Source organism: Cebus imitator, unplaced genomic scaffold (genome assembly GCF_001604975.1).
Source record: "Cebus imitator isolate Cc_AM_T3 unplaced genomic scaffold, Cebus_imitator-1.0 Scaffold7, whole genome shotgun sequence".
In the NCBI taxonomy this organism is placed as follows: Eukaryota; Metazoa; Chordata; class Mammalia; order Primates; family Cebidae; genus Cebus; species Cebus imitator.
The window spans coordinates 10068890-10140978 of NW_016107322.1; positions in this window are offsets into that span (position 1 = coordinate 10068890).

Sequence of the window (72089 nt, forward strand, 5' to 3'; positions counted from 1 at the left end):
CAAGAGGAGAAAAAAATCAGAGCTTAGTCCACAACTACAAGGCACCAAAAACACATACTGAAAACTGAATGATAAATAAAATCTTAAATTTTCTTTTTTTTTTTAAGTGTTTAAAAATGTTTCACATTAAATTCAAATATGGCTTTTGATTAGTTAAATTAGTATGCGTTAGTTATTTTCACAAGAAACTTGTCTCGTTTATGTTATCTTCTACCAAAACCAAGTTCATTAATGGATGCCTGTGTTTTCAATTTAAATCCCTGCACACAAGTGATGGAAACATGAATTTCTAAATTGAAAAAAATGTGTATGTGCTGATGCCATTGGCTACATGTTCAATCCTATCACCTTAATATAATCTGCAGTACCTGTAATTTCTCCTAAAATAGAATTTGTCAGTTAAAAGAGAAATATTTTCTTTCCTTTTGTACTTTGTGATTCCAATACTTTATTAATCTGTTTAAAAAAGACATTCTAGCTTTCTTTAGGTTCTTTACTTGGTGGCATTGCCACCACTGAGTTTTTATTATGTAAATTATTGCAATCTGGTTAGCTCCTTCTGTCTTTTTTCTTAACAAAAGGGGTCTGCAAGTGCTAATCAAAATGTTGCAATTTACATATTAATGAAGTTTTTATAATGACATTTTCTTCATACACAGGGCGAGGAAAAGGGAGACTTTTTATCCTTTTTTCAGAAAGCAACCACAAAATTTTGACCTTAGGAAGTATCTTTGAAACTTTCCAAAGCTGATTAAGATAGCGTTGATGTATTTTAATCAGAGGCAGGAAGACTTTTCAAAGTGTGAACTGCACACATGCTGTTGTAATGCTTATAAGCACTAAATTTTTGTATACATTCATGTATTTGTAATTGCACAAAATGCTAAGGATACATTTGGTGGTGAGGATGTTGTGCACAATCAAGTCCTAATCATTTTCAGGAAAGGATAAACATTCCACTAAAAATGAGGAAACACAAGAAATGTTCAAAAGCTATGTCAAAAGGGTCCAGTTGTTTTCAAAGAATATAGGTGATTTCCTGGTGCTAGAAAAATCCAGAAGAAATATTATAATAACTAGAAATGTCTATAATTGTGAAGAAGCCCAAGTATGAAAATTCACAAAAATAGCATAAGAGGATGAAATTAGCTAAAACAATCTTCTTAGTAATGAGGTCCTCTGATTATAAAAGTACTTTGACTCCTTGCAATGTGTCACTGAACATCAAGTTGGAAAAACAAATTAACAGTCTATCACTAGAACGTGGTTTCCCACAGACAATACACTCATAAATGAAAAGACAGAGATTCTAATATTCATTATTATTCAGTCAATGACATTATCAGGAAATTCAGGCAAGGAACAACTTGTGTCATATTTTCTGTAATTATCAAATAAGCGTATATAAGCACAACATTTGTAATGAGAATTATCTTTCAATCAATAGCATTCTGAAAGACAATTTATATATAAAAATATGTATATTTAGTGTAAATATACATGTGTATGTATACACATATATATGCTAAAAGAGAAAAAAGGTAACAGTGGCCCAAATATTTTTGTCTGAATTCCTTATTGTACCATATAAAGTATTTTATGTGAAAAATTTATTGTCACTAACAAGTCTGAAAAATTGCACTGTTTTTCCAAATTCAACTCCTTTCCCTCTCCCCAGAAAATTAGGGTGAAAATGAGCAATTTGTTAGCTATTCCTAAGAGTAGCAATGTAATATTTGATTTGTTTCCTCTAAAATAATTATAAGAGACAACTTAGTATCTAAGATGAGCAAAATTTTTAGAATGTTGGACCCTACTATTTTTGGATACTACTATTCAAAATTCTCTAATGTATCATAAAATAGTTCCTAATCTGAAAAATAAACATACATGTAGGTCAACTTAGCTTGGATTAAATATAAGCTACATATTTATTTTTAAAATGGCAGTTATTGAGAACAGACAATTTCTGTTTTGGATTCATGGAAAGACACCCCAACAAGTGATATAATAAGACAGGTCTTCTTTTCATAACAGGACAAGGACACCCATTCAATTGGATTAGATGACATCATGCCAAGAGTCATTAATCCAATCATTGACTTGTGCCTGCAAGTGCTACCGTTTAGACATATGGAACCACTTCCAGTCACATCTGGCCACTTGGGCATGTGAGCTGGCACAAGCATGCTGTCGAAAGGATAAGTGCCCCTGCCCAAGCTACCCCAAATCACCTAATTTTTTGAGGTCATTTCTCTTCACAAAGAAGAATCCTTAAAACTATAAAACTCTCAGCTGTGCATTTATGATCCACAGAAAGTTTATTTTTCTTTGTCTTCTTCACTTGAGTGGTTCGGCTACTGAATAGCTTCAATCTAGCTCCCGGCTTTTGAACCGTTGATTGCTCATGTTCAGGCATTGATTTCAGGTTTTGCCAATTCTTTCAGATTGTACTTAATTTCAAAGGACTTCCATCACTTGCTAGAAGACCAGTTTGTGTAGAAGTGAACAAATGACTTCCCTCTGGGGAAACTGACCTTCACCAACCACAGGCATATATAGGCCTCTCAATGACAGACAGTAATGGTTCTAATCTTTTGCTGGTTATCTCACAAGTCTCACAACTATTTCAGTCTCCAAAGGGGAAAAAAATATCTTGCTTAATTTTGTTTGTTATTGTGTATCCCCATTCCCATTTATAATTAGTAATGCTAAACATGACTGAATTTGTAGACTTGAACTGTTTAAAATACATTAAGCTATAAACTCTGAAAAACTGAATTATATATAATTGTCAGTTATCCATCTTTTTTATGGTACATTGTCATCTAAAATTTAAACCACACAAACAAACTTATACACATATAAAACTCTGTCTCTCTGTCTCTCTCTCCCTCTCTCTCCCTCCCCCCAACCCCCTCCAGTAACTCAGCAAGCATCCTATAAGGCTGAGAATTCAACATGTACTATAATTCAGCCACTCAGAGAATGAGATTTTAGGTTATTTTTCCAGCAATCTCAGTCCTGCAGCTATAAGGAAATAAGTATTGGGCACACAGAAAAGATTTCAGTTCTTTTATATGGCACCTGAGCTGGGAATTCAGGTCCATAATCTTATCCTTTTCTTTCCCTGCTTTGTCCGATAACATTAGACCAACCAGCCAACCCATTCTACTCTTTAGCTAGACAAAGGTATTGAGGGTATCATATACATAGTCACCCAGATCTTTGCTTTTTATACATATTTGATTAGGAATATCCAGTGTTGACACTTTGCAAATCTCCCTTGCTGGATCATGCCATGGATTATTGGTACTTTGCTACTAGAAATAGATTATTTAAATCTGTAACAGATTAGAGAACTAATTCCAGAAACCACAGAACCAATTCAGAAAACTTATCCTTAAAATGTTGTTCCTCTAGCTTCACTCATGGTACCAAAATCTATTAGCAATTAGCACACACTGTTATGGAGGAATAGAAATGTCGAGATCTGCAGTTGGCAAGCTGGAGATCCAGGAGAACTGATACAGTTCTAGTCTGAGTCCAAATGTCAGAGAACCAGGAGAGCAGATGATGTAAATTTCGGTTCAAAAGCTGACAGGCTGTAGACCTAGAAATAACTAATGTTTCAGCCTGAGTCCAAAGACCAGAAAGGGCAATGTCCCAAGTCATATAATCAGGGAGAAAAAGTTCCTTCTTACTCAGCCTTTTGTTTTACTGAGGACTTCAGTTGATAGGATGAAGCCCATTCACATTAAGGAGGCAAATCTGTTTTTCCGTCTACCAATTCAAATGTTCACCTCATCTATAAACACCCTCACAGACAAAACCAGAATCATTTTTGGCCAAATGTTTGGTGAAACCCTGTGGCCCAGTCAAGATGACATATACAATTTGTCATCACAGTCAGTTTTAGAGAGGAGCTGAATGGTAATGAAAGAAAAACAAAAAAAAAAATAAAGTAAATTAACAAAGTACTATTTTAAATTTGAAAAACAATCACTTAATAATGATTTAGCTATTTGAAACTTTACCCAAGATGAGTTGATCTCATTTATGAGAAATCTCTATTAGTAGTTTTTGCTTTTCCTGAAATATTAATGATATCTAATTGATCTTATTTTTAAATATCTAAATTCTGACTAGAGTTGGTGAAAATTTTTGTACAATATTATGTATTTGTTTGTTGCTTGAGTTTCTATGGACATTTTCAAATATCAGCTTTTTACACATTCTACACAGCAAAAGAAACTCAAATGTGGCCATAAGAGCTAAAGGTTGTTAGGAGCACACAGTGGGCGGCATGTGCCTGGTAAAATTCCAGACTGCATTCCTAGACTAAACACTTGAACATAAACTGTGTTGTATTAATTCATTGCACAGAACTTCTCTCTGCAAGACACGACTTGAAGGGGGTGTGTGTGTGTGTGTGTGTGTGTGTATTTATTGGCTGAATATCCTTCTGAAGTTCATGGGGACAGAGGTCTTGTTTCTTTTGTTCATTATCATATATCAAGCACCTGGCACCATGGCTGGCAGGGAAAAGGAACTCTGCAAATATTTGTTGAATGACCGAATGAATAAAGATGAATTACGCACTTTCTAGTTGTTCTTTTATTTTCTTCCCAAGAGCAAAAATTGTAGGCCAGTTGCAGCACATCCAACTGTAATTTTTTTTTACCATGTAGAAAATAAAGGGCATGCTCAAAGCCTTTTGATTTAGAATTTAGGCTGGTTTGCCCCTTGTTGTATAGGTCCCAAACCAATTTAAAAATCTATGAGTATGTTTTGCATATAAATTAATATAATAGAAGATATAAGAACAAGAGTAATCAAAATATATAAACATGGAAAGGACAGAGTTAGTAGATTCTGACCCTGTCTCCATAACTTTATTATGATTATTTTACATGTCCTAAGGAGTGACTTGTTTCATAATCTCACTGAATACAGGGTAGAGCCACCATCATTTTTGTTTGTTTGTTTATTTTGAGACAGGTTCTCACTCCTGCCACCCAGGCTACAGTGTATGAACAGGACTCACTGCAGCTTTGAACTCCCCAGCCCAAGCAATGCTCCCACCGCAGTCACCTGAGTAGCTGGGACTACAGACAGGCCTGTGCCACCATACCCACCTAATAAAAAAGGAAAAAAAATCTAGAGATGAGGTCTCTTTATGTTGGCCAGGGTGGCCCTGAACTCATCAGCTCAAGCGATCCTCCTGCCTCAGTCTCTGAAGTGCTGAGATTAGAAGTCTGAGCCACTGCACCCAGCCTACTGTCATTCATATTTACTTTTCTGTTATTTAGGAACAAATATGCTACAGCAGAAATTGACTACCAGTAAAATTCTTCTCATTCTCTAATAACTAGTTTCACTTTTATTTTTAATTGTATATATAAACTAACACTAAAAATTTCAAAAGTAGTTTACAGAATCTTATGAGATGAACTATCTTACATAAATTATAAAAGTAATATAAGGAGAAAGCCAACAGTAACCCAACATAGCACTAGTATTTAGATAATCTGTATTACAAACCCTTTTCAGCTGTATGAGCATAGTCAATTTTTTTGTATTACCCAGATTTTTCCCTTTTAATGTGGAATAATAAAAGCACTTTGTAAACTGAAAAGTGTATATAAATGAAAATTATAATTACTGGTCATAAATACTAATTACTGTATAAGATTTTAATTTAGAAACATTCATTGTCTAAATAAAGCGGTAGAATGGAGAGAAATTTCAGAGAGCAATGTAGTAAAATTTATCTTAAAAATTGTATGTTTATAGAAAATTCAGGCCAGGCGTGGTGGCTCATGCCTGTAATCCCAGCACTTTGTGAGGCCAAGCCGAAAACATCACTTGAGATCAGGAGTTTGAGACCAGCCTGGTCCCAGCCTGGCCAACAAGGTGAAACCTCTTTTCCATTAAAACTACAAAAGTTAGCTGGGTGTGGTGGCACACACCTGTAACTCCTAGCTACTCGGGAGGCTGAGGCAGAAGAATCACTTGAACCTGGGACGTAGAGGTTGAAGTGAGCAGAGATCCACCATTACACTCCAGCCCGGATGACAGAGCAAGACTCAGTCTCAAAAAAAAAGAACAAAAGAAAAGAAAATTCAATTTGGATAAAGCAATGAAACCTCCTACCTTTTCCCAAACCCCCAAAACATGTAGTTAATTGATGGAGTCTTTCTCATCTTTAACAGAAATGCAAATAATGGTGGCACTACTACTATAATAAACTAGATTACAAAACAAGGTTTAATCATATATAGATAGTGCAGGAATGATATAACATAGACAGCAAAGTCACGCCGTCTCTGCATTTTCCTAAAGCATTGCTTAACTCTCTAATTGCTCTGAAAATGTGTCCTTTTTTCATTGTATGCAATTATTACAAGAACTAATCTTTTACTATATGTATTAGCAACTGGAGTTAGGCAAGTATCTGAACCTCATGTAGAAAAACATAAGAATATCTTCAGAATTAACGAGAAAAAGAGAAGTGGTTATCCTTATCAAAACTTCAATCAAGGAGCATTATGTTCCTGGTGCATTATATCGCCAGTGCACAAAATAACAACAGTTACTCTTTAGTGCCCACACATAATTAGTTATTTCCTTTTCTGATATGCCTGGCAAGGTGACTTAGCTTGAAGTCACCTTTCATTCAAAAGCCATCTTGGCTACATGTTTGCTAAAGCTATTAACTTATAACAAACAAAGGCTCTGCTTTTGTAAAAGTGTACAAAGCCTGGAAAAGCTTTCAGTTTTGGACAGTCACAATTGAGTTATTTGTAGAGGTATAAACATTCATCAAAGACCACCCATCTCTATCACAGCACAATGCCAACCAGTTTAATGGTTGTTAAATCTGGGTAGCAAGAATGTCATTAGCGGCTCTTGTGATGGCACTTCTTTATTGTTTGCCAAATATGTGCTCAGAATTAAACAGAATAATAATTTAGATATGAGATTCTGATAAACAGAATGTGATTGAGGCACTTTCCACAGGAGAAAGTGTACAGACATTTGGCAACAGCTAAAGAGGGGCCATATTTTTAAAAATCTCAAGCACTACTTAATATATTTATGTCACCCTTAATTTTGCTTTGGAAATGTCAGTCACTAATAGGAAATCCTTCACTTTTCCACAATCAAGCAACAAATACACCTACGTTTACCTTCTTTTCTTCTTTCTCACTATAACTACAATAGAGGAATTGAGCTTCCCTCTGTCAAAGGCCAGCTTTTCTACAGCTAGTCTTGACCTCGTCTCCCCTAGCCATCCTTAACTACCCCATCTAAAGTATACCTTACTATAATTGTTTCCATAGCCCTTATCAAACCTGGCACTACTTTGCTTAAATGTCTATATTTTTCTACCCATCTAGAATGAAGCTATATAGAGACAGATACCTTAGTCTGTATTATGTCATTGACACATTAAATTTTTAACTGAAGAACAAAAGACTATATGACATTGTTACTGTGCTTGAAGATACTACAAATTGGCTTGCCAATGAATTCTAAAGTTATTACCAGGATTTAATAAATTAATGTTAATGGCTATAAAATATTTAAAACAGCTCTATCAAAATAAGCTATACTTTGCTAGTAATAACAGTATTTTCAGGAAAAAATGGGCTAGACTTTAAGAAACTAGATGTGAGGCAGCATTCTGGCAATTAATTTGTTAAAAAAACAAAAAACTACTATCTATTACTGTCTCACTGTATGACTTGGAAATACGTAACACATACATGGGTTGGACCAATGGATATCTTACTTCCTTTTCAACTAAAAAATTCAGCAGCTTTGCAATTTGCGTCATTACAAAAGTGATAACATTATTATGGCTAGATTCAATAACAAAGCTTACAAGAGCATCTGTGATATTAAATAGGCTTTTTAAAACAACCGATATTAGATATAACTTTCCAGATCTAAGGCCTAACATGTAATGCACAGATGGAGGTGGCTCTCTTCCCACTTGCTGAAGCTCAGCATCTGATGAGCCTGGTATTTAAACTAATAATCAGAACACAGTGTGATCAGTGCTAGCCTATGAGAGATGTGTGTAGGAGTTGCTGTTAAAATCCAGTGGAGGAAGAAATTAATTTAGCTTCAAAAGTCTGGAAAGGCTTTATGTACAAACCAGGAAAAGAGAATAGGAATTTCCTCAACAAGTAAAACAGTGAATGTTAATCATAGGGGTTAGAATAAATAGATATACGAAACCATACAAGTACGTGGAATGTTTTAGAAATGGCAGTAGTCTAGAGCATACACTGTTTGAGAAGGGGAAGTAAATGGCAATTGTAAAAGATAAGGCAGGAAAGTGAGGTTGGAAGAGGCATATTTATTTGAATCCGTCAAGAATCTGTATTGACTATTTTCTAGGAAAGAGAAAAAGCACTCCACAAAACAAAAGAAAACAACAGAAAACCTCTAGCAATTATAAACAGGTTTAAGAGCTTACAAAATTGAATGGAATGTTCTACTGCAATGGTAAATGTGAAGTTTGAACTTTATTATGTAGGAAACACAAAAGATTTAAGTGGGAGACCAGGCACAGTGGCTCAGGCCTGTAATCCTAGTACCTTAGAAGGCTAAGGCAGGCTGATTGCTTTGAGCTCAGGAGTTTGAGACCAGCCTGGCCAACATGGTGAAACCCAGTCTCTACTAAAAATACAAAAATTAGCCAGGTATGGTGGCACGTGCCTGTAATCCCAGCTACTCAGGAGATTGAGTCAGGAGAATTGCTTGAATCCAAGAGGTGGAGGTTGTAGTGAGCTGCTATTAGGCCACTCCACTCCAGCCTGGTTGACAGGGCAGAACTCTGCCTCAAAAATAAATAAATAAATAATAAATGTGAGGAGTTTCCAGGACCGATTTGAGAAAAGAGCGCAGGTAAATTAATGGTATAGTGAGAAGGGCATGTCTATAGGAAAGTAAGAATAACTAGCTGAATGAAAGGAAGTTAAGAAAAATAAAACAGAATAATCCACAAACTTGGGAGCATCTTAAAATATAGGTGTTATACATGGACTATGATGGAGATGATAAGAGGGAATTGTTATCACTTTTGAGTGAAGAAGATTCAAGATGTTAAAAGTGCTTTAGGAAAACGATGACTAAGTGAGTGGATGAATTGAAGGAGAGACTTGGAGTTGCTTGGAATCAGGTATACATGCCTGGGAATGTCACAAAAAGTTTAGAGCTTTCCATAGGAGTTTAATCATGTGTTACACAGCGGTTCACAGAAAGATAAACTTCAGCGTTTTGTTCATTTGGTGCAAATTTGGAATACTAACTATGCTTTACGTTCAGTAAATAGATATTTATTTTTATTCTCATTTTACAGATGAGGAAATTGGGACACTGAGAGTTTAAGTAACTTGTTCATGGCCACACCATGAGGAAGTAGTACAGCTAATTCAATAAAGATGAATAAAGTGTCTTTTTTTACTAGTGTGCTAGTCATGCTTCAAATATACAGTATTTCACTATAAAAGCATAGGTGAACATGGTTTTGTGTCATTAAAAATTCTGACATGATATATACATCTTTGCTTCCAACCGGGAAAAAATGGATTTTTGTATTCCGGGGGAAAACTTGTTTATCAGTCTAAAGCAACAGTGAGAAATATTTTCACATAAGATGTAAAAGCACTCTGTAAGGGCTACCCTGTTTGAGTCTTAATTTGAGGCTCCCTACAGTTTTCCTTTATGCCTATAAGTATTATTTTGTCAGAAGCCAATGCCTAAACCTCCTTGCTGCCTAAAGACCACGCAACAGTTGACTTTACTATCCCTTTCTTTCCAGGTAGTTATTGGAAGAATAATTGCATTACAATCTCAGACTGACAAATGAATAAGTGGCCAATGTCATTGTGTCAATTTTTCTCTAAAAATTACAAAACCAGAACAAAATAAATATGGCTTTTACAAAAACTACAAACCTCATCCAAGCAAAAAAACAAAAAAAACAAAAAAAACAAAAAAAAAACTACAAGACAATGAAAAATAAGTGGGAATGAAAGAGTCCTGATGGTCTGTCAAAACCAAAGAAATTAGGTCTGAGTACAGACTCTACTGTCCTAAACTGCCTGGATTTGAATCTTAGCTCTGCCACTTTTTAGCACATGACCTTGGACAAATTATTTGAATACTCCATGCTTCAGCTTTCTTATCTCAAATGGGAACAATCAATATATCACTCTAGTAGTACCAAAGTAAAGATAAAATGAGTTAATACATGTAAACAGAATTAGAACGGTACCTACATATAAGTGAGCTCTGTAAGCTTTAGCTGTGGATGTGATTGTCCCCACTCAAAAAAAACTTCTTGAAAGAGTGATCAGTAATAGTTGTCTTCATTTTCTTTCCTCCTTTCTATCTTCAACCGAGTTCAATTTGTTTTCAATGATTACCAAGCCATCGGAAGTGCTATTTTTAAAGATTATCAGTAAAATTCATGTTTTCAAATTCAAAAGTCATTTGTTGTTTTTTTATACTTCCTAACATCTCAGTGATATTCAATACTGTTAAGCACTGCTTTCTTAACAAAGCATTTTGTTTTCTTGGCTTCCAGGAGATCACATTTTCCTGATCTCCATCTTATTCAGTGACATTCCCAACAATTCGAATTCCCTCTTTACTATAAATAAATATTTGAATGCCACAGTGCTATTAATGAATTGTAGATTCTTTTTACATATACTGTCTTGTTCCAGGTAATCTCACACAACTTTATGGCTTTAAATAGCAATTTTATGTGGAGACTGAATTTATAATTTTAGTTCTGACAGCAGTTCAGACTTCTCTACTGGCCTCCAGATTCATACTGAAATCATGCAATCACTCAAGTGATATCTCCACTTGCAAATATAATAGAAATCATGAACTGAAAATGTCCAAAACCAAATACACCCAACCTGATATTTCAGATCTCTTCAGAAAGAAGATAGTCACTTCATCTTCCTATAAATCAATTGTTATAGACATTGTTCCAACTTCTTTGGGATAAACACCAAAGAAAAAATTGTAATGTGTATTTAGATTACTCTTGTGTTACAAGTTTCTGAGAGTTTAAAAAAAAACACCGTGGTTTACGAATCTTGGCATCAACTGAAAATTCAGGAGATTTTACTACCAAAAGGAAGGAGAGAATAAATAATGGAAAATAGCAGTTTGTATAACAGAGGTGATTGCTAAATATTATTAAATTAATCAAAATTATCATGGCCCTGAATTTATTTTATTTTATTAATATAATATTAATAGTGTGAGATTTGTCATTTAGTCCATGATACATATCAAAAATAATTCACATCACTGTAGTATATAATGCTATAAAATCCCTATTTCTTACTTATAAATAGGAAAAGGAAAAGGCCAAAGACACATCTGTTGATTGATCATATTAGTAATAGGTATAAAGTATTTGTTAACGCTTTTTCAGATGAAAATATCTCAGAATCTATTGGCCAAAAATAATATTTCTATCTTACAATATAGCTACATGAAGAACGTGCTTGGTCTTTCTCCTCAGTGACTTTGCAAAGCTACCCATCATCCCAATCTTTGGCTCCACAAGGAAATAAAACAAGAAAGAAACAGAGAGGTATCACTAGAACTCTTAATGTCTAGACTTAATTTATAAGGTCCAAATGCTCTGGATTTAGAACCAACTTCTTTTTCCTTACTTCAAATTAAATTACTAATATATTTGGCCCTGATATTTGTTCACTCAGGCTTATGGGTTTTTATTTCTACATTTAGAGTTGAAAAATGTATAAATATAATAGAAGCAATAATAACAAAGGCATCCAGCCTTAGGGGTCAAATACCAGTTTGGAGTTAGCCTTGACTCAAGGCCCTTTGACTGGCATTTCCATTGCTAGAGTTAACCCAAGTCATTTTAAGATCCAACTAAATTTTGTTTTGCCTTATCTGCAGGTTATCATTCTTGCAAGAATCATCTCACCCTGGCAGGATCTTGACTGAAGTCTCAACAATTTAGTGAGGCTCAAAGAAATTTTGCAAGGTCGTAAATAATGTAGGTTTGTTTGCTAATACAAAACCTGAAGATGGAATGCCAGCTCTGAAAAACTCAGGGCAATAGTTAGACATGTCACATACTATATTCTCATTTACAATCAGGATCACTTTTAAAGTGAGTGATTCACAGTTTACTCTTATGAGCTAATTTCAATATTTCTTTCTGGTATACACTTATAAGTCTTTGTTTCTCCACAACTCATTCACCTCTAGGGAGAATGTCAGGAAAGATATTAGTATCAGTGAACACTCTAACAGTACACTCTGAAGGAATATTAATTTATCACATTTTTACTCAAAAAGATAGGTTTTCCTCCTGTGGAAAGTTGCTTTTAGTCCTGTAAGTCACATATCACATAGAAGCCACTATAGATATATAAGCATCTATGTATATTCAGTTGACATTTGAACAACACAAGCTTGAAATGCACAGGTGCACTTACACATGGATTTTCTTTCACCTCTGCCTTCTCAGAGACAGCAAAAACAACTCCACCTCTTCTTCCTCCTCCTCAGCCTTCTCAGGGTGAAGACAATGAGAATGAAGGCCTTTATAATGACCCATTTCCACTTGTCAACAGCAAGGGTCCAACTGCAAAATCTTTGAAGAGATTGATTCTGAGCCAAACATGAGTGACCATGGCCTGTGACACACCCCTCAGGAGATCCAGAGAACATGTGCCCAAGGTGGTTAGAGCACAGCCTGGTTTTATATATTTCTGGGAGACATGAGACATCAATCAAATACATTTAAGTATTTAAATGTATTTGGTTCGTCACAACTGAAAGCAGGTGGGGACAGGTGGGGGAAAGGAGGGTCCCAGGCTATACGTAAATTTAAAAAATTTCTGGCTGACAACTGGTTGAGTTTATCTAAAGATCTGGGATTAATAGAAAGGAAATGTTTAGTTTAAGATAAAAGATTGTGGAGACCAATGTTCTTAAGTCTCATAGTGACTGCCCTTAGAGACAAAGATGACAAATGTTTCCTATACTGACCAATGAGAACACGTGGACACAGGGAGGGGAGCACTACACACTGGGGTCAGTTGGGGGGAAATAGGGGAGGGACAGTGTGGGGTGGGGAGTTGGGGAGAGATAGCAAGGGGAGAGATGCCAGATGTAGGTGATGGGGAGGAAGGCAGCAAATCACACTGCCACATGTGTACCTATGCAACAATCTTGCATGTTCTTCACATGTACCCCAAAACCTAAAATGCAATAAAATAAATAAATGGAAAAAAAAAAGATGCTAGGCTTTCAGTTAATCTCTTCATGATTGGGAGGGCCTGGAATGAATAAGATCTAGCTATATTAATAGAGATTCTTTACAGATGCAAATTTTCTCCCGCAAAGGATGGCTTTGTAAGGCCATTGCAAAATATGGCAAAGAAACATGTTTTGGGATAAAGCATTTTGATTTTCTTCTTTATCCGTCATGTAATGTTATGCCAGAGTCAGGTTGAAAAGTCAGTCATGATATATAGGGATAAACAAAACCCATCTGATGAGAATTTATGATTCATAGGACATGACACCCCAGACTCCTGAGACAGGAATTTGGGAAAAATAAGAAAAAAAATCAGAGTTTAGTCATCACCCTTAATGAGTAGTAAATATATTTTCTCTTCCTTATGATTTTTTAAAAACATATTCCTTTCTCTAGCTTACTTGATTGTGAGAATACAGTATAAAACATACAAAATACGTTTTGACTGTTTATGTTATCCACAGGGCTTCCAGTCAACTGTAAGCGATTAGTAGTTAATTTTTTGGTAGTCAAAAGCTATACACCAATTTTCAGCTATGCAAGAAGTTGGTGACCCAACTCCCCACTTTTCAAGGGTCAACTATAGACATAAAATTAGACATGAGTCAAGAAAGTTTGTTAGAGTGTTGTCACTCTATAATGATATGTCGTTACCAGTAGTAAGATGGGTAGTTATTTGCTCTTAATATTAGCAAAATTTCTGAAGTTTAAAAATATGAGGAGTGATATAAAGGGGAGAAAGAAGGTTAAGAAGGCATTTAGAAGCCTCACTGAAATATATAATTGAGAGTATTCACCTGAAAGTGGTAAGTAGGCTGAGGTTTATAGGCAACCAAATTTTTTGCATGCATGTGGATGCCTCACAACTATTTTTGCTATAATTTTGTATTACGCATCTGTGGAACAATGATGTTGTCTTTCAATGTCAAGATGGATCATATGGCATTTTATGTTATTTTGTAAGTTATATCCATATTGAAGATTTAAGGACTGTTTAATTAAACTGTGTCAATATGTTATATAACACAAAAAAGAGTTTATTGTATACACATGCATATGTACGTTAAAGCGTTAATAAGCCATCGTACTTCTCTTGCTGCTTAGCATAAGCAAGACAGCAGGGTGAAGAAGAGCACACATTGGGAGTCAGGTTGACTTTGACTTCCAATCAGATCTAGCATTTGCACTTAGCGTGATCTTAGTCTGATTCTATAAGCACTCTAAGCTGCAGATTCTTCATCTACTAAATAGGGATGCTAAAACTTACCTCAGAAGATTATTGTAAAGTGAAATAAGTTAGCATTTATATAAATCACTAGGCACTTAATGAATGTTCATAAATGCAGGGTTTTTTTTTTTTAATTTTTTTTTGAGACAAGGTCTCCCTCTGTCACCCAGGCTGGAGTGCAGAGTTATGACCTCAGCTCACTACAACCTCTGTCTCCTGGGCTCAAGCAGTCTTCCCACCTCAGCTTCCCAAGTAGCCGGAACCACAGAACTCACCACAATGCCCAGCTAATTTGGTGTGAGTCACTGGGTCCAACAATAAATACAAATATTTTTTAAGTTTCTGATAAAGCTTGGTAATTTTGGAGGGTATAGGTTAAGAGTGCTGTCATCCAATAAGGTACATGGTGATCACTAGTCGGACGGGTAACAAGTCATTTGTTGTTAAAGTTGGCAAGAGTTCTGAAGTAGGTAAATGCGGAGAGTGATATAAGGGAGACAAAGAAGGCCACGAGCCCCGCCACACACACTTCACCATCAGGAGTCTGGGGGCCATAAAGAAATAAGACGTATTGTTATTAAATTGCGGTGCATATTGTTGAAGTCATGTTGATCCAGTGTTAGTTTCTTTGCTATAATTATTGCTCCATGACCACAAACTAACTATTTGTAATGTGTCTAGATATCTTACAAGTGTGTATTTAGCTTTAAGGACCATCATGTAGGAGAGCATGGTAGAAGCCACATAAGCTGTCATTTATGCTGGGAAAAAAAGGTCAATGAACCTCTTCATTGTATGACTTAGACATTTTCTGTGTCATGCTGCTTAAAAATATCTTAGAGGAAGGTGTTTAATGAGATCAGGCCTTCCCTTAAAATGTAAGTCTTCTCTTATGTTTTTAGAACTGGAACCAAGCAATAAAAGTGCCCCAGACTCATCATACCTATGGAACAACAAAATGGTGGAGTTTGTGGGGCAGGAGGGAAGACAGATAAAGGAGGTAGACAGGGATAGAGGAATAGCTAACAGATAGAGGGTCCTGATGATGTTTGACTTACTGTCTCCAATTATTCCTGTGGTTCAGACTTATTCTCCACATTCCTGAATCTCTTAAGAATACCTCAGATGCTTATACTCCCAAATTATTTTCTTGCATACTCTAATTTGAATCAGATTTCTGTCTTGCGTAACAGAAGCATTTGTGCAACAGAAGCGAGAAGCATGCCATGCCCTTCTGCATACACACCTTTCTCCTAAGCAATCCATTTTGCTCTATTACTTTAAGTTGTCTAGAGGAACCATTTCAAGCCAACCATTATCTAAATAGCTTCACAGCATATTCCTTCTGCTCCCTCAAAAATTCTCTTTTGCCTCTACTACTATTTTAGGACAATTCCAGTTTGCTCATTCTCCTCAGCCAGAATCAGGAACATTCTCAATACTTCCTTCTGTTTTCTGAGACAAATAATATTTATTATAATTTAAAAAATCAAAACGAATGCAAACATATCCATGATGAATGACATACCATATTACAGATGAAGACAAATTTACTAGTATGCTGTGTGGAGTCGTCCTTTTCTTTCTGAGCCTCACTTTATCTCCTCTCTCTTCTTACCTACACTTAACTTTTTAAAGCTATTATCAGTATTTTCCTGGCTATTAAAATAGCTTTCTAACTGTTCTCCCCACCTAGCCTAAAAGCCCTTCAATTTGTCCTTAACTTAGCTAACAAAGTCATTTTTAAGCATGCAGATCTGATTATATCTCTTCAATGCTTAAAACCTTTATAATGGTCTCCATTTTCACCTTACTGAGTGTGCTATATAAAGCATTTTATAATCAGGTCCCTAAATCTCCAGCCTCATCACCTACTACTTTCCCTAGCAATATGGAACTTTACCCTTCCACAATACTGAACTTCCTTTTGTTCCTTAAGTGCACTGGGGCACTTCACTCATCTCTGCCTTTGTTCCATGCTATGCCTTTGACCTAGACTGTGTTTTACCACTTACCCCCAATCTGTCTATTAAGCACTTTTATCTTTCCAACCCAGTCCAGATTTACTTAATCCAGGAAGATGGGTATCAAATATTATTGCTCTATAATTCTGTTTCACTTTGTATCCTGTTATTTATAATTAATCCACTTTCTCCTTGGATTTCCTCAAGCACTTCTCATATCTTCAATTATTGATGACTCCCAAAGTTGGGATATGACCCCACTTTCTGAACTTTACACACATATATCCAATTCCAACTTATATATAAAACAGACAGCTCAAGTTCAATATGTACAAAAATAAAATTTTATTCACCCTTGAATTGCTTCTTATCCAAGATCTCTGCTTCAGAAAATTGCATGACACACTATTTAAAGAAAATAAAATTACTAGAAGTCTTCCTTGACCCTTCCTTCACCTAGTGTTATCCGACATGCAGAACCCTGAAGACATGCAAGCCAACATGTGGGCATTGCTAAGGTCTACATCTTTCCCAATGCCATGGTCATCATGCTGCTGCCAACACCATTGCTGGCATTTACACAGTAATCTCCACCAATGTCATGCCCCAATAGTGCTGCTAACACCATCAGCACCAATGCTGCCAATGCCTCACACACTTCGGGCCCCACAGCAATTACAGAGCAATAGCTCTTTTTAACTGGAGCTTCTTAGTTTATGTTTCAGCCCTCTTGTCCAAGGATTTGTGTGTGAGATAATGAGATGTGGGCTATGTAACAATCTCAGGAACACAAACCCTGCTCAGAATCATCCCTTCCTTCTGTGTACAGCAAGTGGCTACAATCCTTCAACAAAACCTACCCATCTTGACCCTCTTTTCCCCTAGGATGAATTTTTTATTTTTCTAGGAGGTTTTTTGATTCTCCATGTAAACTCATCCCTGGAAGCTATTCACCAGTTCTACAAATTATGCCTGAACATGCATGAATCTGACAGTAAACAGAGCTTAGGCTCATGAAATGACCACTGCCATATGGAACAAATATTTATTAGTCAATGAATTGTTGTTGAAAACATAGTGAATATTTATTCACTTTACACTTATGTTAAGTTTTGGAGGGTTTTTTGTTAGACCTTCATTCTTATGTTTGATTTCCTTTTTCTAAAACGCTAATCATGTTCCTAATGGATTAAGTTTTCTTTTTTTTTTTTGAGCTCTAAAGGATCATCTTAAGGAGCTAGGAGCATGTATATTACAATTGTCATTTCAACTGCACACAAATTGAAAATATAGGTAAATATTATTATCCTATTAATTTTAGAAATATATATTTTTTTCATATTGTAGCTAACCTGTAAAAAGATATAAAAGGTAAAAAACAAGATATCCAATCCTCTTGAGGGCAAGCTTTTTGTATGCTAAGTCCTTATTTCATTATCTGGCATATTTTATTTTAGGCTCTCGATATGTATTTGTGAAGGGAAGGGTGTCAGTCCATTTTCTGCTGCTGTAACAAAATACCACTAAGTGGGTAATTTACAAAGAAAACAGATTTATGTGTCTCACAGTTCTGGAGGTGGGGAAGTTTAAGAGCACAGCACCAGCATCTGATAAGTGTCACTTCATGGTGGAAGGGCCAAACACAGAAGCAAGAGCACATGAGACAAAAAAAGAGGGGGCTGAAATCCGACAATAACTAACCCACTCCCCAAATATATTAGTATTAATCTGTTCATGAGAGTAGAACCCTCATGGCCTAGTCACCTCTCAGAGGCCCCACCTCCCAACACTGCCACACTAGCCATTAGGTTTCAACATGAGTTTCATGGAGGGACATTCAAACCATAGCAGAGTGTTAAGTTCCTGATGCTTGACTTCTTTCTCAGCCTAGAATCATTTGGACAAGGACGCCATGAGCTATGTTCTGAATGCTCCCCAAAATTTACGTGTTAAAGCTTAATTGCCAATGTGATAGCATTAAGAAGTAGGGTCTTTATGAGGTGAGTAGTGGGTTTAAGGGAGTCTCCACCCCTTTTTCCTACTGTCTCTTCTGCTATGTGAGGACACAGCATTCAGGACATCTTCTTGAAAGCAGAGTCTGAGCCCTCACCAGACACTGAAACTGCCATTGTCTTGATCTTGACTTTCTCAGTCTCCAGAACGATAAGAAATAAATATCTTTTATTTATAAATTACATAGTCTGGGGTCTTTTGTGATAACAGCACAAACAGACTAAGACACTGAGTCTCCATCTTTCTAATGGGGTTAGGAGCATGTGATGGTGTTCACTTCATTGTGTTTCTTCGATAGGTTTGTGAGAAAATAATTTGAGAGTCATATGATATCATAATGATTACCTACAAAAGAACCCTAAAACCAGGTAAGATCTAGTTAATGTGAGAAAATGCATCATTTGAGTCAGAAATGCCAAAACATTAAAAAGCATCCCCTCCCTTCTGTTGATTTATTTTTTAAAAAGTCATGTAGTTCCAACAATAGATCATCCAGATGTCACAACGAATCACAGATAAATTAAATTCACTGGGCATGAACAGATATAATACTATTTAATTAATGCCATTTATTTGAAGTAATGTGGTCCTATCTACACACTGATTACCTGGAGTGCTTGTTAAACATACAGATCCCCTGGGGCACTGGGACTCAGGAATCTGGGTTGTAACAATACTCCAGGTAATCTGATGCACACATAGTTTAAAAGCTACTGATTGAAGGAATTTATAATAACAACATGCTGGTGAAACTGGTACATATCTAATTAATTTATATTGGAAAAAGTAGTATATATTTAAATTAGCACTGAATAAACTAAAAAGCATGAGAGTCGACAAGAATTTTGCTTGGTGATATTGCTGCCTTGGTACCTGCTTCTGCCCAATGCGAAGATTTTACTTTATGTGCTAGCTAAAACTTTTTATGACTTTAATCATTTCCTAGAGACAATACCAGTCAAAATGTTAAAGTCAACTCTTGGTCAAAATTGTGTGATGCAACCCAGATGAGATAAAATTGTTATTTATGATTTAGGCACATAATAGATGCAAGAAGGCTGAAAGACTAGTCTGTTAATAACTACTACCTTTTGTGATTTAGAAAATTTGTTGGTATAAAATGTAGAATGGTGGTTTTCCTTTTCTATGAAAGAAAACTAAGTATTTTATACAATATAACCAGTCTTCATTAGTATTTCTTTTTGGTCAGATATCCTTTGCCCTAGCTTCTTGTTTTGTACTCTGAGAAGCTTGAACATTTTTTAAATCTCCTTCCTTCTTGGAATAGAGAACACATACCTGACTCACACTTAGAAAGTCTATGAATTGCATGTCCAAAAAGGGAACTAGCCCAGCTAAGCAACTCTTTCCATTCCTTGTTGGATATTAATGTAGGTTCTAATGAGCTCAGTCTCCTGGGGAGCATTTTAATGGTTTTTTCACCTCCCCTGATGACCATATTTATGCTGAGTTTTGATACAGTATACAGGACTTGTGTAGTAATTAGCATTCAAATGGACCAGTGATTTCCCTTTCAGTAAGTGAGTTGTACATTTCCAATCTTGGAAATGGAATCCAGTGAGTTAGAGCTTGTAATAATCAAGATATATTAACAATTCAAATCCTAAATTAAACATCCTAGAAAGAAGATGTGAAAAGGAAGCATTACCCATGTCATGGATGGCCTAAGAAACCAAAAGGGAATAAAATAATAAAGAGGGCAAACTATCAGAGCTAATGTTTATCAGCAAAAGTGAGTAGCTCTCTCTTTATAAAACATACAATTCCAAAGCGACATTAAATGATGAAATATGTCACTTTTAAGGTTTAAAATATTCATATCTTCAACTACTGTTTTAAATGTTTTTAATATAGTCATTGACAAAATTTAGGCCAAAAATAATAAAATAAAAATCCCATATACCTGGCTAATAGGCATTTTACAACATTTGAGGTAATTACCTATAGCCTTAATAAAGATCTGGCACTTATTCCAGATAAAACTTGAGTATCATAATAATTTTTCAGTTTTCTCAAAGCCTGTTATAGTATCTGAAAACATTTAGCTTTTAATATCATATTTTGAGACATAGATCTGTCAAATCTAATGAAATTCTTGTACATTTTCCTTAGAAAAATGTACATTCATTCATACAAAAGCTTAACACTGTTTTTTTATCATTATAGTAAAGGAGTGGAGAAATAAAAGTAAAATGACTTTATACTTCAAGTCTTTAGCAAATAATAGTCATATAATTTATATGCATATTATTGATTTAATTTTGATTTTCTTTTTATCCTAAGTCTATACCTATAATGAATGGTTAAAAAATAAAACAATAGCAATAAAAAATCTTGAATAAAAACATGTATAAAGATAATTTTACTAAATAAATGTCTCTCAAACACAAAATAATAAAAGGATTATAGCTTGCTGAACAAAACCTATCAGGTTTGCAAAACATCAAAATAGTCACTATTATTCACATCTACAAATGAAAGGGAAAGCATAAAAAATCAAACTATAACTACCCATATTTTATTAGGAAAAGATTTTGCTACATTTATGCCCTCCACAAAAAGCATGGAGATATTTTTAGCACAATTAACCAAATACCCTTGAGCCTACTTTCCTGTTCATGGCTTTAGGTTGGTTAACGTGAAATTTAATTTGTGCTAATCTTCTCAAGGTCAGTAAAGTGTGAAATACACTGTATACTGGATTTACTCAACTTACAGTAGCAATGCAATTATAAAATTTTAGAAAATAAGGTATTAGAATTTTCTGATAAAAAAAGAAACATTGAGGATTCACTACTGGGGTATGCTAAAATTACAAAGGAGAGGGAGTGTTCCAGGTAGGCCAATAGAGACTGCAAATAAGATTTTAAAATGAATATATGAATTATGGAAGGACTCTACTTAAAGCTATGGTTACAAATTATTTCTTTACAAGCTGAAATTTAAGAGGTGGGGAGATGTCAACTGAATGTTACTCAATCTAAGAAACTATATCCTCTAATAATACCTAATAATGCAATTGTCTAGGATCAATTTGTCTAGTAGTGAAAATGTGAAATTTCTCTTGTATAGGAACTAATGTCCTGATTCCAATAAGCTAGAAAAATATGTGTCTTATATTTAGGGGAGTCTCTGAAATCATTTAGGTGGCCAATCTAGTTACATACCTAATTCATCTAAAAGGCATTAGTTAGTGGTACATATAAACAACTTTTAAATGCACAGTAGGTGGTAAAGAAAATGGGTGTGGTATACAATTTGTATTCTAAATGCACAAAGCTATTACACTGGAAGAAAATCCTACAAAATATTTAATGGATTAAACTTGAAAAGGAGTAATGATGTGAAAAAATATACAGAAAAAGAAGCAAATTGCTTGCAATAAGGCAGAAAATAAAATTCAGTGAGATTTAGATTTGTACAAACAGCTTTCTCAAAGAGATTTCCATTTTCTGGGAACTCATAACAGAGCTATAAAAATGCAATAAGGGTTGAATAACTTGATTCTACAAAATTAAAATACATGTGTGTACATATGCATGTATATCTATACCATTTAGATAAATAGTATTGAAGCCGTATAGTAACCATATACTAGCATTTAAAGGAAACACAAAGCAAATAAAGTAGACATTTATTCAAAATAATTCACAGCAACTCTATTACAGTATTCCATGATGAGCTCAGTAAGGTCAGATAAAATACAAAAAAATCATTGAAATCTAATAAATGTGTTATTGTTTCTAACCGATGACAATTATATAATACCACTTTTAACATTATGAACACTTTTTCATTAATAAAACTAATCTGGAAATAAAAAGATAAACAGAAAAAAAATTAAAGTCATATTTAGAATGGCTCTATTTAAAGGAAATAATAGGAAAAGAGAGAAATGTGTTTTAAAAATAAACTTTACTTTCTGATTTCAAAGATTTTAGATTTATTTTGTGATAGATGCAAAAAATTCTTTGTGACCTGTCCAGTCTAAACTGTCCAGAGAAGATGTTGAAATATATACCACCAGAACCTTTTTAACTACACTAGAAATCACAGCCAATAATATACCTGGAAGAGTTTTCTATATTAATCAGCTTACTGAGATGATGGGAATAGTTATCTTTATTGGTAAGAATTAGAAAAATAATGTAGTATCTCAAACAATGCGCTATCTCAAGCTATTCAACACTTAGCTATGGCTATATTTTTCTTATCATCATAATTATTCATATCTATTACAAAATGGTTGAAACCTTATTTATATGTAACTTTATAATAATATAATTCTCTAGCTTAATGAGAGATTTGAATATTTAAATAATAAGAACATAAGATTTCAGTCATGACGCTCTGCAAGACAACACAATGTATGTGCATTGCATTCCTTAGGCAAATGGGCCGGGCGGGGTGGCTCACGCCTGTAATCCCAGCACTTTGGGAGGCCGAGGCGGGTGGATCACGAGGTCAAGGGATTGAGACCATCCTGGTCAACATGGTGAAACCCCGTCTCTACTAAAACTACAAAAAATTAGCTGGGCATGGTGGCGCATGCCTGTAATCCCAGCTACTCAGAAGGCTGAGGCAGGAGAATTGCCTGAACCCAGGAGGCGGAGGTTGTGGTAAGCCGAGATCATGCCATTGCACTCCAGCCTGGGTAACAAGAGTGAAGCTCTGTCTCAAAAAAAAAAAAAAAAGAAAATGGTTGTAACTTTACCCATTTACATTCTTTTATTCTTCAAAGATCAGTGTTGGGTTTTACCTCCTCTGTGAGGCATTGTCAATATTTTCAGCCAACACTGATTATTTTTATTTCTGATAATGTAGATGGCCTTCATTTAAAATTTTCAAGACTTATTAATAAACTAGAAATGCTAGAGGAGTATCTAGGGTCTAGGCAGAGGTTTCCAAACCTCAGTTCTTGACTTCTGTGTACCCACAGACTCAACACCACATGGAGGCTGCCAAAGCTTGGGGCTTGCACTATCTGAAGCCACGGCCTGAGCTCTATGTTGGACTTTTTTGGCCATAGCTTGAGTGGCTAGGACACAGAGTACCACGTCCTTAGGCTGAACACAGCACAGGACCCTGAGCTTGGCTCACAAAACCAGTTTTTCCTCATAGGCCTCTGTGCTTATGATGGGAGGGGCTTCCATGAAGACCTCTAACTTGCCTTGGAGACATTTCCCCATTATCCTGGGGACTAACATAACTAAATAACTCCACATTACTGATGCAAATTTCTGCAGGTGGCTTGAATTTCTCCTCAGAAAATGGGGTTTTCTATGACATTGTCAGGCTGTAAATTTGTCAAATTTTTATGCTCTGTTTCTCTTTTAAAATTGAATGCTTTCAACAGCACCCGAGCCACCTCTTGAATGCTTTGCTGCTTAGAAATGTATTCAGCCAGATACCCTAAATCATCCCTCTCAAGTTCAAAGTTCCACAAATCTCTAGGGCAGGGGCAAAATGCTGCCAGTCTCTTTGCGAAAACATAACAAGTGTCGCCTTTTGCTCTGGTTCCCAACAAGTTTCTCATCTCCATCTGATATCATCTCATCCTGGACCTTATGGTCCATATCACTATCAGCATTTTGGGCAAAGACAATTCAACAAATCTCTAGGAAGTTCCAAACTTTCCCACATTTTCCTGTCTTCTTCTGCACCTTCCAAACTCTTTCAACCTCTGTTTCTTACCCACTTCCAAAATCACTTCCACATTTTCAGGTATCTTTACAGCTACACCCCACTCTACTGGCACCAATTTACTGTATTAGTCCATTTTCACCCTGCTAATAAAGACATGCCCAACACTGGGCAATTTACAAAAGAATGAGGTTTAATGGAGAACTCACAGTTTCACATGGCTGAGGAAGCCTCACAATCATGGTAGAAGGCAAGGAGGAACAAGTCACATCTTATGTGGATGGCAGAAGGCAAAAAGAGTGCTTGTGCAGGGAACCTTCATCTTATAAAGCCACCAGATCTCGTGCTTATTCACTATCACAAGAACAGCACAGGAAAGACCTGCCCCAGTGATTGAATTACCTTCCACTGGATCCCTCCCACAACATGTGGGAATTCAGATGAGAATTGTGTGGAGATACAGCCAAACCATGTCATCAATGTTTTGGAATTTTATACAAAAGGAAAAACAAGTCAAGTGTCTCCTTCCTCCCATAGTGCAATTAAATCATCCCATGTTCTTTAGGTTTCTTCACTTTCAAAAGGTAACAATTGTTAATCTGACCAAGTAAGCCATGCTACTACTTGTTACGCTTTGGCTAGGTTCCCACCCAAATCTTATCTTGAATTGTAGTTTCTATCCCCACATGTTGTGGGAGGGACTCAGTGAAAGGTAATTGAGTCATGGGAGTGATTACCCTCCTGCTGTTCTCATGATAGTGAGTGAGTTCTCATGAGATCTGATGGTTTTATAAGGAGATTTTCCCCTTCTGCTTGGCAATTCTCATTCCTGCCTTCATGTGAAGGATGTGTTTGCTTCTCCTTCTGTCATGATTTTAGGTTTCCTGAGGCCTCCCTAGCCATGCTGAATTGTCAGTCAATTAAACCTCCTTTCTTTATAAATTATCCAATCTCAAGTATCTCTTTATTAGCAGTTTAAGAATGAACTAATACAGTACATTGGTACTGTGTTGTGGGGTGCTGCTGTAAAGATACCTGAAAATGTGGAACCAACATTGGAACTGGGTAACAGGCAGAGATTGGAACAGTTCGGAGGGCTCAGAAGAAGACAGGAAAAGGTGGTACAGTTCAGAACTTCCTAGAGACTTGGAAGGCTCAGAACACAGGATGTTGTGGGAAAGTTTAGAACTTCTTAGAGGCTTGTTGAATGGCTTTGACCAAAATGCTGATCGCTATATGGACAATAAAGTCCAGGCTGAGGTGGTCTCAGATGGAGATGAGGAACTTTTTGGGAACTGGAGTAAAGGTCACTCTTGCTATACAAAGAGACAGGCAGCATTTTGCCCCTGCCCTAGAGATTTGTGGAACTTTGAACTTGAGAGAGTTGATTTAGGGTATATGGTGGAAGAAATTTCTAAGAAGCAAAGTATTCAAGAGGAAGCAGAGCATAAAACTTGGGAAAATTTGCAGCCTGACAATGTGATAGATAACAAAAATTGAATTTTCTGGAGAGAAATTCAACCTGGCTGCAGAAATTTGCATAAGTAGGGAGAAGCCAAAGGTCAATCATCAAGACAATGGGGAAAATGCCTCCGAGGTATGTCAGAGACCTTCACAGTAATCCCTGCATCACAGACTTGGAGGCCTAGGCAGGAAAAATGGTTTTGTGGGCCAGGCCTAGGGCTCCCCTGCTCTATGCAAACTTGGGCTGTGGTGCCCTGCATCCTAGCTGCTTCAACTTCAGCCGTGGATAAAGGGGCAAATGTACAGCTCAGGCTGTTACTTCAGAGGGTGCAAGCCCTAAGCCTTGGCAACTTCTAGGTGGTATTGAGCCTGTGGGTGTATAGAAGTCAAGAACTGAGGTTTAGGAACCTCTGCCTACATTTCAGAGGATGCATGGAGATGCCTGGATATCCAGGCTGAAGTTTGCTGCAAGGGTGGAGCCCTCATGGAGAACCTCTGCTAGGGCAATGAAGAAGAAAGATGTAGGGTCAGCACCCCCACACAGAGTCCCCTCTGGAGTACTGCCTAGTAGAGTTGTGAGGAGAGGGCCACCATTCTCCAGATCCCAGAATGGAAACCAACAGTTTGCATCCTGCACTTGGAAGGCTATAGACACTGAACACCAGGCCATAAAGGCAGCTGGGAGTGGGGCTATACCCTGCAGAGTCACAGGAGTGATGCCACTAAAGGATGTGGGAGCCCACACCTTGCATCAGCATGACCTGGATGTGAGATATGGAGTCAATGGGGATATTTTCAGAGCTTCAAGATTTGACTGCTCTGCTGGATTTCAGATGTGCATGGGGCCTGTAGCCACTTTGTTTTGGCCAATTTATCCCATTTGGAAATGGGTATACTTAATGCCTGTACCCCCATTATATCTAGGAAGTAACTAACTTGTATTTGATTTTACAGGCTCATAAGCAGATGAGACTTGCTTTGTCTCAGACAGGACTTTGGACTTGGACTTTAGGAATAATGATAGAATTAGCTAAGACTTTGGTAAACTGTTAGAAAGGCATGATTGTGTTTTTAAATGTGAGGATATGAGATTTGGGAAGGGCCAGGGACAGTATGATACGGATTGGCTGTGTCCCCATCCTAATTTCATCTTAAATTATAGTTCACATAATCTCCATGCATCAAGGGAGGGGCCCAGTAGCAGGTAACTGAATCATAGGGCAGTTACTTACATGCTGTTCTTGTGATAGTGAGTGAGTTCTCATGAGATCTGATGGTTTTATAAGGCATTTTCCCCCTTTTGCTTGGCACTTCTCCTAACTGCCATCATGTTGGAAGGAGAAGACATGTTTGCTTCCCCTTCCACCATAATTGTGCATTTCCTGAGGCCCCTCCTAGCCATGCTGAACTGTGAGTCAATACAATCTTTTTTCTTTATTAATTATCCAGTCTCACATATGTCTTAATTAGCAGTGCGAGAACAGACTAACACACTATTTAATGAAGAACAAAAGCTACTAAATATTCTTTTCGAACAGGGTGGAGTGCAGTTTGTTGTTGCTGTTCTTGTTGTTGTTGTTGTTGTTAACCAACCCTAAATATAAACAATATAGATCAGCCACCTAATCTACTGTTCTCTCTTCTCTGGTAACCTGCTTGCCTATGGCAAAGTATTTTAATTCCATCTACAATCTGGGTTGAGCATGCTTGAACTCAGCCTAGTAGGAAAGGATATTTTTCTTCCTTTCAACTACTACCCCACGTCAAGGAGCTCAAGAGAATGGAAGATAATGAATATATCAAGAACAATATAGCTGGAACAGATATCACACTCCCAAGTCACAACTGGAGTTCTTCTTCAAATAAGTTAGTGTGTATAAGTAAGGTCTTTCATATGAAAGAAGTCCAATAAATTTGTTTGTAATTCTAAAAAAACAAAGCACGCCTCTTCATGTTTCAAGATTCTATGCTAAAATCTGATAAGAAAAAAACATAATTTGGAGGATTGTGTGTGTGTTTGTGTTTGCATGTGTGTGTGTGTGACTTTCTTCAACTTAAAGCAAACATTGAAAATTTGTCCTTTCAGTTTATGTGGGTGAAGTCAATATCATCTCCCAAATTCAGTATTTCAAGTTGAGATGTCATAAATTTGTTTCACTACTTTTTGTATAACAAGTGGCATTAACCCAGGTGGGCATGGCTGTGTGAACATATGAGCAGTTTTTAATGAAGAAAAGTCTCTCCTATGTTTTTGAAGAAGAGGAATACATTAGGTACAATTATGAACTTGAGTTACATCTTTCTTCATTATTCATTCCCAAGAGAATTTGAGATCGTATTTGGTTTCCCTCCTGAATTCTCTTGGTATAATAGGGACTTAAGTGATTCATTTTGATTTTTGATGTTTTCTTCTCAGTTCAATGGCAAGAAATAAGCATTTTTAAAATTTCAACTTTAAGAATTTTTGGTCATCAATACTATTTTTATTTGAAGTTTAAAAATGTTGCAAGTATAGATTTTCTTTTGAAGCATGGCTTTAAGTGAAAGGAAGGTCACCTAATCCACATATAGCATTATTTTATGCTCTGTCTTCTGTTTCAAGACTTCCCAAGAATTAATTAAAAGTTGATAGGATTGACCCTAAAACCAATTATCCTTTGGTCTGAAATGCTGAGCATACATTATTGAGTTTTCAAATAAATTGGAAAAAATTTTAGTCAAGCAACAGCATTATTTTAATTTATAAATATTAACACAAGAAAATATTGGATTTGTTTTAAATAATTACTCCACACTGCATTACCAATATTATCACTTTCTGCTCTTTAGATGTATACCAGAATACATTCCCAATCTATAACAATGAACAATCATGCATAATTTTTCTGATATTGAATAAAGTGTTCTAGCTGAGGTGTTTCTGGAATTTAGCGACAGACCATTTCGCCAGATTTGTATTGCATTTCAATTTCTCAGTTGATGACGCCCTCTAACCTGTTTGTCTTTTTAATCCTGCAATATGGAGGACTGATGGCTTCCGGGACTTTTGCCCTCTAACCTTTCAATCTGTATCCTTGTCATTGTAATATGACTGTCCAATTTTCCACAAATGCATTTAATTTTTCTCCTTCCACATGTATGCATACACACACGCATACACACACAATGTGAGATTTATAAAAATTACAGGCAGAGACTGAGTTAACTTGCACTGTTGTTTTTTTTTATATTATCTAAAAAATGTTAATGAAAGAAAAAAAGAGCTACAGTAAACTCCTTGAAAAAAATAGCTAATATTCCGATATCCTTATCATGTCAGGTCACTGTGTTAAAAGCCTAAATGTAATCCATTAATTTAAAGAAGAGGAGCTAAGGCTCAGAAGTGTTGCATAAGTTGTCATGGTCTCCCAGGAGAATAAGTTTTCAGACTGGGATCTATATTGAGGAAGTTTGATTCCACAGTCTTTCATTATTCTACCATTGTTAGTTATTTAACAACGACACTCTCTACCCAACACAGAGCTGAAGAAAGAGCTGTAAAAAATAATGACATGATGCCTTGTCTTTAAGACCTCCAATAAGTCACCATTCTTAGTTTCTACAATAACTTGCAAATAGTTCAGCTCAATAAAGTTTGCTGAATCAATAAATAATTGAAGAAAGAAACAAGATCTGCACAGGCAATTCCCATTTTAGGAACAGAGTCAATTTTTACTATTCAGTAATAACACTGTTATTTGAACTTTAAATTAATTTACATTTAAAGGCTTTATCTCAGGGTAGGGGGGTTGGAGCATGGTTTCAGCAACAGTGGGAGATAGTTCTCAATTTGTGATTTAAATTTTGACTTCAATGACATTGAGAGAGAGAGTTCTCAATTTAATTGATATTTTAGGATGTTCTGTACTCACTCTGTGACCTTATATTACATACTTCTTGGACACTCTCACATATTCTTGGTGATATGCTCATTTTCATTTGACAATCAAAGGATAGACAATGGGCAGCCAAAGAAACAAGGATGTAACATGATGAAATCTCAGTAAAGTCCTTTCCTTCTCTAATCTTTATGTAGTAATATATATTAGCATTATGCAATTGCTTGAACATGATTTATCCAGTTAATTCTAGTTTTCCCTTTTATTTTTTGTAGTTGATGGGGAAGATCTTAGAAGAATTTCTTATTACCTCCATAAACCATTGTAAGAAAAAGAATAAAATTACCCCAATATATGACTAAACTTTCACATTTCTTTGTGTGTACAATACAGCTATAATTCTAATTTCTAATAAATCTCCAAATTTTCCCAACAGAATGGTTGATTTCCACAAATACATTGTTGCCTCCCAAAGAACAGGAAAAAAGTGAAAGAAATATTGCCTAGCTTTCTCTATTGCTGCATCCTAAAATTTCTCCACATATATCTCCATTTTTATACATAGCAGAATCTTCTGAATTATTTAATCGTTTCTGGTATGTTTAGCACTTTTCTCTTTGAGCCACCTGAGAATTGCATCAATGTGTTATTTCTGCTCACTAATGAAAATGTCAAAGATCAGGTTTAAAAATGTTAAATAAAACTGAGCCAATCAGTCCCCTACCGTTGTTCATTTTGAAGCTGACTTTATTCAAAGGTTGCTTTACTCCCTGTTGTTACTTCTCAGCTAAGCCTGTAATTGTCAGTAAACATTATCAAACAGGTTTGGCATTGTCCCTGTGAAATAGATGCTCTTGATTGTGATTAAAAGTAACCATTCAAAAGCAGGATTAAGCAAGTATCATTAATTCAGACTGCTCTCTCAAACTTGCTAACATGTTCTCAAGGATTCATTTTATAAAGAATATTTCCGTGGAAAGCATCAGGAATACAGTGAAAATTTTAAAAATATATTTTTAGCTATAAAGAACAATAAATAGTTCTTTTAAAAACTTTATAAAATTCAGGAAATCACACTGGTAGATGTACCCACAATTAACATATCATGTTTCCTTCCAAATATATTCATAAATTTGAGATAGTAACATACATAGAATTGTATGTTTATATCCTGATTCTGTTTTACTTAACATATATTCCACGAGCTTTTTTATATTCTTAAAAATGTGTAATATATAATCTCTTTATAACGCAGGATATCCACAAAGTTGAGAAACCTAGAATAAACTTATTTTAAAACAATATGCAAGGTACATTTTCAAATAATGCTCAACATGTTTCCAGGTGAAGTCCTTCTAAATTTACAGTAATGGGTCCAATTATTAATCTGAAAGGAGTATAATACATATATCACAGAATGTCAAAAGTGTCTACATAGAAAAAGATGGGTGTATTTATGGCACTCTCTTCAGATTGACACTTGTACATACCATTTAAATTTAGAGATGCTTCATCTGAAAAGTGTCTGGAGGCAAAGGAAAATAATTTGTTTGTATTACTTAAAATCCCAGCCAATATATAATGCAGAAATAAGTTTATCTTATATCTCTCACAAATAGTTTATCTAGTTAAAATAACATATCCACAGTTAATATTTTTGGTATCTCTACTTTTTACTGGTAAAATACATCATCTGTCATTTTACTTTAACAACAACTAAGACTGACAAGCTTTCATCGCATCAGTACAAACTCCCAATCCTTTCCTCTGTAATCTCTTTGTCAAATCAGATCTACAAAACATAACGTCACATTTAAACCACTTTCTCAGAACTCTCGTGGCTAACGTGTTGAACTTTTCTCATCATCCTTTTAAACCTCTTGTCAATAGGAAGACAAGATTATCATAAATAATAATTTATGTTTATGTTTGACCATCTCATAGTGAGATTTTAACATCAGACCATCAAATATAAATACTGAATCAAGAGAGAATTGTTTAATTTGGCCTAAGTCCCTTATTAGATCATACAAGGCATTTGTTAACAGCATCATTTTTACTTTTCTGCAAAGGCCCTCTTCTATTAGCCTGGTCAAATGTGGAATAGGTACCCACAATGGGGTTAAACACTTCACCTTAGAAATGAGGAGTGATGGGACAAATCCACAACTCACAAAATTGTATTCAAAAGATGATGCCTGCTATGCAGTAGGCATGTGTGAGGTCATAAGGATATGAAGTTAATCAAGCCTGCCCTCGAGAAACCCATAGTCTGATGTGTGATACAGACAAGTAGGCCACTGACTGTAGAATATCATGTTAACAAACGGACAAGTCACAAGAGTGGATGATACCTAACTCAGATGGTAAAATTAGAAACGGATTCCTGCAGGTGACATTTGAAAGCGAATAGGAAAGAGATAAGTCTTGCGGGTGGTGGGGTAGCAGGCAGCGGAGGTGGTGGCTGTATTGCATGGGTAGCAATGACATAGAACATTCCAAACAGAGAGTGGGGATGAATTTAAGGAAACCATTTAATAAGTTTACGAAACTAGAGGAGGAGAAGAAAGTGAAGCAGGTACACAGGCTCTAGAAGAAAAAATGACAATATTCTAGGCTAAGATGTTTACCTTTACCCTGAAAGTTCTGAACAAAAACTTAACAGTTTTAAAAAACAGAATTGTTTAATTAAATTGACATTTTATCTGCAATATGAAAAAATTAATTAAGCAGAGGGACTCTCATGGAAGTGGTAGACCATTAAGAAGAGTACATTATCGTCAAATCAGTCCTAAGACTGCGTGGGTGGCAATTGAGGACAAGGCTGGTTAAGGGAGGGAATTAAGATGCTGAATTTGCAGTGCTGGAGGATTGAGTGGTTTGGTGGGGACAGCAAAAGAAAATGGGCATCAAGTATGATTGCCATGAATCTAGCTAGGCCCTCTGAGAAGCTAAGTAGGGAGTACAGGACTAAATTTGAGGGGAAATATGATGAGTCCAGACTTAGAAATACTGAGTTTGAAGTGCTCGTGAAACTTCTAAGTAGATGTTTCTTAGTCAAATCTATGCATTTGACATACAGATCTGAGATCCATAAGAATATAAACAGTAGTTAAAGTCATAAGCAAGAAGAGAACGCTTAGAAGGAAAAACAAAAGCAAGATCAACATTAAGGGAACGTTAACTAAGAAAGTATGGGTGGAGAAAAAGATCTTGTGAAAGAAATTTTGGAGGAAGTAGCCAGAAAAAATAGATGGCAAGGAAGCAAATTAGAAAAGTAAGATTTGCAATCAAAAACAATTTTCTTTAGATTTAATATTAAAAAGGGCATTGATTCAAATAAAATTGTCAAAAATGTCAAAAATGAAGCTCTAGAAAAGAGAGGTGATATTCAATAGAGAAAGGGACCAAAAGTAGTCAAAAGGGGATTGGACCCAAAGCCCAGGTAGAATGGGTTGCTTTTGGTTTGGGAACATGGCTTCCACTACATATGTGAAAGGAGAAAAAGACTGTCCTTTATATTTGTGGCTAATTTGCAAATTGCCCTAAGTAATAACCTGGAAACTATAAAGCTAACCCAATCTAGAGAGAGTGAAGAACTACATAGAAGAAATGTGGGGGCTGATTAGTTATTGACACTGACACCACACTTATACTAGATTTGTTCACAAGCATCCCTCCTTTTACTGTGTATTGCTTTATTGTTTTTCACCAGTCTAAGGTGTGTGGCAGGTCTGCACTATTTTTCCAACACCATGTGCTCACTTTGTGTCTCTGTGTCCGATTATGGTAAGTGTTGAAACTCTCACACTTTTCCATCATTATTTTATCTGTTATAGTAATCTGTGATTTGTGACCTTTGATGTTACCACTGTAATATTCCTGAGCACCACATTAGAGGTCAGACTTAACCCATAAATGTTGTATGTGTTTTGACTGCTCCAATCACCAGTCATATCCCATCTCTCTCCCTCCCACAATATGGAAATTAGGTCAATGAATAACCCTATGGTGGCCTGTACTATTCAAGTAAAAGTAAAAGAAAGATTCCCATGTTTTTCACTTAAATCAAAAGCTAGAAATGATTAATCTTAGTGAGAAACATATGCCAAAAGCCAAGATAGTCAGAAAGCTGGACCTTTTGCACCAAATAGCCAAGCTATAAATGCAAAGGTAAAGCTCTCAAAGGAAATAAAAATGCTACTCCAGAGACAATTTTCAAAAATTAACTCACAATCCTGTACTTCAAAAAAACAGGGCATACCATGGTTAATTTGAACAAAAATAGAAGCAGATGTTATTAAGCAAAGCCTACGCAGAGCCACACTTTAAGCTGAGTATGGTGGCTCATGTCTGGAATCCCAGCATTTTGGGAGGCAAAGGCAGGAGGACTGCTTGATCCCAGGAGTTAAAGACCAGCCTGGGCAGCATAGTGAGACCACATCTCTACAAAAGACTGAAAAATTAGCCGGTTGTGGTGACACATGTCTGCAGTCCTAGCTAATTGGAAGGCTGGGGTGGGAGGATTGCTTGAGCCCAGGAGGTCAAGGTTACAGTGAGCCATGATCACGCCACTGCACTCCAGCCTGGGGTATAGAGCAAGATTCTATCTCTAAATAAATAAATAAATAAATAAATAAATAAGCACACACACAAAATTCCATGGTTGGGTACTCAGAATAGGCTTCACCCGATATGGTTTCTCAATGTACCTTGAGCTGGGAGATAATCATAGAGAGAAAACAAGAATTTTTGTGAAGGATTTTGGTCCTAAACACTCCCCTCTTCCAGACCCATAATGTAAAATTCTGAATCCCTAGGGAAAATAACAGTATACAAGGTTCCTTGTCAAGAATGTATCATGGTGTGGTTATTGTTCCTGTCATGTCTTGTCATATTATATTTTAGCTCATCTTTCAGGAAGCGAGTTCAGAAAGACAGAACAACCCACAGAAGCTCTTTGTTCATTTCATTCGTTCAGACCTTTGTGTGAGCATTTACACACACACACACACACACACACACACACACACACACACACACACAGGCATTTCAAATCTCAAAGGGGAATACACCTCTACTGTTGCTATTCATTTATATTAAGAGCACAGTCAAAATTCACCCAAGCATTTCAGACATTTGTCCAATTAAGATTTTGTATATTTCTTTCTGTAGTGACCTTGTTTCTTTCCTGACCTCTCAAGAGTATTTTTAAGTGAAGGTTATTGTGATTACTGTGTGAGATAGCAACTTTCTTGTATTTCGGCCTTATTTATCTTACTCAAAGCTATTTCTAGGCTATTGTCCAAAATAGCCTCTAACCATCTAAGTTGTTCACTGAAGTGTATCGGAAAGCAATCCTTGAAATAGCTCTCGAAATATGTTCTCTTCCTTCATTTCAACATAGTTGCATGCCAATCAACGGCAAAGCAATTAAAATCCTGCCAGGATCAAAGAATGTGCCTTTGCCAATCTATAAAAACATTTCTCCATTTCCTTTTGTTAAAGCCCTGGTGGTCTACACTAAAGCAATATCCAAAAATCTACTTATGCTCGTTATAGTTCTTGTTTCCAAATATATGTCAACAAATTTCTTGTTGCAAAATACATTCTATCCGTTTCCAGTTTTTCCCACCTTATGTTTCTCTATTTCATAACCCCATTTTTAAAGCACCTGTCTTAACAATGTCAATATTCCCCTTTTTATCTTAGATACACATATATTTTAATATTTTCATTAAGAATACACTGTTTGGGGACTTGTCATGTACTCTTAGCTATCGTGTATATCAATTTGTTTTATGGGTTCTCCCTCTGCTAATAAAATAATCTCTTTGCAGATTTTTCTGGCAAAATCCATTGAATCCAAGTACATTCTAATATCAGCATCCTTGAGTTAATCAGAGAATACATTGCTGTGGGAGGTAGACAGTCCCTTTCTGGATTATTCTGCTTCTCATCAATAATCGAAAGCAATTTTCCATACTGTCTCCTAATCCTTTTGCTCTCCCATGAGTGCAGTTGATACACAACTTGCTTATACCATTATACACAAGAGTTTTGAAGTTTTAGGATGCTCAGAACATAGCTCTCTGACAGAATATCAAGGAGCAAACAAAACTATTTCTATGAATCCAAAGATGTCAATAAATGCAAACAGACACGGAGAATTGCTGCAATTAATATGAATAACTCAAGTAAAAAGTATGTCAGCTAAAAACACAGGCAGTTGAGGCAAATTTTTGCTCTGGTTTAAATTAGATGTATGATTGCCTATATTTCCCACTTTGCTTTGCACATAGTTAAATGCTATATTACTAGAATTTTCTTATTCCAACAAATTCTAGGGACTGTTAAACTCCACCTTAAAGCTCTTTGCAAAATAGACATTAGCTTAACTTTATCACGCTAGCATTATATCAGGTTTCTATTGTATTTCTAATAATTGCTTCTCAATTAGCTGTTTGCCCAAAACATAGCTTTTCTGAGTCATAGTCAAATATGACGCCACAAAATGTGCCTAATCCTTCAGTCTTTTCATCAGATTAGCCACATACTACTTAGTTTTAAGAAAAAAAATGACCTTTAATATTTAAATTTTTTTTGAAAATATTTTGTGTTTTATCAATTTATTTCAATTCTGCAACTCTGATAACACTATGCCTTTTGGCATAATGGTATTTACTTTTATCTACATACAAAAACCTCATTGATTCTTTCTCTTCTTCATCATTATCTGCATGTGCCAAGTTCTCATCCTGTTACTCTGCTTTTCTCTTAGAATTGAAAAAGCAGAATAAACTTGGTCCTTCTGGTCTAGCATTTCTTAACTGCGGATGGCACTGGCCCACAGAGAGGCATTTGGAAATGGAATGGAGCATTTTGCTCGTCATTGACTGTGGGGGACTGACGCTTATTGGACAGGGTCACACAAACTGAAAAATAATCTCTAATTATTATGGTGTTTTTGTTTTAAATGTAATAAAAAAACATGCTTGAAAAAAATTTAAACAACTCCAAGTTGAAAATGGGGAATTCAGTTCTTATATTTAATCTCTTCACTTTTCCCTACACATATAGCCTCACTTACAGAAGTGCCAAACCCTAATATTTTATTCTTTTCCACTTGTCTTTCAAATACTTTTTTTTTAGTATAAGGTCAATGCTTTAAAAAATTATGTTTCTCCAGAGCAGTTCCTTTGTCAAATCCATCGTGAACTTGTGACATTAGAAATTATCCTCAGCTGCTGTCATTTCTTTAGAGGCTGAAAGTAGTTACATGTCATGTCATCAATGACCCTTCCATGTCCATTGGTTTTCCTGAAAACATCAAGTGACCTCAATAAGCAAGTGCTACCACCTAAAATGCTCATACGATTTTTAGAAAAACTTAAGACTTTCTTTTTTTAAAAAAAATCAGCTGTATCCAGTATATGATATATTTTTTCAAAAAAAATTGTATGCCATATTATTTTACTCTATGTATTATCAATCTTTTTAAATCCTGTGTTGAGATAATCCAAAAGAATTTTTCTCTCTGCAGTTTAAAAGTAAATATGCAATGAACTATTTTGTTCTTCATAAATTCCTTTTAAGACTCATATTTTTAATATGAGTTAATTAAAAAGTAGAAATAGGGCCCGGCGCGGTGGCTCAAGCCTGTAATCCCAGCACTTTGGGAGGCCGAGGCGGGTGGATCACGAGGTCAAGAGATCGAGACCATCCTGGTCAACATGGTGAAACCCCATCTATACTAAAAATACAAAACATTAGCTGGGCATGGTGGCGCGTGCCTGTAATCCCAGCTACTCAGGAGGCTGAGGCAGGAGAATTGCCTGAACCCAGGAGGCGGAGGTTGCGGTGAGCCGAGATCGTGCCATTGCACTCCAGCCTGGGTAATAAGAGTGAAACTCCGTCTCAAAAAAAAAAAAAAGTAGAAATAATTATGAATATTACCTATAGATTTAAATTTTCAGATTCTTCCAATAAAACAAAATTTATGCTATAAAAATTATAATGATTGACAGGCAGATAACATCAATACACTAATACATGGAACATCGGGAATTGAAATAATGTGTTTATATAATGATATCTCAATCTAACACAAAAGACTTGGTGATAAACAAAAAGATAATTTCTTAATTTTATTTATTTATTTAAATTTTTTAAAAATTTATTTTATTGCATTTTAGGTTTTGGGGTACATGTGAAGAACATGCAAGATTGTTGCATAGGTACACACGTGGCAGTGTGATTTGCTGCCTTCCTCCCCATCACCTATATCTGGCATTTCTCCCCATGCTATCTCTCCCCAACTCCCCACCCCACACTGACTTATTTACTAGGTAATGCCATGCTTGATATATATGATACCTGATACTATAATCATCTATTTCCTCCTACCCCCTCACTTTAAAGGTAGAAATCTTCAAGATTATTTTATCACATTATTTCCATGTTTAAGAAACTGTTTTTAATTCTCCTTGTTTACAGGGTTAACTTCAAGTTAGATAGTGTTATAATCATGGCTTTCCATAATTTGAAACTACACTGCCCCATTCTTGGCAAGTCCTAGCCCAGTGCCAGATTACTTAACTCCAAGGCAGAGTTTATGGCCACATTGCTCTCTGATCTCCTGCATTACTTAATAATTTATTCATCCAGTCAACAAGGTGTAGACCAACCACTATACGCTTCACATTGTTCTCTAAGGCAGGAATATATAAACTGAGGCCTGAACAGCAAGGAGGTTCAGTTATGTTGAGACTTGAAGTGGGGTGGAGACTATCATAGGCAAAGCAAACATCTTGTGCAAGAGATTTAAGCCAGGAAAGAGTTAGCATGTTTGAAAAACAGAAGACAAGCAAGTGCAGTAGAAGCATAAGATTTCTGAGGACATTACGTGGTAAGAAGACAGAGACTATGCCATCATTGTAGTCAAAAGTAAGAAGTTCAGAGGAATTACACAGTCTGAAAGCTGGGTAGGGAATGAGGAAACAACCACCATAGCAATGTCAATCAAAATACATTTAGATATGTTTTGTTCCAGCAATGTCTATCTCTAAGATATACTAGTACATGTGTCAGTTAAGTGTGAATGAGGTTATTTATTGCAGTATATTAGCAAATTATGATAAACAACTCAAATATCTGTCAATAGGGGCCTGGCCAAATAAATTAAGATATATCATCCAGTGAAATATTATGCGGCTGTAGATAAGAATGCAAAAGTCTATGTACGGTTATGTAAACCTCTCCAAGCCACGAGTTTGAGTGGAAACAGGATAATGGAAACAGTGTAATAGCATGATTCTCTTTGTGCTGAAAGAAAAATAAGATTGCATTTATTTTTTATTTCTGCCATAAAAGTTGCACAAACTTAGCAGTATAGAAAAAAAATTATTTATTGATTTATTTTATTGATTTATTTTTTGAGACAAGAGTCTTGATCCATTGTCCAGGGTGGAGTGTAATGGTGCAATCTCTGCTCACTGCAACCTACACCTCCTGGGTTCAAGCTATTCTCCTGCCTTAGCCTCCTGAGTACCTGGGACTACCACCAAGCCTGGCTAATTATTATATTTTCAGTAGAGATGGGATTTCATCATGTTGGCCAGGCTGGTCTCGATCTCCTGACCTCAAGTGATCTTCCTACCTAAGAACATAAATTTATTATCTTGTGGTTTCTGTAGTTCAGAAATCTGTGTTGCCAAGGCTGGTTACTCTTGTTAAGGTCCCTCAAGAATGAAATCGAAGTGTTGGCTGGCCTGACCTCTTACCTGGAGATTCCAGAGGAAAAATACATTTGCAAGCTCATTTACATGGCTGGCAGAATTCAGTTTCATGTGCTTACAGCACTGAAGTCTCCATTTCCTTGATGGCTTTTGGCTGGGTGTTGTTCTCAACCCTGGAAGCTACACGTGTTTTTTTAGCTTGTGGAACCCTCTGCCTTCAAACCAGAAATGGCAAGTTGGATCCTTCTTACTTTCCAAATCTCTCTGGTTTCATCTTCTGCCTCTTGTTCCTACCTCGTTTTCTCTATTAGACTTTTCTGCCTTCCTTTTCTGTCTTTATAAAGGGCCTTTTGACTTTGCATCCAGGATAATTAAAGATAATCTCCTTATTTTCAGGTTAGCTGATTAGTAACATTAATTATATGTGCAAAGTACCCACAGTGTTATCTAGATTAGTATTGGATTGAATAATTAGGGAGGAAAAATCTTGGTAGGACACCTTCAGAATTCAGCCCACAACAAATATATTATGTGCTTTATCAGGAGAAAGAAAATTCTGAAAAACTATATGACAATGTAGTAATACTGGCTACCTGGATGTGTATGTTAATAGTAGTACAGAGAAGGGGATAATATGCAAATGAAATGGTAGAAAATAAGTTTTTTTAAATCATATCTGAACCATGTAGCAACGTGAATAATTCAACATATTAGATTTTTTAAAGCATCACAAAACTAATAAAATTATTTTTAAAACATTTAATTTTGCTGATTAGAAGTTTACAGTGGCAACATGGATATGATACTGAGAGACATAGTTTAGCTTTATTCAAGTTTGGTATCATTTATTAATCAATATTATGTGATATGTCATTGATCTACAAATTTGCCACATTTAAACTCCTGCAAAACATTCTTAGAACCTACAATAATATTATTTGCCTTTAATTTGGGGTAAACGTTTGTTTTCATCAATGTTGGCTCTGTTCTTTCCTCTTTGGCATGGAGCAACTAAAGTAATAGCATCTGAGACATCTATGATAATTAAACATGCAAATACAGAAATAAAATAACAATATAATATGGTCATACAAGTAATTCCACATATGCTTACCTTATCTTTTCTAGAATACACCAAAATTGATCTACAATAGTAAAATTTTATAGATACCTGTCAAACCTAGGCTATGTCCCAAAACATGAGAAGTCAGTGAACCCCAGTTTGTGGAACATTGGCTCAAATGGCACCAAACAGGAAACATGTTCACTCTGAAGGATTACCAAAGTGATCCTCTAACGGCCAAGTCCATGAGCTGCTTTCCAGAGCCACCCTACCTTCTTGCATCAGGTGATATGCTGGCCATACATTCCCTGAAAGTTTCTATTGGGAGAGCCTTCCATGGGTTTGTCATTCTTTTTGTTGAGTTTATCCAAGAATGCAAAGACCTGACCACTCTCCCAGTGCTATTCCTCAGGTTTCTGTTTGCAGCCTTAAGGGGATGAGGTAATGTCTCCCCTTGGGACAAAAACCAGGCTTGTTTATAGGCTATGAACAGGTAAGTGTCCCAGGGCCATGTCCCTCTCCTGTAATGCAGGCTACTGTGTGTGCAGACATCAATCTATGCCCACTTGCATCACCTCTGTGAGAACTGGAGATCAGAGAACTGACAATACCATGCAGACAATCTGGCTACTGCTTTGATGTGAGTAATAAAGTCTTTCATCTCTGATCTAGGAGTCTTGTGGCTTCTGTCAGCATCCAGAAAATAGCAAAAGGCTAACTTGTTACCTTCCAAGTAGGATAAAAATGTCAGGCCCTTTGCAATTCTTGCCACTCTCTCAATATATTTTGTGAAAATATGCTCTCATTTTTATCTCTCTGCTCCCCAACCACCCCTGCCTCCTTCTTTCATCTGATCATCTCAGCCATTTCTGAAAAGTTGATGCTACACAGAGCTCTGTCCATGGTCCTACTTCATTTTTGTTTAATATGCTCACCTTGACCATCTTCCTTTTATCTATCATTTCTATTCTTATATTTGTACTCAAATGTTTTTAAGCACATATTCAAGTAAATTTATCTCTTTCTTGATCTTCAGACTTCCTTTTCAACTTCTTAATATATACTTTTAGTATAATATGCTCTAGACCTATCACATTTAATTTCATTTAATGTAATCTCTACTCATGTTCTTAAATGGAAAATATTGGAGTCATCTTCAACCTCCCTGAGTATTTTATCAATCACACAGCTGAATTTCTCAGCCTCGTGTTTTCTTTCACAGCCATTTCTCCCTCACCTGACATGATGTATGATAATATTAACTCTTGATCAAGCTTTCTCATTTTTTCACACTCCAAGCTCAAGCTTCTTTCTTAAACACAGATTTGAATACATTACTGTAAATCTCTCTTTTGCCTTAGGCTAAATAGAAATGGTCATGGAATGACAGCCCAGGTGCTTCACAACACTCCTCATTATACTCTTCCAATCTCATTTCAAATCGCTTTGACATTATTACCAGGTCAACTACAGTACATGAATCCACAAGTGTGTGCACACACATATGCACCCACTTTTTACTTACACCACACCCTCACAAGTCACAACACCCATCTCACTATTCTTACCATTGTCTATTCTGTCTTCTTTGTACATGCTCCTTCTTGCAGAATTATAGCAGCCTTTTGAATGATTGCTACTCCTCCTTTAAATAATAGTGGGAGAAGCATTTCCTCTCTCCCTTAGCCTCCTTACTTGCTTCCTCTATTATTATCTCACAATACCGTATTTTTATTGTTTTCTACACTTCCTTTCTTTTCACCAAATCTCTTATCGTTGCCTTTCAAATGTCTCCACTACTCCCATGAAATAACAAACAGAATAATGTCTATTCTTAATCTATTTTAAATGATTTCTACACTAGATGTTTACTAAACTCTAGCTCTCCCCCACATCGTATAGCTTCTATCCGTGCTTCCAAGGGTAGCCTATTCATTGTCTCACACACTGTCTACCTTTAGGTGGGAGACATATGAAAATTCTTTCAGCTTTCCAGGACTGCTTCCACATATCTATGCAAAAAAAAAAAAATCCTTCTTTTCTGCTCTATCTGTACTTATCTTTGTTGCTTATTCACGATCTATTCACATCACCACATTAACTGAATTCTTTAATCCCTGTACCACAGTCCTCTTCTCCATCTCAAGTCCAGCTGTCATCTAGATGGCTTCAAAATCCATGGGGATAATTTTATCTGAAACTTCAGGCCCATGGTTTCATGAGTGATGTCTTAACCCATATTTGAACCATCCACTCCCATGGCCATAACATGTAAAATATTTTGCCCATAACTGTGTTACTTCTGGAATTCTGCACTGAACTGTGCACTGATCAAAACCACCTGTACTTTCTAATCTGTATTTCATAATCACACTTCATCTGTTCTTTAACTTTATACTTACAATTCCTTAATCTCTCAATTTTCTTTCCTCAAAACGTCTGTTCTTTTCTGATTTAGTGTAAATCCTATGAATATTAAAGTACTTTTTTGCCACATCCTGAATTCCTTTCCCTTTTATCTTGAAAGGCATTCACTCAGTAAAATGATCACATAGGCAAACATTACTATACGTTTTCACTGTTCAAACCGTAGAGGGCTGAGTCCGATCCATAGAACATTTATATAGGGACATCATTCCAAATGCCTGCCCATCAACCACAGGTGTTTTGCATAGTACTATCTGTCAGTCCTTTCATTGGGCCTCACTTATCTCTCTTTCAGATATTCTCCAATAACAAATGTTCACATTTCCTCTCAACTTCTTTATTCAGTCCCTGATCTCAGAGCTCTCAGCAGGCAAAGGGGCCTCTTATGTCAGGATTCCACCACACTCAATCTCCAGTCTACTTTTATACATTTATTGATATTTTCATCCTTTCTCACCTAACTTCTGGTTTTTAAAGGATGAGATTTCCCTCTAACATTTTAATACAAATCTGTTTTCATCTTTAGCTTTGTGCAGTGCCTTGATTTTTTTGAGAATTATATTTTTTATATATTCTTTCTCCATTTTTTCTTCCTGCTTTTTAAATCTCTTTCCACATGCAATTGTTTTCATCCTATTTGCATCCTCCAAACTATCATTCCAAAAAATTACTTCCCTTGACATGAAATTACCACCTAGCTCACTCCATTTTTTCTTTATAAAGAACGATATAAACTCATCGACTCTACTTCCTGACCCCCTATTTACTGTTTAGTACTTATTATTCAAGCTGGCTTCCTCTTCGATTTCACTGTACGTGATTGCCTGCAATGCAACATGAATTGTGCTAGACATCAGGCATACGGTTATTAACAAAATAGACTTTGCACTGCCCTCCTGGAAGTTAGTCTTTGTGTAAAATTTTAACTCAACATCTTTTGAATCTATTGCTTTAAAATTCTCTTTTCCCTAAAGATCGAGATATGAAACTGTTTCCTTTCTCTTTCTTATTCACCTCATCCCATGTAATCAATCACAAATTCTTGCATATCTGCATGACTACTTAATGATTTACTAACCTTTTATTCATACTGACTACCACTGTCCTCATTCATCTATGATCATTACAGGGCTACTCTAATATACTAGCCTGTAATTCAGCTCCTGCTTTATGTCTTGTACCAAGCGAATTCAGTCTGATAAAACAGTGTGTCAAAATACAAATACAGTTATGCTGCTCTTCTGTTCTAAACCATTTTTATTATTCTTTTTGGACCAAAGGGCAAATGTCAGTCTGATATGACAGTCAAAGTCATTGAAAATCTGACCCTGTTTGATTCTCTGACCTTATATCTCACCACTTTCTGCATTGAATTTTACACCGTGTCAACCACAACTACCAGGAGATCCCCATGTGCAATATATTTTTTTTCACTTTTATATCTTTATAACTTGTGTTCTACTGCACAGCTAACAGCTCCTCCAGAAAACTTTTGCTGATCCATCAAGCCTGAAACTAGCTCCTCTTTCTTTGTGTTCACATAATATTCTTTGCCTATCTCTATACTTATACATAAACATAATACATTATATTGATCTCTGTGTATGTCTGTCTCCACAACAGGCATTGAGGTGATTGAGGACAGAGGCTATATTCTGTTTAGCTTTGTATCCCTAGAAGCTGACAGTATTTAGCAGGTAGTGTGTAATAACAGTTAAAGAAAGGAGTAAATGAATGCCATTCATCTTTTATAACATTATCTTGATTTTCAGTTGCCTTAGTTCCCTGAGTGCATAAACTATAGCCTATTTATCTTAATACTTCTACTTCTTAGCAAGTGCTTGGCACGTAACAGATTCTCAGGGAATGTTTATTCTATATTAGAATAGAATGGCAGTGCATGGTAACTTGGGGCACGCCATGATATAGAATGGAAAAGAAGTGTGATCTGTGAAAAAAAGAAAAATACCAATCTGCTGGGGGAACATCGATAATATAGTGGGGAGGCTATGTACATGTGGGGGCAGGGGCTATGTGGGAAATCTCTCTACCACTTACTATGGAACTCGAAACTTCTATAAAGAAAAACAGTTAGAAAGGCAAATAATGTTACCTAAGGATATTAACTGCTAGAAGTCAGTGTTTTAGGCCAAGGGTGGTGGCTCACGCATGTAATCCCCACACTTTGGGAGGTTGAGGCTGGTGAACTGCTGGAGCTCAGAAGTTTGAAAACAGCCTAGATAACCTGGCGAAACCCTGTCTCTCCAAAAGAAAATAAATAAGCAAAATAAAATAAGAAGCCAATAGTATATTCCAAAAATAACTCTATTTTTCTGATGATACTAAAGAGAGCTTAAATAGAGCATGAGGAAATCTTCACTCAAAACAAACCGAATTATAGAGTTGTTCTTCCAGGTGATCGTTTTTAGCTAGATTGATGCCAGTTATGTGTTTAGTTTTCTTTAAGACAACCCTAGTGGCTTCTACCATTTCTAAAACAAATCTGTTCGCTATCCTCAACACATATGCATCTGCCATGACAAACAATAATAAAGTTAAAGGCAAAATTTGCACTAACCTTGACAAAAACTCATTGTAGCAACAGTAGACTCTGACAAGCTGAGTCCTGTGGGAAGCTTCAGTGCACATGGCTGCAACGATTCTGAAACCTAGATGTATGTTATTAGCTGCCACAACACTGACAAGCAATAGCAATGTACAGATTTTCCTCAACTTCTGCAAACAGTAGCTTGTAATTGTCAGAATTGTATTTCTGATGGACAAACAATGTATTTTAATCTGGGATGTGTTTGATAAAAGCAAAAAAGAAGAAGGATTTTATTTACTGCATTGCTTTTTGAGCAAGAACTAAAGGATGTAAATAGTTAATCATCTAGTGTTGAAAAGGCACATTAGATATTCTAACTGGTACTAGAGACAGAAATAAGTTATTAACTGTGAAGAAATCCAACCTATTACTGGAAAACTGACTTGGGAGCTGGAGGAACTGGATTCTAAAACAGAATCTACCATTATTTAGCTCTATTGACATGGAACAAATCCATTTATATTTCTGAGCCTCATTTTTTTTCTTTGTACATGAAGAGTTAAGCCAATGACTCTCTCAATTGTATTCAAACATCACATTTTATAAATTTCAAAAAACAAAAAACCTGGAAAAAGTTGTCTACTCCCTTCTCACTGGGATCTCTAATATTTTCTCCACATGGGAATTATGGAAATGTAGATGGAAAGATAAAGAAAAGGTAGACTGCCATTGTTAACTCATTTAATAAAGCATTTACATAATCAAAGGTCTTTTGCATCCCCATATTGGGTTATGGGAAGAGTTGATCTTCACATATTTTATTTCAGTGTGAATAAACAGATAGCCTAGTCAAGAGCTTGTGGCTGAGATTGATGGTTCTGAAAGGGAAAATGTAGTACAGCTATAATCAATGCCATAGACAACTCGGGGCAAAGAATTTTATATCCTCTGTCACTTTGTCCATTTCAACCTTATGTCTTGTGCCCACCACATGGTAAAAAATAATATTGGTTTTATTTCAAGTGTGGTAGAATACTTTTGAAGTTTTAAACAGCAGAAGTTTATAATTTAGTTGGTTTTAAAAGTCACCCTGATGTTGGAAAGTAGGCATGCCTGGTTAAAAATGAGCAGCGAGCTGAAAAGTAGGGTAAAGGGTAGGTTTAGAGTAGTGTAGTTTCCATGACATGAAAAAAAGACTAATTTTGAACAAATATTGAAGGTACAACATAATGTTTATTCTCAATTTGTCCTATTAAGCCTCCAAACTTGTTCCTCCTTCTCTGCAGCACTCTGCAGCTGGGAGGCTGATTATCCAGGCTTTTCCGCCCATGCTCCCTTTCCAGTTGACTTCTAGTTGGATTTGGCAAACAGGACATGCTAGCAGCAAATTGGAACATTCAAGGCTATTTCTTTTTTCACATGCTTCCTACTTCAGGCCTGAACCTCTCAGAGTTTCTGCGTCTTTTCATGACTATAATTCCTGCTATATGAGCTCTACTTCAATTCCCTGGGTATTTCTGCTTCTTGCAACACTCGTTTTCCCCTTGCAATGATATGAATGTTTATGCCTCCACACAGTTCTTATGGTGATATATTAAACCAATGTGATGGTATTAAGAAGTGAGGCCTTTGGGATGTGATTAGGTCATGAGATATTCTTATCACTAGGATGAATAAGATTAGTGCCCTTATAAAAGGGACTCCAGAGAGCTCTTTTCTCTCTTTCCACCTTGTTGGGATATGACAGGATGGCAGCCAGCGACCTGGAAGAGGGCCTTCACCAGGACCCCACCATGCTGGCACCCTGATCTCAGACTTCCAGCCACCATAACCATGAAAAGTAAGTTTCTGCTGCTTATAAGCCACAGTCTGTGTTAATGTGTTATAGCAGCCCAGTGAAGACTAAGATACTCATTATCCTTCAGCCCCTGGGACATTCATGGCTTTCTACTATTGCTAGTCTCTGGTTGCCTCACCATTCCTTATTTGATCGATAATTCTGCTCACATCACTGTGAGTCGTCCTTTCATTGAAGTATTTTTATTCGAACAATTTGTGACACGTTCTGTTTTCTCTGGTGACTGAATAAATGAACAGCCAGTGCCTGCTGATGTGGCAGATGTGGAGAAGTGATGAAAAGTGAAGAGTCAAGGTCGACTCTCACATTTCAGGCTGAAGCAATTGGGTGCACTGGGGTTGCACTGAATGCAGTGAAGAAGGCTGGAAGAAATGATTCACCTGTGAAACCTACATACCACCATAGAACGGTATACATATCCCTAATATCTGCCAGATGAATAGTCACATGAGCCCAAGTGACTGATAGCTGAGGACCGTATCACCCAGAGTTACCCTAAGTTTCAGAAGAATCATGATATGAGTTTTTTTTAGCACTACAGTATCTAATACATATGTGTACTTTTCTGCTTTTTAATTTATTGCATTATTTTACCACATGATCCAAAACATATTAGAAAGAACATGAATTAAGCATTTGATAAAATATATCAAAAGAAAAGACCAAATAAATTTTAATTTCAATTATATAAAGTAAAAATAATTGTAGCACATGACTTAGTGTAAGGGGAAGTGTAAAATTATTGCCAAACACAAAAGTTGAGAAAAATAGATGCATCTTTATTCAGAAGAGATTTAGTTTAATAATAATCTAATGAATCCTTCGCATCTCCTAAATAATTACAAGTAGACATAGTATCTTATTATTTCTAGCTAAAATATTTACTAACATTTAACTACATTCAGGAGAGAGATTTAAGAGCTCCTAGAAATATTTGCTTTACTTCCCAAGGGATGGGAGCATAATTATCAAAATTCCTTGTTGTAAAATATTATGTGATTTAATCAGAAACCTCATAGAGAAACTCCACCTTTTTTGTATGATTCAGTGTTTATTAAAACAATTCTATCACTCTTAACTTTTCTGACATTATTATCCAAAATGGTCTAGATTTTCTAACTTCCACATATAACTAGTGATTTTTTGTCATAACAATTAATAGTTACATAACTAGAACTAACACAATACTATAGGAGAGTAGTGGGAAAGTAAGTTCTAAAAAGCCTTTAAAGAGTTAATCAATCTCCAAATATTTTTTAAAATAATCCCATATTTTTTTCTGATTTCTAAGATTTCAACACAAACTTTACCATCTAATTAACGTATTAACAGGGGTTCAGTCTAGCTTCAAAATCCGGCTGCCAACTGATGGCACTGCTTTTTCCTGGGAGGTGGTTTGTAGATTTGGTAAATGTACGAAAATCAGTTGATAATCATGTCACAGCTACGCCCCCTCTAACGCCCATAATTTCACAAACACAGAGAATCTACACCAAGAACCACTCAACCTGACAGCTACTGCCAACTTCATTTCCGGCAGGCTTTTGTATTTAGGAAGTTGCTTAGTCCATTGGAATTATGATTATGTCGTTGAGGTGGAAATTACTGTAAACTATTTGATGACTAAACTGAGAGTTTACTCTTTGATTACTGTAAACTATTTGCCTGAAAATGTTTGTCGGGTTTTTGGTTTTATAAATATATCCCAAGTTCTATTACATTCATCAAAGGTGGTCAGTGGCTAGAGAATAGTACATGGTATTTTGAGATATTTTAAAATTTTAAGTCTCTTTTCCTGTTTATTTCTTTTCCTCTGGCTTTCTTCAAGAATTTAAAAAGCACATACCAAAAACATAAGCAGAATTCCACACAGAAAACAGAAGTCTTTTATCTCAGATAATTGCCTTCTTATTATTTGAATTTCCAGCTAAGTCAAAAATGGTCCTGTTGGGGAATGCTCAATATTTTCCCATTTCAATTCAAGTAAATCAGAAAACCAATGCCACCAGAAACCGCAATTCTTTTCTCTGCCCTTCAAATGTTGTGACTTCGAATGGGCTTTTCTGAGATGATTAATGACAGGTGTGAACTGGGAGTAATTATACGGAGTGATGGGAAGTTTAAGACTTTGGGGATAAAAGTCAAAGATATGAACATGAAAGTTTTAATGATGAAGTCAACTTCTGACAGGCACAACATGATGATTATGGAAATTTTGAAAGGGAATAAAGATCTAAAAAGTGTGTTTGAAATGGAGGAACATAATTTAATCATTAGCCTCTTTGCTATGGACTAAAGGCATATCCTGTGTTGAAAGCATTTGTGACTTGGTAGGCTAATTATTCATACCCCTACAATTTTATTCTACTTCATGCCTAAGTTCTTTGTATAGTCCTATGGACTGTGCAATTTTCTCTGGTGTTGAGGTTGTATGGATGGCTACTCACATGAACTGGAAATTCTACCAGAGCCCACAAGTCAGTTAACTTTATACCAATCTTTTGTAGGCATTAAATTATCTCATATTAGCTCATATGAAGAAGCCCTAAGTGACAAAGAACACTTCCAAGCATCTGCTGACTTTCTTCTTAGTTTGTCCTTTGATAGCACTGAAAATTTAATTAAATTGTAAACATCTGGACAGCAAAGATCATATTTTCTATACTGTACCTCAGATAGCATCTAGCTTTGTGTTCACTATTAATAGCTTTAAAATGAATATATAGAATGAGTAACAAGTAAGATCATAGATCTTTTTGGAAGATGATTTAAGAAAGGATTGAGTGAGGATATCTAAATATGGACTTTAGAAAATAGAGTTTAAGTGATTTCAAAATAAATTTGTTTCAGTTACTTTAATTTGTCAAGGAAAGAGTTACTTCTTATCTATTACATCCATAAAATTAATTGTGCTTCCATAAGAATCATTTTCCACTGATGCAAACTAAAAAGAACATAGGAGATCAAATTTAATTTTTCCCTAGAAATAATAACATTGAGAAACAACCACCAAAAGGGCAGGAAAATAATCAAGCTTTGGTAAGTCTTTTTTCTAGAGAGAGTCAGGTAATTTTCAGGGAACAAATTTGCTGATATTGAATTTCAGTTATTTATGGCATACACCATTTCATATCTAATGGCCAGTGACTCTCATTTATAGAGTCAAATAGAATAAGTATTTGCTTACTTTATTGTAATCTGCTATTTATACCACAAGCATGGGTGGATGGTAGGAAATGGTGTATGCCATAAAGAACTGAAGTTCAATGTCACTAAGCTTGTTCCCTGAAAATTACCTGACTCACTTCAGAAAAAACTCTTATTAAAGTCTTATTATTTAGACTAGTTCCCGCTTAGGTTAATTCCCACTCCTTGAATTAATAACTCTTCTCACTTTTACCCATGAATTTAGGTGGGACTTTGCTTCTAGCTGAAAATGTAGAGAAAGTGAATCAAGCATGGCCAGCCAGCCCATTGCATTCCAAAGTCTTCAATTCTTGGGTCAAACATGTAACGAAATCCAAGCCACTGGAATATGGCTATGGAAATAGTTTGAAATAATCACAGGCTGAACACACAATGAACCCATACTGCTGATCCTAGGCAACTCATAACCCAGAAAAAGAAACTTCTGATCACATCATTTGAACTCTAATTCCAGCTGTGCCTGAAATTTGAGCTACTCTAAACTTTTTCAGTTTTATGAACCATAAATTTTCTTTTATTTCTCAGTCAAAGCTAAGTTGGATTTTCTATCAATTGCACCTGAAAGCGTCCTGATACTGTCTTGTTCAAAGACAACATGATGTGTAGTTGTCTGTTTCTAACCAATGCCAACAACCTATGCCAGTTGCAGGTATGGCTGAATGACCATAATCATCTGAGTGAAGAGTCCCCCAGAATCAAGTACTATCTCTCATGCCCCTTGTGGATAGAGTCTCGGGAGAAAGAGGCTGCATGTAATGTTTGCTGCCTGCCACAAAGAGATCTAGACGAGAAACAGCTCCTTTGCTTCAGTGTTAATAAGCCCCCTCCACAGGTGACAAATCTGTTATCATCAACAAGGTTAGTAAGCAGTGAGTGAATTGGTGGTGGTCCCAAACAATCGTGGTTTTAGAAAGTCTAAGCTGGCTGAAGGTTATAGGCTTTCAAAAGAGAAAACTCAAGATCATTCAGCCAGGGGAGATGAAGTTCAAAGGAGAAGACCTAGAGGAAGCAACAGTAAACATTGCCTCTTAACAGAATGTTCCCCATGACTGTAGGTCATGTGCAAACTAAACAGGGGACATTTAATATCCATTGTTAGGTCAAGTGGAAATGCAAGACATGCCAAATTAGTCCTTAGAGTTTCCAGACACCCACAAGTTTATACATGTATCAACTGAAAATCAAATCCCTACCTCCTTCCCCACACAGAGAATTCTACTCAGAAATACCTTTTTTTTTTTTTTTTTTGAGGATGGGGATAAAAATTGGAGACAGTCAGTAAGTAGTCCAGTTACACAGAAGTACCTTTCAGCCAGTGGCAGAGACTACCAGGCATAGTCTGATAGGTACATCGTGATAAGCAAGATGGGATATGAAAGACGGGTGGGGACTAACCTATAGATTTTAAGTCTTGGAGCCAGGTGTTACTGAAAGACAGAGTTTGCTAAAAATCAAGTTCAAGAACAAACTCATCCAGAAGAAAACCCAATTCAAAGGCTAGGCAGAAAGAAAAAAGCTAAGTTAAAAAGCAAGAGGAACCACTATGCTGTGGAAGGCAGATAAGTGAGGGCTGGTGAAAGGCAGATCCTTAAGATTCTTAAATATGGAGGCAAATAATATTTTAAGGAGAATCTGAGACTGCACCCATGCTCTGGAAACAACTAGTAAGCTTATACAACTACCCTGAACTCTAGATCATTCATTCTTTGTTAGAATTTACATCACAGAATTATTTTAATTCACAGCTTTTCTATATATTTTTAATAAGTGAATTCACAGAAAAGAAGCGTATTAGATGTGCTCCTGCAAAATGAGCCACTCGGTTTCTGAAGGGTTAATATTTAATAGTAGCATCTCCATTGCTACTATATATTCTTCATTTGCTAATGTTGTGATTGCTATCAGAAATTCTTCATTCCTGTCATCTGTTCAGCCGTCCATGGTGAAATGAAGAAAAGTAATAGCAACATACATTGTCAAAAAGCTATGTATTGAATTTAAAAGAGTGTGCAGGATTCTGTGATTATGTTCTTCCTACATTTTAGTGTTAGAAGTTATTTTCTTTTGTATAATAATAGTGATAGGAAATTGTAGTTGTTGCCATAATAGTTTTTGCTGTGTAAAATAAAAGCTGATAACACTGTACTGATTTCCAAGTTTTACACACACACAGAACAACACAATTATTATACAATGCAAAAATCCGTATCTATCCAAGGGAACTCAGTGGAATCACAGGGGAAAAAGCAGTTCAAAATTAGGGATTTGAATTATTCTATGTGAAGTTATTAATAATATTTTGAAGTGCAATTGCCAGTCACGTAGAAGGTCAGAAACAATTGTTTGGAACAGATTTCTCAAAATCAAGCGAAATAAATCTCCACCAATCCCCATATGATGACATAATGTATATTGAAACTGAAACAATATATTCAATTGGCAGGTTGTGAATACATTCAGAAAGTTATTGATGATCTTTCATCACAATTTTCTAACTTTATTTTGCTCTACCACTCCTGAGTTATAAGCTCATCAATAACTCATTGAAAAAATGATGTATATAGAGTAAGTGAAAAAAAAATGTATATCTAGTTAATCCAGTTGGTAAGAAGTAACTTCTCTGTATACTACTTTTGACATAAATTTATAGACCATGCTAAACACTCTCTTTTTATAAATATCATTTTGGCACTATCTATAGTGGTATTTTATTTACAAATATTTATAAGCTAATAATGATTTGAGAATTTGAAAAGTGAACATAAAACATTAACTAATACTTAAAGATAAAAGCGAATTTTGTTTTCAATTATCAAAATCAATTAGTAAGTGACAATCTAAAACATTCTATATAGATGATATCTAAACATGTGGAAAAGATAATAAATCAATTTTTTCTTAGCCAGATACATTTGATTTAAGTAGACATAGCTTCTGTACATTATATTGGTAATTTGGTGCTTATGTGATGCAAATTAAAAAGTGCATTTAAAAATGTATTTGTGACACCTTGTGGTGCAAGAAAATAAAGAAGTACTCAAAAAATATATATAACGAGGTATGTCAAAAGACACAGACTGAAGATGCTCCCATTAGCCAAATCTGGAACAATTAGAAAATAACTGTTAATAACTGAAAATAAAATGCTGATTGTAATGGATTGCGAACCTTAGAATAATATGAATATCATTGAATCTCACTGAAATAAGTAAAATAAATAAATAAGGATGGTGCTTCCTTACAGAGGAATTTTGATTAACAAATGTAGAAAAAATGATGTAAACAGAAAATCACTATTTGGAAAACACATAATATCAAATAGGGATGATTTTGATTTTATGATTTAGAATATTTAGAATCATCAATAGATGCTAAAATTACTGGGTAAAAGCAAAATGAGGAATAAGTATTTGCATAGTCCCAAAATATCTCTTCACAAAACACTTATTCGTTACAACAACAACAAAAAATAACTTTATAGTAGAGAAATCTGGCGGACACCACCTTCACCAAGTCAAGTTTAACTCTAATGGAACAAGAACCACTGAGCTATGAAACAGCAAGAACTAAACATCACTTCAATTATATTATTGCCAAAAAATTCCTACTATAATTTTCATCATAAGAAAACCTCACACAAGTGAAAACTGAAAGATGTTCAACAAAATATCTTTTTCAGTACTCTTCAAATATGCAAAGGTCACAAACAAAAAGACAGATTAAAGAAATATCATAGAGAAGAGGGAACTAAGGTGATAACAGCTAAATGCAGTACGTGTCCTAGACTAGACTCTGAACCAGAAATTTAATATTTTTTTGCACAGTTGGCAAAATTTGAATATGGTTTGTAGATTAGTTAACAGCATCATGTCAATATTAATTTCCTGGTTTGATAGCTTTACTGTAGTGATATAAGATGTTAACATCTGGAGATGTTGGGGAAAGGGTACTGTCTGTGGAAAACACACACTCACAGTGCTATTTTTCTATTCTCTCACTGAACAATAATCAACATAAAATACTTATATGACCAAATGTGTGGGGATTTCTCCCAACTACAAGCAATTAATCAATTTTGCAATAGATGCCAGATACCAGGTGGATGTTGTCTAATTCAATTTCATTCTGACACACTCTACCTGGGTATAGTATCAGATCCCACCAGTTGAGGGTTTGGTCCCAAAAGATTGCCTGCACTTCCAATGCCAATCACAGCCCCCTGGTTGTTTTACCTGTGCTTTGAACCAACTGGCTATAAATTGGGGATTTCATGACACTTTCTTTAGTTCAATTAATTTGCTAGAGTGGCTCACAGAACTTAGTGAAACACTTACTTAGGTTTACTGGTTTATTATAAAGAATATTACAAAGGATACAAGGGAACAGATGCATACGGCGATGTATGGGAGAAAGACCACAGATTTCACACACAAGGTATGGCAGAGATTTCATGCTTTCTCCTGTCATACACCTCCGAGGAACCTCCATGCGTTCAGCTATATGAAAGATCTCCATACCCAATCCTTCATTGGATAAGCATGATTGAAGTGTGAACTGTGTAGAAATGTTATTGGACAAAGAATCATCTAATACTAGTAGATTGAGTGGGGAAACCCAGCAAGGCCTATCTGTTCAGATTCTTGTTGGCCTCTGTGCAACATTCCTTCCTCCAGGGTATGAAGCAAGACACATTCTGTAATGAAGGTCTTATGATCTGCAATCAGACAAGATAGGTCAGAGAATATATTTATGGCCAGCTCCAAGACAGTAAAGTAGGGGAGGAGTCTTGTCTGGGGAAGCAAAAGCAGCAGGTGAGAGGAGGGAAGGAGAGGAATAGAGAGAGATTCTGCCTTCTGAGGCCTCACTTGCCCCATGGGAGTTGTTAGCTGGGAATCATGGATGAAAACCAATACAAATATCGTAATATCACAGGTACACAGGAATTCACTGTATTCTTTCTGCAACATTGTGTTAGTCAATTTCAAATGGAAAATAAAATAATAAAGTAGTGTGTTAAAGTTTTTGTAAATTTTTAATTAAGTTAATGCAGAGCTCCATAGGAACATCATACATAAGGACCTTGATAGGAATTTAGAGAAAGGAGCCCTCTTGTTCGCCTGGAGCATCTCATTCCCTGCCTATTGCCCGGTCTTTGCTGTCTCTTCCTGAACACAGCTCAGACTGATTAGTCCTTTACAAGATATTCACAGGCCATGTCTTTAGACAAACTTTATTTTAGGAAAAAAGTGGTCCAGAACTCTAATCGGCACAATCAGTTTTAGCCACACGTGAATGATATTGCTAGTTCAGTCCTTATCTCATACCCTAGTTCCAGTAAGAAAGTGTCTGCTTGTTCTACTCAACTTCTCCAGGTGACCATTTTAGTTCTTACGTCCTTTTAGCACGCTAGTCCTTCCTTCCTCTTGCACTGTCACCTATTTTTAAATGATAGACTTCCCACATACCAAATACTTGTCATCATGTCTGCACAGACATGACTCCTCTAAAATCCTTATCTCTTATGCCATCTCTATGACTGCACAGTAACCTCACCAAAACCAGCTCCTTGCTTGCATTTTAGGTTATTCCTGTCTGTCTTCCAGAATCTATGGATGCGTGCCATCATAAACCCCCTGTAGTACATTAATTTCCCCAGCTCATGCCTTATCCCAGAAAGTAGCCTGATTATGGCTACAAAGGGTGTCCAGCCAAGCTTTGGTGCTTCACCTGCTGCCTCCATGGAGGTGCATGGTTCTTCTTACATACCCAAAATGCCCCTAACAACCTAGAAGATAACAATACACATCATAAATTACCCACGAGGTGTCATTCTGATAGGTACTGGGGAGGGATTTTGAGACTATAATGTTTAACGTTGCTTTTTGTGGCCACACTATGAAAAATGTAGGCTATCAGGGAAATAGAAACTAAAATTAGGTAACTCAGCAAAAATAATCGGGAGCAAAGGGTGATATTTCCTAATTTTGTTCTCAAAGAAAGATTTACATTGCATTTTTTTTAATATGGAAATTTTACTCGATGAATTGAACCTTGTCTGTCTGGACTAATTGTAAAGAACTTGAAGGTCCATAATGCATTGTAATTTGTGCTTTTTCTGAGTTGTAGACCTTATAATGCACATAAATGGAATTGACTGCCTACCCCCTGCATGATTTTATTGTTCTCGAGTAGAAAATGTGTGTGCAGCCGCACCCATGAAGAATGTGAAGGTAACCTTGCTCAGAGATACTTCACTGTTATTTAAGCACCCAAATTGTTTATTCTAGGTATATATCGGAAATTAGAAAATTGACTTTTTTCTCGTTAATACGAGTTCTGAATGGCAAAGACTTTATGCTTGGTTGTATTTTATTTTTTCTTATTTCTACATGCGATTTTTTTTCTAAGTTGACTTAGTTTTTCTCCTGGGTAAAGTTTCAATAATCTGAGAGAAGCTTCAACCTGTGTTGCTGCCTTGTTCAAGGTAGTAATCACATTTAAATAACCACAGGTGGCTATTTAAATTAAAATTAAAGAAAATTAAAAATTCAATTCCTCATTTACACTAGCAACATTTCAAATATTCAATTAGTCACATGTACCTAGTGGCTACTGAAATGTGAATGCATTTCTATGATGGGGAAAGTTCTCTTGGATAACACGTAAATCTAAAGCACGAAGAACTTTAGAGGTTTTCTGATGGTAATACGTATGAAATATGTAAACAATATGTACAACATGTAAATCTAAAGCATGAAGGATAGAATTTTAGAGGTTTTCTGATGGTAATATGTATGAAATATGTAAATGATATATACAACATGTAAACCTAATGCATAAAGCATTTTAGAGGTTTTCTGATGGTAATATGTATAAAATATGTAAATGATATCACAGAGAAATGGGTAACTCTCAAAAGGATGTGGTAACATCATAGTGAAAAGCAGGAGAGGTTATAGAATGCTAAATGCACATTTTTCCTCACTAAAAATATTCATGACCTTATGAATTGAATTATGCTAAATTTCTATATAATGCTTTATGCTATTGTAAGGTGATTTTCTCTGCAATATTAGTCAAGAGCATATTTTTTGCTGTAAGTTTTAAACATCAAATCACCATTTTCTTCTGACTCATTAGCAGACCACAGTAGCTTGAAAAATGTAAGGTACCTATCTTAAAAAATTGCACTCTAACATATAATGCCTCATTTAGAAAAATACATCCAGGCTCTGTTTCATACAAATTTGTGTAGGTCAATTTTCAAACCTTTTCAAGTGTTAAATCCCATATAGTATTGAATTAAACCAGATTTTTTAAAAAAAATAGCTATTAACAATAATAAAATCTATTTAGATGATCTCAATATATAGAAAGTATTTGTTTTGCACACACGTAGCTTAAAATATTAAACACATTGAAGATGATAAGTACAGCGATTAAAATAGATGTAAACCTGGGAATTAAAAAAATATATGTATAGTCATACCATGATTTTATTTGAGAAAAATCACTTTGATTCTTTCATATTATTTCTCACATAATTTTAACTTTGCAAAACAAAAATGCTGGGCAAGCTAATGGAGAATTCTCCTGGAAAGAACCACAGAGATGAATAACACAAGAAATGTCCTTTGAGAGACTCACAGTCTGCTGAGGCAGGCAGACATGCACACAAAAGTAGGAGGTTTGATACAATTTAGTCTCTTTAGCAGCGATGATAGACCATTTACAAAAGTTTGGCTGACTAGACAATCTAACAGTTTGCATATTTTGGCTGGCTGCAGTTGTCCGGTTATGCTAAGAATTGGCCAGTCACGCCTAATATGTCATGCCTCAACTTCAGATACAAAATTGTTAAAGTGGGGTGTGATGGCAGTTTTCAAACGCCTTGACCCTGCTACAAGCTCTGGCTTCCAAAACTTTCACTTATATGTCTTTGTCATTGCAATGGTACCTTTTCATAGGTAGAAATTTTCATATATTCTAGTCAGTGTTTCTCTTTGAACCCTCAATTGCTTCCTGCATCTCATAAATTGGTCATTTAGTTTTTCCTTGATGTGGATCAGTCCCACTGAACACTCCTCAAGAAGAGAGGAAGAGTTTGTATCTCCCTCCTTACCCATTCTATTGCAACTGTCAGAGATCACAAGTATGATATTCTATATTGCATTTATTTATTTAAATGCCTGTTTCCCATCCTAGATAATAATATTTTATGGCAAGAAATTATGTCTTAGTCACTTTATGCTTCACATTTTTCAGTCCTAAATCTTTCTTGAATAACAAATAAATATAAATAAATAAAGATACTGCTACAAATAACTTATTATTTTTTCTATCATGTTATTTCCTGAAGGAAACCTTCACTGTCTCACCTAAGCTAGATTCCCCTGGATGTCTCTTTTTTTGTACTTATCAAAATATAGATAGCACTTTTATAAATTGAGGAATTTATTAATGTTTGTTTCCCACCTTGAAAATAGGTCCTTGAAAGAACAGATCCCATTGGTTGGATGAAACAGCAGAACAGTTAGCTAAAGTTGTTATGTGGAAAGTGGAAATAAATAAGAACAAAGCAGAAAGATCACAACTGGGATTGTAGTTTGATCTCACCTAGTTTGAGTGATATTTATAATGTTGAAATTCAATGACTATGTTTACAGTGTAAAAAAAGAGGATCAAGGAGCCAGTGCTGGAGGTTCGGGTGACAGCCATATTTAAGGAAGGACGACAAATGAAGGAAAGAAGTAGAAACAGTGACCAAACAGGGAGGAGAATTAGAAAATACAGTCATGAGAGGTAAGGAAAAACAGACGTTCAAGGAATGGAAATTTAATGAGACTGCATATGCCCTAAACAGGTCAAGTAGCACCAGAAAAAGGTAATTAAATGTGAACGTTCCAGGTGACACTTGAAAAATTAATTTTGATAGTGAAGCGGGAGGTTAACCACATAGAGTAAGATTTATAAGAGATGGATTCTTCAAAGCAGCAGTTTTGGAGTACATGTAACATTAAAGGAGTTGGGTGGTCAGTGGAAATAAAACATTACAGTATTTTAGCAAGAAATGAGATCAAGTTTAAAGTTAAATCTGTGGACTAAAATCAGTCAATCCTGCCACAGGATAGAGAGTTGAGTTATTTCTACATTAACAGATAGCATATTACATATGTGCCAGGTGTGAATAAAAATTCTGTTTTTCTGCAAACTTATTTTTAACAATAAGCAATATAGCATATGTAATAAAATAGAAAATAAAAGGTTGATATTTATTAGCAAGTGCAGTCTTCTTTTCCCCTGATCAAAGATTATAGAACAATATAATATTACCTTTGAAATATCTACAAGATAAATATTAATAGTTAATACATATACATTTTAAAAGTATGTTATTTGCCTGAACAGTTTTTAAAGTTAAAACAAAAGTATTGGGCTCTTCTGTTTGTTTGTTCTTGGTTTTTTGTTTTTTTGTTTTTTATTATTTTATATATTCAATATACATTATTCATTCACTCAAGTATTTATTGCAAGCTTACTTTGAGCTTGATATTGCTTTAGATGTTTTCATGTTTTCCCTAGGAGCAGTGGTTCAGTATTTGTTAATTCATTGGTCACAACAACATTACATATAAAATACAACTACTGCAAATAAGAAGAATCAATTCTATTTCATTTGTAGGGTGACATATGTTTCCTTCATTTGGCTATGAGCTACTTAAAGAAAGAGACATGTTATCTTCATTTTGTATTCTCAGCATACTGTCTGATACCTGGAGCAAAATAGCTCCTCAGTCAGTATTTGTGAGTAGGAGAGCAAAGAGGCAAAATAAAGTAAAAATGTTAGGTTTTCTGTTTCAATTGCAAGTCCACCCAAAAAAAGACATGATTTATGCAAATAGTAATTTCACACTTTACCAACTTCTGAAGTGAGAAAAGAGGAACACTGAATGGTGAACCAGCCACAGAACACACCAATAAGTATGCTCATGAAACATCATCTTGTTCCTATTGATTGTAAATTTTGTGAGTGCTTTTGGGTTAGGAATGGGGGAAAAGGAAACAGGCCAACTAGACAGTAAGTGGCCTTTAGATGGTTAAAGAAACATACTCTTCCTAGAAGTTCCTTTGCACTGTAGATACAGAGTTTCTGTCCTTCCATTTTTTTTTTAAAGGAGTGAAGTTGTTGTTTGAAGAAGCTTGAACCTACTACTTATCTCATGCGCTATCTCCTCTCTTCCAGATTCCATTGGTTAATTCCTCAAATTATTATTCTGGTGCTGTCCTTTTTGCTACACATTCTGTTTCCCCAGGTTTCAAAGTCACCCAACTTACACGTCTCTTTAAAGTCAAAGGTCTTTTTTACTTCAATTTCAAACACCATCCCAATGCTTCCTTCTAAGATTTACTGAAAGACTGTGTCCTCCGAGAACTAAGAGAACTGAATCTTCACATACAGATGCTAAGGTGCACAACACAACTTTAACTTTAGTATAAAGATACCTTTATATCATTTCTGGGTTGTTTGACTTCCTCAGGATTTCTGCCTGGAATTGTATGTGTCATATTCATGTATAATATACTGTGATTTAATGTAAAAATTTCAGAAGGACAGGTAATGTCTTGTCTTTATTTTCATGGTCCTCAATACAGGTCATGAATACGACTCTATTTAATCATAAATTCACAGCTTCTAATTAATACCTGTGTGACTCTGGGAAATTTTAACCTCTATACAGTTTAAAGTCTATGCTGGAAAAATAGATATTAACTGGTGTAACTATATCATTTTTTGCCAAAGAGATATTTTGTGAATGGTAAACAATACTAAATACTCTAGCAAAACAGACATAAAGCTGTACTGTCCAAGATAATCCAGGACACATGTAGTCACCTTACTGGTAATAGTGCCTAACATTATTAAATCAGAAAACACTTAGACTTAGAAATTAGAATTCTAGGTACACAATAGGTGTTAGAATATTGTTATTGATATTTGTATATATTATTATTGGCTTAGGAAGACCCTTGAGGCCATTCTAGATCTATGCTAAGTGTCACTCTATTGAGACAATTAGACCATTAAGGACAATGTAGTTATTAGCCCATTTTTGTTTCTTTTACATTTTTCTTTTTTTTTCCCCCATTTATTTATTTTATTGCATTTTAGGTTTTGGGGTACATGTGAAGAACATGCAAGATTGTTGCATAGGAACACACGTGGCAGTGTGATTTGCTGCCTTCCTCCCCATCACCTACATCTGGCATTTCTCCCCTTGCCTTTTACATTTTTCGACAGCATATTTCAAAGTTAAACAATTCTCATCATCAATACATTTCTATCATCTGAATGCAATGAATAAAATATTTTAATGAACTAAAAAATTGTTTGTTAGAATTCTATCCTCATTAGAGATTTAGAAGAGCTGTTCAATTTTTTTTGAATGAGCCTGAAGATTATTTTGAAATGGGTCTCAGTCTCCCATTGTAAAAGCAGAATCATTTTCATTCCTTTAATTTCTCCTCCTGAGTATAATTCTCCAGCTTTTGCATTGATATGACTCTCCAATGAATCCTACACAAAGTTCACTAAACTCCTTTAGGACCTCAAATTGGACAGTATCCTTATCTAATAACACTAAAATGTTGAGTATAGCAAGAGGATAACACTGAAATTGCTATATGCTAATTTATCATGCTTTATTTTTTACTGTGTATAGAAATAAACATAGCTCTTGTCTCTGAGGAGTTTACAATAATAATAATTTTAAAAACCCTCAAGACTTCTTTAGGTCATTGAGGTCTTTACTGTGTTGTAGACACTGGACTGAAAGCTCCACAAGGACCCAGCTCTTGTTTGTTTTTTATTACTACTGTATAACAAGCTCTTATCCTTGGCACATCATGGCTTACTAGCAAATATTTGCTAAATAAATTAATGAGAAGATGAAAAAATGAATAGAACACAGATGAGAGCATACTAAATAAATGTAGCAAATCATATATTAAAGTTATATAAATAGAAATATCAGATGCTAACATCTATTAATCCATTTACTCAAGAAATATTTATTGGACACCTCTCCTACTAACACTACAAATATAAAAGGAAACTAAGATATTGTCATTGCTCAATTATAAACATAGAAAAAAATTATAGATTAGATAAAATAATACCAAGTAATCTCATATATGTGAAAATAATAATGCAATATGAACACTAACGTTCAGCTCATAATTACAAGGATATTTTAATTTTAGGTCATTACGATGCTAACTAAAAGTGAATAATTAATCATGGCAGTACTTGACAAAAAGACTTTTGATAATACTCAAATATTTCTGGTATTTGTGTTAGCAAAATGGAAATAAAAGAAAATATTCTTAACACACAAAGTTTAAATTAGAAATACTGATAGAGATTATTCTAAAAGGATGAGTGATTAGAAAATATCCCACTTGGCTGGATGCGGTGGCTTCTTGCCTATAATCCCAGCACTTTGCGATGCTGGTGGATCATCAGGTCAGGAGATCAAGACCATCCTGGCCAACACAGTGAAATGCGCTATTAAAAAAAAAAAAAAAAAATTTGCTGGGCATAGTGGCGGGCTCCTGTAGTCCCAGCTACTTAGGAGGCTGAGGCAAAAGAATCACTTGAACCTGGGAGGTGGAGGTTGCAGTGAGCTGAGATTGTGCCACTGCACTCCAGCCTGAATGACAGAGTAAGACTCCATCTCAAAAAAAAAAAAAAGAAAGAAAGAATAAAAGAAAATGTCTCACTCTAATCAGGAACAAAGCGTCTATATTGTGCTATGTTTCAACCATCTGGAAGTTATTACTTTTGTATAAGGAAACAACAAATATGTTTATAGATACTAGAAAGGAAGAGATGCAATGATAATTGTGTGAGTGTGTAGTGTGTGTGTGTGTGTCTGACTATACAGAGATATTCATCAAAATGTCAATAATAACTATCTTGAAGATGGTGAAACTGCAGGAGCTGTCATTCAGGTTACAATTTTGTATTTGGGAGGGAGGGCGTGAATATAGCTTTGTATTAAAAAACACACTCCCTTACCACATGGAGCTGCACTGAGGAAGAAAAACATAACTATAACCAAATAACTCACATTGTAATATGTAACATGACAGGAGCCCTTACGAAAAGAACGTAGGAGGAAATAACCAATGGATTGTCAGGAATTATCTTGGAGACAAAAGAAATGTTTTCAAGGATGTAAAAATAATGTGCGAAATTAAGGAATATAAAAACATAATTATTTTTCAAGAGCAAACAATCCTATATGATTAAGAGTATCGAGTGTAGGGGAAGAAGAGAAGGAAGAGAGAGTAATATATTGGAAAGGGGGATTTGGGCAGATTGTAAAACTTGCCTATCATGTTGAAGAGATTAGGCTTAATTTCATACCAGTGGTAGCTATACATTTTCTTTCCTGTATACCTGAATGAATTGTTTAAAACTGTTTATTCCTTGTAATATGGCGATATTAGATACAGTCTAGCTTCATCTTTAATTCACATAAACTCGCTCACTTCTGAGTAAGGTAATTAGGCACTTAGGTAGGTATGCAGGTAGATAAACAGTCAGACAAATAGATTAGAAAACGGGGCCTTGACAAAAAATATATTACCTGGCTAAAATAAGGTATTACACCTTCAAATTTTTTTTTTGAAAAGGAAGCTCTTTTTGCTTTGCTCTCAGGGAAATTGCTCTTAGAAGTTATAAATCTTGAAATGTCCCTTTGTTTATGACCCTGGAGATGTTTTTTACCTGGGAAATGCAGAAAATATCACCCAGGTGGATGACAAAATGGACAAGGATAATTATAAAAGGAGTTTTGGTAAAGGAGACCTGTAGAACGCAAATTGTTCTCAGAAAGATTTATTTTAGGATAAATATATATAGAAATGGGAGATCTAGAAATGTATTTCATTAGAAATATCTACAATTTCATACTGTATGCCCTAGAAAGTCCTTTTGTGGCCATGAGGTTGAAGCACCTTAGTTTGCAGCCCACTTCCATTGACAAGAAAATGCTGCCATATAAATACACTTTTTATAAACACAGAAGTGACCTGATATCTGTCTTTTAGAAAGATAACTGACTATCATATCATTATTACATCTCCAGTGCCTAAATCTGAGCCAGAGACATAGAAAGTAATTAATAATATCTATAATTGCTATCAATAATCAATAAATAACTGATAAGCAAGTGAGTAAATTAGGAAGTATGAATACAGGAAAGATATATTTCCTAAACTTGAAAATCCTCCATCCACTGTCTTACTTGTCTCTCTAGATTACTTCCATCTTTCAGCGTAGCTTTACCTCTTTTGAAAAAATTTCCCTCAGGTTAACCGTCTCTCCCACTATTCTCTGTGAGCCTGTTGTGCTTTGTGAATATCCTCTGTCATATTAATTATCATATTGTTTTGTAATTGTCAACTTCTATGTCTGTTTTTTCCTCTAGCTTATGATAACATGAATCACTCTGGCCAAAATATTTGCAGTGCTTGGATATAGTACATATTTAATTAAAATGTAATTAATAAATATACAAAGACATGAAGGCTGTATATTTAGATCCTTAGTGTTGTCACTGAAAAGACTATTTTCTGGCTTCCACTTTATGGGGAGATACAAGTACCTTTAATAATTGCACTTTCCAGTCTTAATTTGAGGATCTCTAGAAGACATCTTTCTTATTTCAACACATAGGTTAGTTAGTCTTCTTCAGAGCTACTAGTCTGCTTTTGTCTTTGAAAATTCAGAATCATATAAATGGTTGGATGTTTCTCCTTGTATGAATAACACAAGACTTAAAATCAAATTTTTCATTACTAGATAAACAATACATGCATATTTTATACAACTGTATTGCTGGCTTTATCCTGTTGTCTTCAGTTTATTTTAGTCCTCATTTTCATCAATAAATTTGTTGCAGTGAAAAATATTCTTTTCTAAAACATAATTTATACAGGTGAATAGAAATAAAACTATAATAAATACAAAAGTGAAATTATTTTCCACTCTTGACTCACAGACCCCGTCCCAGAGGCAACCACTCTCACCAGCATCTTGATTATCTAGTACATTGCTTTTGAAGGTAATCTACACATACACAATTGCATAAGCGTATTGTATAATTTACAAAAATTATGGTATAACACAACTATTCTACATTTTTTCCAGTTTGGAAATAGATATTATATATTTGTTTATTTCTAGGCTTTCTTACTGTAACATATTTTTGATATATTTTGGATCTTATTTCACTTTCCACATATCTTAACCACTTTGATACTAATCATCTACTTATCTCTTTGTACTTCCTTTTGGAAAATTCTGTCAGCTCTATCTTTCAGTTTGTTAATTATCTCTTCATCTATGTCTAATCTGCCTATCACAAGATCTCTTTGGATTGCTTGATGCCAGGAGTTCAAGACCAGTCTGGGCAACATTGTGAGATCCTGTCTCTAAAAAAAATTAAAAAGTTAGCCAGGTATAATGACACATACCTGTAGTCCTAAGCTACTTAGAAAGCCAAGGTTTGCTTGAGCCCACAAGTTAGATGCTGCAGTGAACAATGATTGTGCCATTGCTCTCCAACTTGATAACAGAGCAAGACCTTGTCCCCCATAAAAAAGAAAAGAAGTTTGTCTTTCTGTATCTGGCTTTCACTTAACATAATGTCTTCAGTTCCACACATTGTTGCAAATGGCAGGATCTCATTTATTTTTTATGATAGAATAGTACTATATTGTGAGTATGTACCACATTTACTTTATCCATTCACCTGTTAGTGGAAACTTAGGTTGCTTCCAAACCTTGGCTCTTATGAAGAAACATGGGAGTGCAGATATTTCTTCAATATACTGATTTCCTTTCTTTTGGGTATATACCTGGCAGTGGCATTATTGGATTGTATGGTAGCTCTATGCTCAGTTATTTGAGGACCCTCCATACTGTTCTCTGTCATGTGCTCATAAAAATTATAAACAAACAAAAACAAGACCTCCTTCGAGTTGTTTAATTTTATTGACTATTTTATTATTTCCAGAAATGATATCGAGTTATTTTGAAAATGGCTACATTGTAACTCAAACTGAATCTGGTTTAGCATGAGAATTTAATCACGGTTTTAGATATTTTAACATTTTCTCCTACCAAGAAAATGTAAATCATGGAGAAAGAAAAAGAAGGAGAAGTTGGACTGTTTCTATTACTCATTGCAGTTGCACCAATCACTTACTCTCTGGGTTGTGGTTTCTTTCTCATCCAGATGTTTGCTTCTTCCTCTACCCTTTTATTTCAATAAATAGGACCAATAAGGAAATAATTCATTCAAGTTATACATATAATATCTATTTTTAAATTTACCTGATGTTTTTCACATAGACTTGCCATGTATTGTATTTTTAATTCTTCTATTTACATGTCAGATTAATGACTACTACACTTTTATTTAAATCGGTGTTTGCTTATTTAAATAAATATATTTATTTTAGTGTCTGTGACCTTTTCAGCACTTAATGCTCTTGTTGGTTTTGTCGAGTGACAATCCCAGGAGATTTTTCCCCAAGGTGTTCTGTGATTTTGAACAATGATCTTGCAGGGGGAGAAAAAGATTTATTCCTCTCCTCCTCATCATAACGGTCATGTCTAACACTCCTATAACAAAGACAAGCTAACAAGATAAAAGAATAACAAATTTGTTTGATCATAGTTTTACATGATGTGGGAGCCTTCAGAATGAAGACCCTGAGACCCAGGAGTGAACTATTCATTTTTATGCTTAAGTTCAATGAAGCATGGACAGTCATGTAGAAATGTGATTGGACAAGAGGGTATGATCTAATGCAGCTCTAATGACAGTGGGGAAACCTAGCAAGTCCTGTCTGTTCAGGTTCTTCTTGCCTTCTCTCTTGTAACATTTCTTCCTCCCATGTCTCTCTCAGAACCCTTTCTGGAATGGGGAAATCTTATGACCTACGATCAAACAAGGTAGGTCAAGGAATTTCTTTATGGTCAGCTCTTATACAGAAAGGTAGGAAAAAGTTTGAGTAATATTTTTCAGCTTTATGGCTGGCTTTGAGGTAAAGGGTTTCTGGTATCTATAGGAAAGAAGGATCCCAGTTTCCACAGCTACCCACAGGGGAGAATGAAGAGTGAGGAACAGGTGGGCAGGGCAAAGTCGAGTGAAACTTTAATTTTGAGGCTGCTTCTGAGGCCTTGATTTGGGCATATCATTTTCGGAGCCCCAACTACCTGAACTTCAGTAGGAATTTAACTGAGGTATCTTGTTTAACCTAGGGTGAGATAGTCTTCGGGAGCACTTTTTCATTTGTTTCTTCTACCTACTCACACATGTCAACTACTTTGGCATCACTTATTATGTTAAAAATCACAGTTTGGAGAATCTTTCTGTTTCCCTCAAAATTCAGGTAGAGGTAGAAAACTTCTTTGTCACTTTCTGTACCTGCAGGTATTTTATTTTTTCAAACTCACATTTTATGCAATGTGCAGCTCTTCAGAGATTCTGGTTTATGTAGGGATCTTTGCTTGGATTTCACTTTCATAATACAACAAAGCCTTGCAACTCGTCCTGGTTTAGACATTAAAACCAAATCCAGTTGGTTGCCAGGACAACACTTACCCTTTCCTTAAACTGCCTTCCGCAAAGTTACGGAAGCACCAACTCCTGCAATTAGGCTCTGGTTTTCAATTTGCTGGTTCTTTTCTCTGCTTCTGGAACCTACATATTGTGTTCCTTTTTTTTATTTCCAAGATTAACAGGTGTAAAAATGTACTTTTGAATGTCTTTTATTCAGAATTTTGATGCATTTGTACTGAGAGAATTTTGAAGTTTTCTTATTTTACTGTGTGCCATAACAAGTAATACGTCCTGGTTCTACTAACATGGGAACATTTTCACATGAATTTTATACTCAAATTGTCAATAATTCTATAGTTCACATATAGATTAATTTAAAGAGAATTGATTAGAGGCAATGTATACATTGAATATTTTCCTATGTTGGAAATTGCATTGATCTGTGATGTAAATTGAAACCCATAAATAATTGATACTAATCACTGACCTATAATTAATACCACACATCGTTAATTGGTAGAAATTTGTTGTTGCTACTTTTAAATAAAGGCCCTACTTTCTTCTCTCCATCAAGATACTTTCACAAGCCAAAATACTAGTGAATTTTGCCTTGAGTTGGAAGATTTCCATGAATTCATTATAACACAAGTAGTCAGGCACCACTTGAATATATATGTCACAAAATTTTTTTATTCTTAGTTTAGATTGTAACGTTGCAAATTTATCCTGGGCCACTTCCAATAAATTGTTTCTAATCGTTACCAGAGTTTTAATGAATTCATTATGAGGGTTTCTATTTTAGTTCTAGCATCACTTATTAATATATGTTTAATAAAAATGAACTGTTTTCATTTTCCAGATATGTTTGACCACATTTGTATTTTAATTTATTCCCAAATCGTCATACCTGACTTCCTACTTAAGCTACATTGTCACTACAAGTCTGTTTAGTTATCCATGCACCGTGGTGACCTGCTTTACTTCCTCCTTTTGAAAAGATGTTCATTACTACTTGAGCAATTCTGACACTTTATTTTCTCTTCTAGATCTCCCAACTATCTAGTTTCAAGTATAAGGAAAAGGAATGTATTATTCCTTGATGCCAAACTCATTTCTTTTTGCTCCTATACTTGATGCTTTTAAAATGCCATATCAAAAAACTTACATTTCAGGTAATGAGTATGAGTATTCACGACCTTCTGCTTTATTGTAAACAAATTTGCCTTTAGAGCTATTATTTACTATAATAAATCATAATACTACATTACCATAATAAATAATTTATACTAAATTCTGTGCCTTAGCAATTGACCAATTACCAAGAGAAAGTCATAAAGTTGTATTCATAAGGAGACTCATCAGAGACCAATTATCACTGTGTAGCTTTACCTGGTGTAGGTATCTAACATAACTGGAGCTCTAATTTTAGAAACTGTCAGCACAACATGGATAATTTATATGTATGCAAATACTTGCTAGTAAAATCTATCTTTTTCAATATCTTCCTTAAGTAAATAAAAATGGTAAGTAATTTGAAATTAAGAGTCATAGTTCATATATTTTTCCATATCACCAGCTTCATTATTTTCCTCATAGTCACCCTTTAATAGTATTTATTGAATAAAATTATGTTAGAATCAGCCCACCAGACATAACCCAGAGGTTCTATATTCCTGAGCCCTTCACCTCAGCAATGCAAAATTAGAAAGGTCAGTTGTCAAGTGCTTTACGTGTTCATCTGGATCACCTTAACAGTTTCTGCAAATCTGAAATAAATGAGGTCTATCAGGAAAATGTCCTGAAATTACTTCTGAAAAGCTGGAAAGTCCTTTTATCCAATATGTTAGACAAAGAACTTAACAACAACAACAACAAATCCAAATCACTGAATATGTCTATAAATAACTGAGTTTGGAGGCAGCAGTCCATTGCAAAGCTCTTTTTCTTGTTCCTTTTAAATGAATCCAGGGTCTTTCTCTATTTTCAAGAATTTTAATGGAATAAAATTTTACTGGTGATTCTCATATAAAATTTTATAAAGAGCTTGTTGAAATACAGATTGTTGGGCTCCATTCTTAGAGTTTCAGATTCGGTAACTGGGAACTGTGGCTCAAAAAGTTGCATTTTAAACAAATTCCTGAGGATTACTGACGCTGATCAGGACTATGCCTGCCACACTTTGAGAACCAGTGGACCACTATATGCATTATTTTTAATTTTATGCATAAATTATTGAACTCTTCCAATTAATATCCTATATAATGCTATTTTTTATTTGAATGTAACAGTTAGGACTCTGTTGGTCAAAAGTTAGTATTTTCTTTCTTTATTTCTTTCTTCTTCTTTTTAAACATGTACTAATTTTTTACCTGATTGCTTTTTATAGCATTTTTTAGATGACCCATTAGTGTTCACTATGCAATGGGTCAAAGATGGCTATGGATCACAGATGGCTATGGATCAAAGTTTGTGTTATACACTTACTTATTTAGTCACTTCTTTGTTTCCCACCTTGTTCCAAAAGGATTTAAGACAAATCAGTCAAAGTAAAGCTAATGAAAACACAGACTTATCAAAACTAGAAGCTGATTTCTACAGCTCCTTGTTCTGGACTGAGTCATCCTGGTCCTAATTAACTTACCACAATTCAAGAAACCACAGTGGTCAAAAGAAGAATCATAATAATGACGGTGAGTTAACCCCAAATTCTTGTCTCATTTTCAAACACATTCCAAATACATATTCCATAACATGCCTGATCTTACTACACGACAGTCAGCAAGAAAGTCACCTTAACACCTCCATCTATCTGCCACCTGCCATAAAGCAGCTGCAATGTATTTACCATCAACCGAGAAAGAAATCTATATTTATCTGGATGTGGAAGATGCTGAATTTACCGACAATTGACAAATTAGTCTAGAATGAGAATGCATGTAAAAATAGCCTACAGTGTGCCATTATGTTGTGACATAAATATATGATCTCTTTCCTCAATTTATGCCAGAAGCAAATGTACAATGTTTCTGCAACATGAGTAATTTCTCATCTACATTAGTCTGCCCTTATTTTTTTTCTTTTGTCTGAGTTTTCAACAGTGATAAAGGAAAATCAAAATAACCATAGTGAAAATCTACCTGCTGAAATCCATATAATTAGTAAAATCTCTATATGCTATGTGTCCAATTATTAATGTAGTAGAAAATTAAATTTAAATTTACTATTTCTCACTCCCTGTATCTATGTATGTATATACTTATATTTCCGTAATAGCAATGCACTTTATATCTTAATATAAAATTCTTAGGCTTTTCATAATGTAGTCAGACACATTTTTACTCTTGGCTACAAATGAGTGATTTGACATTTTTGGCCCCAAATCAAATCATTTTCAATGAGGTGGTATAGTCTAGCAATTAAAAATATAGATCAGAAATCTTTATGTTAAAAGCCAACTTTATTTTTACTCTGTGTGTGATATTTGGTTAAGTAGCTATACTCTCACAACCTCCATTTCCTTACCTTTGAAGCAAATATCAACCACACAGCCTTATTTAGGTACTAAATCCTCATTATATACAAACCTATAGTTTAATGTGTTATATTTAATCTAATTGAATTATGAATAGTGCTTACATTAGTAATTATTGCCTGATATTAGTCATAAAATAAATATAGCAATAATATAGGCCTAGTCAGTATACTTTGTCAATCATCTTGGCCATTGATCCCAACATAGTACTGAAAATATTTTAGTTTATTTCTCTTAAAGATCAGCTTTGAGTAATAACGTATAAAGCTATCATATAAGCTAGACAATCAAATATCTTGCTCTTTTAGATATTACAGAGCTTTGCTTAACATATACGTAACTTCAGTTAATTCGGTAACAGCCAAATCCTACTGAAGCCAATGTAACAGGTCCCTCCTACTCCCACTTCCATAATAATTTACTGCACTCTTATTATTTACTGACTACATTACAGATAAATACTAATGTTTACAAGAGTTGATGAAGATCATAGAGACTGGTTCAGTGGGTGCTCATTAAACA